Below are 72,089 nucleotides of genomic sequence, written 5' to 3' on the forward strand. Positions count from 1 at the left end.
TCAATGATTTTAAGGAATTGAAACACTTACTCATAACTGCCCCTGTTTTAGCTCTGCCTTCCCTCAAACAACCATTTCACCTCTTTGTCAATGTAAATAAGGGATAAGTTTTAGAGGTGCTTACCCAAGAACATGGGGGCCACTGGCAGCCTGTGGCCTTTTTATAAAAAATTCTAGACCCAGTAACCTGCAGATGGCCCAAATACATTCAATCTATAGCGGCCACTGCTTTGTTGATTGAGGAAAGTAAAAAGCTACCCTTGAGGGAAAATTAATTGTTGACACACCTCACCAAGTTAGAATAATATTAAACCAAAAGGCAGGTAGATGGCTTACAAGCTCAAGAATTCTAAAATATGAAGCCATTTTATTAGAACAAGATGACTTCACTTTCCCCAGTGACAGTGCCCTTAACCCAGCTGCTTTCCTAACTGGGAATCCAAACCCCAAAGATCCTGAACATGACTGCTTAGATCTCATTGACTACCATACTAAGGTTAGACCTGATTTAAGAAAACCCGCTTTTAAAACAGGACGTCATCTTTTTACAGATGGCTCCTCCCAGGTGGTTGAAGGAAAAAGACACAGAGGATACTCTGTCATAGATGGAAAAGTTGTTGCTGAAATAGAATCTGGAAGATTGCCAAAGAATTGGTCTGCTCAAACTTGTGAATTGCTCATGTTAAAATCAGGCTTTAAAATATTTACAAAAGCAAGAAGGTACCACCTATACTGACTCTAAGTATGCCTTTGGGGTAGTGCACACCTTCAGAAAAATTTAGACTGAGTGGAGCCTAATAGCAAAGATCAGGACCTTGTCCACAAAGAATTAATCACTCAAGTTTTAAAAAGCTTACAATTACCAAAAGAAATAGCTGTTGTACATGTCCCAGGGCACCAGAAAAGTTCTAACTTTGAAAGCTGAGGGAATAACCTTGCTGATCAAATTAGAAAACAAGCTACCGTCTCTCAAAAAGCACCTATCTTCCACCTGACTCCCTGTATCTCACCCCCAGTTACAATCCCTATCTTCTCTCCCATGAAAAGGAAAAGTTAGAGAAACTAGGAGCTAAAGAAAACTCAGAAGGGGAAGTAGGTGTTACCAGATCAAAGGAAAATGCTTTCCAAACCATTTATGAGAAAAATCATGTCCCAACCACATCAAGGGACTCACGGGGGACCTCAAGCTAGGTGTGATGCAGTTCTCAGAGTCTATGGAAGTATAGGAATCTATACCTTAGCAAAACAAGTTGTGGACAATGGCCTAACATGCAAAAAAATAACAACAACAACAACAAAACTAATAAACAGGCCCTAAGGAAACAACCTTTTGGGTCAGAAGCCCAGGACTAAGGCCATTTCAAAGTATTCAAGCTGACTATACTGAAATGCCCCCACTAGGTCGCTTTAAATACCTAATAGTAATAGTAGACCACTTCACTCATTGGATTGAAGCCATTCCCTTCCCCAGTGCAACAGCTAACAATGTGGTTGAAATATTACTAGAAAACATAATACCTTGGTTCGGGCTAGTAGAAAACATTGACTCTGGCAATAGAACTCATTTTACTGCAAATATCATTAAAGGACTTACTTAAGCTTTAGAAATTAAATGGAAGTATCATACCCCCGACATCCATCCTCGTCAGAAAATATAAAAAAGCTGAATCAGCCTTTCAAGAATCATCTAACTAAGTTAATTTTAGAAACTCAATTACCCTGGACTAAGTGTCTCCCCATCACTCTACTCAGGATCCAAACTGCCCCTCGAAAAGATGTTGGTCTATCCCCTTATGAAATGCTCTATGGGTTACAATGCTTAAGTTCCACTAGTGATATTCCCACTTTTGAGACCAAAGATCAATTCCTTAGGAATTATATGCTTGGTCTATCTTCTACCTTATCTTCCCTTAGGACTAAAAGTCTCTTAGCGCAAACCTCACCTCTTGAGTTTCCAGTCCATCAGCACCAGCCCAGAGACTACATCCTCATTAAGAGCTAGAAAGAAGAAAAACTTAAACTGTCCTGGGAGGTATCATATATAGTGCTCCTCAACTAAAACTGCAGTTCAAACCGCCGAGAAAGAATGGACCCATCACACCCAAGTCAAAAAAGTGCTGCCCCCTTCAGGGTCAAGGGCCATAGTTCGAGGGGAAAATCCTACCAAACTAAAGCTAAGGAAAGTTTAACTCTATTTCATCTATTCTATTACTCCTTCTTTCCTTGTTCTGTTGCTAGCCATCTCGTTATTAATGTAACTAGATCAGACTCACCCCAGACCACAACCTTTGATGCTTGTTTAGTTATATCTTGTGGGGATCTCCAAAGCCAGAGACAGCTTGCAGCAGCAAAAAAATCTCTCTGCTCCTCCATAGCAGATGCTTCTAAAATTGTTTAGGTACTTATTTTGTCATACTTGAGAATATGTCATTTGAACCACTCAATGTCAAGACTGGGTCCCCTCAGATGATTTCCCACTATCAGTTCTAAAGCCCTATATCCATTTTACTAAAGAAAGTGCCACTCCTAATTGTCAACATAACCAATGTAACCCAGTACAAATTTCCATCACCATCCCAACTCTTCAAGATTCCTCCCCAACCCTAGACCATTTTTATGGTACGAGAACAGATGTAACAAAAAAAAGACCCCATAGGATTTTTCGAGTTACACATCATTACATCCTCATCCCTCACATCTCCACCTCTATCCTCTTCTAAACCTGCTGACCAGACCACTCTCTCTTCACCTAATGACAAAACCAAAGTAGCTATTGTAGAGGTTAAAAATTTAAAACAAACACTGGCAATTGAAACAAGATACCAAGATACAAATGCCTGGATGGAATGGATTGAATATTCTGTTCACACTCTAAACAAAAACAACTGTTATGCTTGTGCACACTGAAGCCAGAGGCCCAAGTTTTCCCCTTTCCACTTAGACGGTCTTCTGACCAACTGGACATGAGCTGTATGGTGGCTCTTTTCCAAGACCCCACAGCCTGGGGTAATGAATTCTGTCAAATTCTCTCTCTGCTATTCCCTGAAGTTCAACACCCTGTGGGTCAGCCCCAAAGGGCCATCCAGCCTCCATCTCCAGATGCCAATTTTACTTCATGTCTCTCATGACAGGGAGAAAATTTGGCGTTTCTTAGAGATCTAAAGGTATACAGTAAGCTTAAATCTTTCCAAGAGCTTACCAATCAGTCTATCCTTGTTCATCCCTGAGCTGATGTATGATAGTATTGTGGTGAACCCCTACTGGACACTCTGCCAAGTAACTGGAGTGGCACTTGCACTCTAACTCAATTGACCATCCTGGCATTTCATCAACCAGAAAAAGGGAAAACACAGCATCATAAAATGAGAGAGACCCCTCATGGATCTTTCGACTGTCATGTCTATATAGATGCAATTGGAGTCCCACAGAGGGTACCTGATAGATTCAAAGCCTGAGACCAAATAGCTGCACAACTTGAATCATTATTTCCATGAGTAACTATTAATAAAAATGTAGATTGGATAAATTACATCTATTATAACCAACAATGATTGATTAATTACATTAGGGATACTGTCAAAGGAATAGCTGAACAATTAGGGCCTACTAGCCAGATGGCTTGAAAAAACAGAATGGCCCAGATATGACATTAACAGGAAAAGGTGAAGTTTGTGTTATGATAGAAACCCAATGCTGCACCTTCATTCCCAATAATACAGCCCCTGATGGAACAATTACAAAAGCTTTACAAGGTCTTACCTCCCTATCCAATCAATTAGCCACAAATTCTGGGATAAACGACCCTTTCACAAGATGGTTAGGGAAATGGTTTGGTAAATGGAAAAGACTCATGACCTCTATTGTTACTTCTCTTACAATTGCAATAGCTGTGTTTATTCCTGTTGGATGCTACATCATACCCTACATTTGTAGACTAGTCCAAAGACTTATAAAAACAACTGTTACCAGAACATTTCCTAGTTCTTCCCAATCCTATACAAATAAATTATTTCTCCTGGAAGAACAATAAAGCCAAGTCAGGTTAGATAAGCTTGAAAAAAAAATGTATAAATTCAACAGGGGGAAATTGTTGTTAAGAACAAATAGTTCCTCTTCAAAAGGGTTTTGGTTCCTGATTCTTTGTTCTATTCTAAAAGGTAATTGTACCCATTCATCTATCAGCCCTCCCTAACTCTGTTGTGCCCAAACATCCCAAGATGTACCATACCTGTCCTTCCCATCAAAGGCCCACCCTTGCCTCCTTTGATGTCAACAGTAGTCAATTGGAATTAGCCTAGATTGTGAGGTCCAACCCCAGCCCTCAGGGGGAGGACACAGGAACAGGATCTGTGTTAGGGATAAAAAAAACTCCTGCTCTCCTTTGTTTTGCATACTCTCCCTTGCCTCTGCCTTGCATGCAAAAACACCCTTCTATAAAAGTAAATTGCCTTACTGAGAAAATTTTGCCTGAGTGCTGGTTTCACCTTGCAGCACTGAAAATTTGTTTCTAACATAATGTTATGCCAGCATCAGGTTGGAAAGTAAGCCACATTATATAGGATTAAATAAAACCCATCTGATGAGATTTTATGGGGACCAACTCCACCTTGCTTCTAACCTTTAAGCTGTCCTTGTTCATTCCTGGGTGTAGGCTGAACTAACTTTGGGAAGGAATTCAGTTCACGGTTTGACTCTGAAACAAAATTGATAATAGTCCTTTTCCGAAATGATCCCCTTCTTGCCTGGGGACCAGTCGGCCTTTGTAGGACTAACAAATTAGCTACAAGATTAGAAATTACAGTTTAGAAGTCATGCAGCCTCAGGCTGCAAGAGTCCAAACCTCTCCAAATTGCTCCTGGGGATAACATCACTATTGTAAAACCTAAGATCAATGTTTGAGATATTTTGCAGACCCTGCACTCCATGGATCATCTGACACCACCCAGATTGGTAATCTGGCTCAACCAGTTCTGCCATCCCACCCAAGAGAAGAAGACAGCAAGAAAAACTCATTTTGACTCCCCTATGATTCCATCTCCAACCTGACCAGTCAGCCCTCCCTGCTCCCCAAGCCCCTACCCACCAAATTATCTTTAAAAACTCTGATCCCCCCAGTGCTCGGGAAGACTGATTTGAGTAATAATAAAACTACTGTCTCCACACAGCTGGCTCTGCATGAATTACTCTTCCTCCACTGCAATTCCTCTGTCTTGATAAATCAGCTCTGTCTAGGCAGTGGGCAAGGTGAACCCATTGAATACTTACAAAAGTAACCCCTCCCTCGCTTTGTTTCTTGCTACATTTATAGCTACCTATTTGCTTGAAAATTCCAAATGCTAATGTTTAAACAATCCAGGCAAGAAGCTGAGATGGCAGTTGCAATTTTCCCCTTTTTGAGAAGAAACCAGTGCTTGGTTAACCCATAACCCAATCCCTGCCAAGATGAGTCAAACCAGGCCTCTGGATGGTCCATTACTCAAACTAGCCATCAGAAAATGACAAGCAGTGCTGCATCCCAGACCACTTCTGTGCATGGTTTCCATGCAACCTTTCCCCTTAAGACCCCTTTAGTGGCATGGTGCCAGAGGAGGAAGTGGTGAGGTTGTTGCCTGCTCTGTGCCCACCACTGGCTCTTGGGGCACAGAGAGGGGCTGCAGTCTCCACGGCTGCCTCATGCTCTCCTGCAGTCCTCTCCATGTTCCCTGGCACCACCACTCCTGTTCCTAAGGCCGCTGCTTACCCCAAGGTCTATGGAAGTAATGGAAAGACCCCTCAACCTGGCTCATCAACAGAGCAGATGAGCAGACCGTTTATTAGCAGCAGACAAATATGAAGAGGCTATTTCTTGTCACAAAAAGGCTGCAGCCTATCTTTATGAAGCCATGAAGCTGACACAATCTGAACAGTAAAAGCTGAGCTTTTACTGGAATTGCAAAGGGATAGTCACATGAAACAGCTCCTCCTCATCCAAGAGAGATGGAAAAGGCCCCAGCATGAAGAAAGATTGAAAGCCCAGCAGAACACAAAGGATGTAACCGCCCATCTTCAGGCATCTCACAAACCCTCTGCAGAGGATGCAGAGTGCCAGAGCCCCTTTTCTCAGAAGTACAGCCCTTCCAGAGAGAAACGCCTGCCTGAGATTCAGGGGATCTTTGAAAGGGACTCAAACACACTACTATATTTACTTCAGAAAAAGAGTGAGCCAGCAGAGCCATGTATTGGAAGCAAAGCCCCAAAAGATGACAAAACAATTATAGAGGAGCAGGCATCCAAAACTGCAGATTTGAAGAGGCATGTGGAATTCCTTCTGGCTGAGAATGAAAGATTAAGGAAAGAAACAGCTAAAGGTTGAAAAGGCCAGACTTCTAAAAGGTCCAGTAGAAAATGAGCTGGATGTAGACGCTGATTTTGTAGAAATGTCAGAGTTATGGAACTTGCCACCACATTCAGAAACTGCTACAGCCTCCTCAACCTGGCAGAAGTTTGCAGAAAATACCGGGGAAGCCAAGGACATTCAATTCCCAATCTTCCTCCCTTGGATTTTTCATCTCCAGAACTTCCCTTTATGGAGCTCTCTGAGGATATTACGAAAGGATTTATGAATAATTAAAATGGAAGGCCACATAAGAGGGAAGAGGAAATAATATAGTAATAGTTAATGCAGAAAAAAAAATGAAAAGGGAAAACCACATAGAAGGGTCATCCCGGAAATGCTTCATCTGGCGGACTGTGGGAGAAGATGCATTGCCAGGACTTGGGAAACAGTGTCACTGTGAAATGTGTCGCATATCTGATTCACTGACTTGAGCTAATGATTCCGACTTGGCAGACACTGAACTCATGGAGGTTCAGTTTCTCCTGATACAAACCAAATGGCTTCCTGGAATAATTTTTTTTTCAAGCAACATTTTTTCTTATCATCAGGGTTAAAATGTATAAAAGTATGTTATGCATAATTAATCTACAATGCCATAAATGATAATGCAAAACCTAAATAATATTGTGGCCTGAGGGACTACCTTATATTTGAAACAGCCTTTCTATCATTCATTGACTGTATGCATCTTGTTAATGCATATATTGTTTAAATAAGGTGTGTTAAGAGACACACCCCTCTAGATGAAACTATATGTGCCACACTTTGAACTACTCATAATTATAACCTTAAGACTATCAGGAGAAATATTTAAATTTCTACTTTATGAAGAAAGGAACCAAATTATTATGCTTTTTTAAACAAATTACCAGTTTACATAATTAATCAGGGTACATTTTAAGTTCTAACTTTGTTTAATGTATAATGCATCATTTGCAAATACCAAGGAGGAAATACCCTTTGGTTTTAATGATGTGAGAGTGGAAGTAATGCTAGTTGGCAGTATTTGATTGTAAGAAATCAATAAAGTAATTGTGTTTTTTTTAAAAAAAAAAAAAAGTTGGGTGCAGTGGCTCATGCCTGTAAATCCCAGTACTTTGGGAGGCCAAGGCAGGCAGATCACCTGAGGTCAGGAGTTCGAGACCAGCCTGACCAACATGGAAAAACCCCATCTCTACTAAAAATACAAAATTAGCCAGGCATGGGGGTGCATGCTTGTAATCTCAGCTACTCAGGAGGCTGAGGCAGGAGAATTGGTTGAATCTGGGAGGTGGAGGTTGCTGTTAGCTGGAATCACACCATTGCACTCCAGCCTGGGCAACAAGAGTGAAACTCCATCTCCAAAAAAACAAAAACAAAAAAACCCTTTAGCCAGCTTGAGGTTGGTTGGTTGGTTTGTTTTTTCGTGTGTGTGTTTTTTTTTTTTTTTTTTTTTTGGAGACAGAGTCTTGCTCTGTTGCCCAGGCTGGAGGGCATTGGTGCAATCTCAGCTTACTGCAACCTCTGCCTCCACGGTTCAAGCAATTCTCCTGCCTCAGCCTCCCGAGTAGCTGGGACTACAGGCATGTGCCATCATGCCCGGCTGATTTTTTTTTTTTTTTTTTTTTTTTTGCATTTTCAATAGAAATGGGGTTTCACCATGTTGGTCAGGCTAGTCTTGAACTCCTGACTGTCAGGCCGCTGAGCCCAAGCTAAGCTATCATATCCCCTGTGACCTGCACATATACATCCGGATGGCCTGAAGTAACTGTAGAATCACAAAAGAAGTGAAATTTAAATGGCCTGTTCCTGCCTTAACTGATGACATTCCACCACAAAAGAAGTAAAAATGGCTGGTCCTTGCCTTAACTGATGACATTACCTTGTGAAATTCCTTCTCCTGGCTCATCCTGGCTCAAAAAGCTCTCCCACTGAGCACCTTGTGACCCCCACTCCTGCTCACCAGAGAACAACCCCCCTTTTTCTTTTACCTACCGAAATCTTATAAAACGGCCCCACCCTTGTCTCCCTTAGCTGACTCTCTTTTTGGACTCAGCCCACCTGCACCCAGGTGAAATAAACAGCCTTGTTGCTCACACAAAGCCTGTTTGGTGATCTCTTCACAGGGACGCAAGTGAAATTTTGGTGCCATGACTCACATCAGGGGACCTCCCTTGGGAGATCAATCCCCTGTCCTCCTGCTCTTTGCTCCATGAGAAAGATTCACCTATGACCTCGGGTCCTCAGACCAACCAGCCCAAGGAACATCTCACCAATTTTAAATGAGGTAAGTGGCCTCTTTTTACTCTCTTCTCCAACCTCTCTATCCCTCAACCTCTTTCTCCTTTCAATCTTGGCACCACACTTCAATCTCTCCCTTCTCTTAATTTCAGTTCCTTTCCTTTTCTGGTAGAGACAAAGCAGATGCATTTTATCCGTGGACTCAAAACTCTGGCACCGGTCACAGACTCAGGAAGACAGTCTTCCCTTGGTGTTTAATCACGCGGGGATGCCTGCCTGATTATTCACCCATGTTTCAGAGGCGTCTGACCACGTGGGGATGCCTGCCTTGGTCCTTCACCCTTAGCAGCAAATACCATTTTTCTGGGGGGCAAGAACCCCCCGACCCCTTCTCTCCATGTCTCTACCCCTTCTCTGCTTTCCTGGGGGGCAAGCACCCCCTACCCCTTCTCTCCTGTCTTTACCCTACCCCTGTCTCTACCCTCTTTTTTCTCTGGACTTGCCTCCTTCACTATAGGCAACCTTCCACCCTCCATTCCTCCTTCTCCCTTAGCCTATGTTCTCTTAAGTTCTGAAGACTTAATACCTCTTCAACTCACACCTGACCTAAAACCTAAACACCTTATTTTCTTCTGCAATGCTGCTTGACCCCAATACAAACTCGAGAGTGGTTCCAAATAGCCAGAAAATGGCACTTTTGATTCTTCCATCCTACAAGATCTAGATAATTCTTATCGTAAAATGGGCAAACAGTCTGAGATGCCTGACGTCCAGGCATTCTTTTACACATTGTTCCCTCCCTAGTCTCTGTTCCCAATGCGACTCATCCCAAATCCTCCTTCTTTCCCTCCCGCCTGTCCTCTCAGTCCCAACACCAAGCATCACTGAGTCTTTCTAATCTTCCTTTTCTACAGACCCATCTGACCTCTCCCCTCCTCCCCAGGCTGCTGCTCACCAGGAGGAGCCAGGTCCCAATTTTTCCTCACCCTATAATACTTTTATCACCTCCCCTCCTCACACCCAGTCCAGCTTACAGTTTGGTTCTGCAACTAGCCCTCCCCTACCTGCCCAGCAATTTCCTCTTAAAAAGGTGGCTGGAGCTAAAGTCACAGTCAAGGTTAATGCTCCTTTTTTTTTTTTTTTATCTGACCTCTTTCAAAATCAGTAAGTGTTTAGGCTCTTTTTCATCAAATATGAAAAACCCAGCCCAGTTCATGGCTCATTCGGCAGCAACCCTGAGACACTTTACAGCCCTAGACCCTAAAAGGTCAAAAGGCCATCTTATTCTCAATATACATTTTATTACCCAATCTGCTCCTGACATTAAATAATGCCCCAAAAATTAAATTCCAGCCCTCAAACCCCACAACAGGACTTAAACTTGCCTTCAAGGTATACAATAATAGATCAGAGGCAGCCAAGTAGCAATGTATTCCTGAGTTGCAATTCCTTGCCTCCACTGTGAGACAAACCCCAGCCACATCTCCAGCACACAAGAACTCCAAACGCCTGAACCATAGCTGCCAGGGGTTCCTCCAGAACCGCCTCCCCCAGGAGCTCGCTACAAGTGCTGGAAATCTGGCCGCTGGGCCAAGGAATGCCCACAGCCCAGGATTCCTCCTAAGCCATGTCCCATCTGTGTGGGACCCCACTGAAAATTGGACTGTTCAACTCACCTGGCAGCCACTTCCAGAGCCCCAAGGCTCTCTGACTGACTCCTTCCCAAGGCTCTCTGGAACTCTGGCCCAAGGCTCTCTGACTGACTCCTTCCCAGATCTTCTCGGCTTAGCAGCTGAAGACTGACGCTGCTCAATCACTTCGGAAGCCTACAGGACCATCACAGATGATTTCAGTAACTCTTACAGTGGAGGATAAGCCCGTCCCCTTAATTAATACAGAGGCTACCCACTCCACATTACCTTCTTTCCAAAGGCCTGTTTCCTTTGCCTCCATAACTGTTGTGGGTATTGACGGCCAGGCTTCTAAACCTCTTAAAACTCCCCAACTCTGGTGCCAACTTAGACAATACTCTTTTAAGCACTCCTTTTTAGTTATCCCCACCTACCCAGTTCCCTTATTAGGCCGAGACACTTTAACTAAATTATCTGCTTCCCTGACTATTCCTGGGCTACAGCCACATCTCATTGCCACCTTTTCCCCCAGTTCAAAGCCTCCTTCACATCCTCCCCTTGTATCTCCCCACCTTAACCCACAAGTATAAGACACCTCTACTCCCTCCTTGGTGATTGATCATGCACCCTTTACCATCCCATTAAAATTTAATCACCCTTACCCCACTCAATGCCAATATCCCATCCCACAGCGGGCTTTAAAAGGATTCAAGTCTGTTATCATTGCCTGCTACAGCATGGCCTTTTAAAGCCTATAAACTCCCCTTATAATTCCCCCATTTACCTGTCCTAAAACCAGACAAGGCTTACAGGTTAGTTCAGGATCTGCACCTTATCAACCAAATTGTTTTGCCTATCCACCCTGTGGTGCCAAACCCATACTATCCTATCTTCAAGACCTCCCTCCACAACCCATTATTCTGTTCTGGATCTCAAACATGCTTTCTTTACTATTCCTTTGCACCCTTCATCCCAGCCTCTCTTCACTTTCACTTGGACTGACCCTGACACCCATCAGGCTCAGCAAATAACCTGGGCTGTACTGCCACAAGTCTTCACAGAGAGCCCCCATTACTTCAGTCAAGCCCAAATTTCTTCCTCATCTGTTACCTATCTCGGCATAATTCTCATAAAAACACACGTGTGCTCCCTGCTGATCATGTCCGACTGATCTCTCAAACCCCAACACCTTCTACAAAACAACAACTCCTTTCCTTCCTAGGCATGGTTGCGTACTTTTGACTTTAGATACCTGGTTTTGCCATCCTAACAAAACCATTATATAAACTCAATAAAAGAAACCTAGCTGACCCCACAGATCCTAAATCCTTTCCCCACTCCTCTTTCCATTCCTTGAAGACAGCTTTAGAGACTGCCCCCACCCTAGCTCTCCCTGACTCACCCCAACCCTTTTCATTACACACAGCTGAAGTGCAGGGCTGTGCAGTCAGAATTCCTACACAAGAACTGGGACTGCACCTTGTAGCCTTTTTATCCAAACAACTTGACCTTACTGTTTTAGCCTAGCCCTCAAGTCTGCCTATGGCGGCCACTGCTACCCTAAAACTTTTAGAGGCCCTTAAAATCACAAACTATGCTCAACTCAATCTCTACAGTTCTCATAACTTCCAAAATCTATTTTCTTCCTCACACCTGACACATGTACTTTCTGCTCCCAGGCTCCTTCAACTATTCTCACTCTTTGTTGAGTCTCCCACAATTACCATTGTTCCTGGCCCAGACTTCAATCCAGCCTCCCACATTATTCCTGATACCACACCTGACCCCATGACTATATCTCTCTGAACCACCTGACATTCACTCCATTTCCCAATATTCTTTCCTGTTCCTCACCCTGAACACACCTGGTTTATTGATGGCAGTTCCACCAGGCTTAATCACCACTCACCAGCAAAGGCAGGCTATGCTATAGTATCTTCCACACCTATCATTGAGGCTACCACTCTGCCCCCCTCCACTACCTTTCAGCAAGCCAAACTAGTTGCCTTAACTCAGGCCCTCACTCTTGCAAAAGGACTATGCGTCAATATTTATACTGACTCTAAACATGCCTTCTATATTCTGCACCACCATGCTGTTATATGGGCTGAAAGAGGTTTCCTCACTCCGCAAGGGTCCTCCATCATTAATGCCTCTTTAATAAAAACTCTGCTCAAGGCCGCTTTACTTCCAAAGGAAGCTGGAGTCATTCACTGCGAAGGCCATCAAAAGGCATCAGATCCCTTTGCTCTAGGCAATGCTTATGCTGATAAGGTGACTAGAGAAGCAGCTAGCATTCCAACTTCTGTAACTCACGGCCAGTTTTTCTCCTTCACATCGGTCACTCCCACCTAGTCCCCCACTGAAACTTCCACCTATCAATCTCTTCCCACACAAGGCAAAATGGTTCTTAGACTAAGGAAAATATCTCCTTCCAGCCTCACAGGTCCATTCTACACTGTCATCATTTCATAACCTCTTCCATGCAGGTTACAAGCCGCTAACCCATCTCTTAGAACCTCTCATTTCCTTTCCATCGTGGAAATCTAACCTCAAGGAAATCACTTCTCAGTGTTCCATCTGCTATTCTACTACCCCTCAGGGATTGCTCAGGCCCCCTCCCTTTCCTACACATCAAGCTCGAGCACTTGCCCCCGCCCAGGACTGGCAAATTGACTTTACTCACATGTCTCGAGTCAGGAAACTAAAATAACCTCTTAGTTTGGGTAGACAATTTCACTGGATAGGTAGAGGCCTTTCCTACAGGGTCTGAGAAGGCCACCACAGTCATTTCTTCCCTTTTGTCAGACATAATTCCTCGGTTTTTAGCCTTCCCACCTCTATACAGTCCAATAGCAGACGGGCCTTTATTAGTCAAATCACCCAAACAGTTTCTCAGGCTCTTAGTATTCAGTGAAACCTTCATACCCCTTACATTCCTCAATCTTCAGGAAAGGTAAAATGGACTAATGGTCTTTTAAAAACACACCTCACCAAGCTCAGCCACCAACATAAAAGGACTGGACAATACTTTCACCACTTGCCTTCTCAGAATTCAGGCCTGTCCTCAGAATGCTACAGGGTACAGCCCATTTAAGCTCCTGTATAGACGCTCCTTTTTATTAAGCCCCAGTCTTTCCAGACACCAGACCAACTTGGACTGCATCCCAAAAAACTTGTCATCCCTACTATCTTCTGTCTAGTCATACTCCTATTCACCATTCTCAACTACTCATAAATGCCCTGCCGTTGTTTACACTGCCTATTTACACTGTTTCTACAAGCCATCACAGCTGATATCTCCTAGTGCTATCCCCAAACCATCACTCTTAACTCCCTCTTAAAGTAAATAATCTTTGCTGGCAGGGCTATGCTGAACCTCCTTAGGCATTCTCTAATTGGATGTCTTGGGTCCTCCCAATTCTTAGTACTTTAATACCTATTTTTCTCCTTGTCTTATTCCATTATTTTTTCAATTCATACAAAACCATATCCAGGCCATCACCAATAATTCTATATGACAAATGCTCCTTCTAACAAACCCACAATATCACCCCTTACTAAAAAATCTTCCTTCAGCTTAATCTCTCCCATTCTGTGTTCCCACACTGCCCCTAATCCCACTTGAAGCAGCCCTGAGAAACATCACCCATTATCTCTCCATACCACCCTCAAAAATTTTTGCCGCCCCAACACTTTAACACTACTTTGTTTTATTTTTCTTATTAACATAAGAAGATAGGAATGTCAGGCCTCTGAGCCCAAGCTAAGCCATCATATCCCCTGTGGCCTGCACATATACAGCCAGATGGCCTGAAGTAACTGTAGAATCACAAAAGAAGTGAAATTTAAATGGCCTGTTCCTGCCTTAACTGATGACATTCCACCACAAAAGAAGTGAAAATGGCTGGTCCTTGCCTTAACTGATGACATTACCTTGTGAAATTCCTTCTCCTGGCTCATCCTGGCTCAAAAAGCTCCCCCACTGAGCACCTTGTGACCCCCACCGCTGCCCACTGGAGAATAACCCCCCTTCTTCCTTTACCAACCGAGATCTTATAAAATGGCCCCACCCCATCTCCCTTCGCTGACTCTCTTTTCGGACTCAGCCCACCTGCACCCAGGTGAAATAAACAGCCTTATTGCTCACACAAAGCCTGTTTGGTGATCTCTTCACACGGACAAGAGTGAAACTGACCTCAGGTGATCTGCCCGCCTCGTCCTCCCAAAGTGCTGGGATTACAGGCATGAGCCACCACACCTGGCCCCAGCTTGAGATTTTTGAGATGGCTTTTAGAGACTTGAGTCTGGCCATCTCCCAAGCCACGAGCACTTGAATAAACCTGCTTTCCTTTTGCCAATCCTCACTTCTCACATATCTGGCTTTTTGAGTGGTGAGCAGCTGAACCTGAGCTCAGTTACAGAATAACACAATTGTTTTGAGATAATTATGCTTGGCTACAAGGATCAATAACAAGGGGTGGGGGCACCAGTCTGAGATTGGGCAGGCAGTTGCTAGACGGATGTCCTTGCAGAAAATATATTTTGTGTAAGGTTGTGATGGCCTTTGTGCAAGGTTGTGGTTTTCGCATAGTCTTTTGTGATAGTTGGTAATAGGCCTTCAAGTATGAGAACCCTCTCTTCATGGCTTTCCCTGACTCTATTCATCAGGGTTTTGTTATTTTTATTTTTATTTTTAACACAAGTGACTCTATTTTAATTCTGACACCTTTCACAATTGGCTCCTATGGACATACTATTGACTGATCAGACTGTGATGCTAGATATTGACTTATAGATGATGGATAAGTTGTAAACGATTTCTGTCTATTGGTTATGAATTCTTACCCTGTGGGCATTAACTAGTTCTGTACCGAATTTAGCAATCTCATCACTGAATTATTTCTTTCAATTGTGGCAGTATACGTGGATTTCATTGAAAATCATTTTATTGCTGAGGCAACAGACTTAGGCAGTGTTTTTCAACCAGTTTATGCAAATACTCAAACTAAGCTCTAATACTGGTCACTCCCAAGATGATCTGAGCATTCCACCTGCAGAAGACTTAAAACACTGTCAGACACCTGAGGATTTTCTAAAGCCCCACGGGTACTAATCTCAGCAAGGGCGGTAGGAACAGCTATTTGCATAACTCACACTTCCCAGGTTTAGAAACTTATTGATTTAAATATGCAAAAAAGCCTGGGGCAGGGACTGAGTAGGTGTGACCGACAGCCTGATGGCTCTGCTTAGCATCAATTAGCATTTCAAAAAGTGTCAAGTTGCTGGAAGACCTTTTTTTAATTGCTGCTAATGGGGGGTTCTAAAGGCAGCAAAGGAGCTATCTGGGTGCAAATCTCTTGCAAGAGAAAGGTATCCAAAAAGGGAATGTGGGAGGTGAGATGAGGGGTGGGGTGGGGCTTCAGCAATAAATATGAAAAGACACTTCATCATCAGATTTTGGAATCCTTAAAGCCTGATTTTCTACAGAACCTCTTGAATTTTTTATTCACAGTGGATCCTCAGCGCCAGGGTTGGCCACTTGCCTTTAACATCCCTGTGGGTAATGCAGAGACTGCTCCAAACACTAAGAAAAAAAAGATGGCTTTCTGTTGCCTGCTGTCATTTGATTGTACTCTTCTAAAGAAAATAGAGCCCATCAGCACAAAATCACTCCCTTCTCATTACTGAGGATATTTTCCGTTTGAGCAGTTGAGGGTAGGAGATGGCAGGAAGTTGAAAAGCTAATGTGACTTACCCAGTGTGGAAATAAACAAAAATTGCCTGGATGAGAGCAGTCAGAGGGAGTCAGCCACAGCCACCATCATGGTCTTGGGCAGAGACTCCAAGGCAGGCAGGGAGAGGGGACGCTTCGTAGTGGAAAATGGGAGGCTTCAGGTGGGCTCTGACTGAAGGCTGTTGGTGTAGGAAAGTGGAGGTGGGCTGACTAGAAGTGAGGACTTCCATATTGTTGCCAGGTAGAACGAGGTCCAGCTGCTTGTTCTTGTGTTCCAATAATGAGATGCAGACAGACTGGGAAAGAAGGGAGTTTCTTATTGAGCTGTGTTATTTCTGCAACCAGTTACAGGGAGAAGGTGAGAGTAACTCATCAGACCAACTCAAAGTTACAAGGTTTTTCTAGTGCTTATATACATTCAGTGCATCTACAAGCTGAAAGCCAAGGTGTTCCACTCTATCTAATCTTTAACTAGGGTCCAGGATCTAGACAATTACTTCAGAGCCTTAGAAAGATGACTTAATCTAAAGTGTATCCGGGTACAAGGTATGCAAGAACGTCTCCATTATTTTAATTAAACTCTAAGATCTGAGAAAGCCCAGGTGGTTTCTTAATGAACTTGTTTTTACATTCTAGCCATTGTACTAAGTTTAACTTATGTTAAACTTAATTAATTAAGTTAACTTATGTTTAATTTGTACATTTACCAGAGCTACAGTAAGGTGCTGGTGAAGGCTGATTGCCCTGGTTGCTAATGGAGACCCGGCCTGCCACACTGTGACTGCTTTGGTGTGCATATTTGGCTGTCTCTGCTTGGTACCAAATTGGGGAGGAGGCAGGGATAAAAAATATAGGGAAGCCACAGTCAGTGTCGAGTGCTGACCCTCCTGGGCTGGTTGCTGCAGAAGTTGTGGGTCAGAATTCCATTGTCTTATATGGTCTGGCCATTGTCTGCTTGTATAGTCTGTCTCTCACCAGGTCACATTAATCATAAAAACCAAGAGGAAATGACTTGTTCTTAGATCATGGTAAGAGCCCCTACAAATCTGGAGCACAAATGGCAACCAGTTTAGGAACACCTACTATTATGCCTGAAATAGCATTCAAGGGAGCCCTTGTCTCTTCTTCCCACTGTCACCAGGAAAGTGGGCTGCTTGGCCAGATGCCAGCAGCAGTTAGATGAGCTAAGTTGCTGGGCTAGTGTAGTAGTCCGTTTTCACACTGCTGATAAAGACATACCCGAGACTGGGTAAATTATAAAGAAAAAGAGGTTTAATGGACTCACAGTTCCACATGGCTGAGGAGGTCTCATGATCATGGTAGAAGGCAAAAAGTACGTCTTACATGGCAGCAGGCAAGAGAGAGAATGAGAGCCAAGCAAAAGGGGTTTCCCCTTAAAAAACCATCAGATCTCATGAGACTTATTCATTACCATGAGAACAGTATGGGGGAAACTGCCCCCATGATTCAATTGTCTCCCACCGAGTCCCTCCCACATGTGGGAATTATGGGAACTACAATTCAAGGTGAGATTTGGTCATGGACACAGCCACACCATATAAGCTAGGGTCCAAGGGTCTGAGGATGCTCAGCTGCTACAATGCCTATCCTGGGCTTCTTGATCAGTGAGCCTCCAGATGTTTCCTTTGGGGACTTCTTAATCAAACACCGCATTCAGTGGGGACATCCATGCTGTGGTCAGAGCCAGGAGTGGTCAAGATGCATGTGTGGTGGGTCATGGACTTGGGAAGGGCAGCCATAGGACCTAAAAGCTCACCCCCTCAGGATAGCCTGCTGACCCACCCAACCCAGAGGCCCGGGGCCCAAAAGACTGGAGAGATAGCACAGGAAGAAAGTCTAGCATGAAAGACTGATCAATCAACAAAAGGAATGAACCAAGGAGAGAAAGAAAACCAGAATGACTTGCCGTCACCACAGTTCACTAAGTCGGAACAGAATCTGTTTTGGACTGCAGCTCAAGCTTCTCACAACTACATGATAGAGGATGGAGGAACTGCCCTCAGCAATGGGTGGTCACAGTCACCCAGAGGGCCAGACCACCCAAAAGAGACCTCGAGTCCCTTCTCACTTTTTTCTCCAAACAGAGGAACCCTATTGTTACATTGTGGCTGTTTGGCAGAATGTCTTTTTCATTTACTTCTATTCTTCCTCTCCTAGAGCTTTTGCAGGGGGCTCCCAGGCTAGAGAAGAAACAGGCGGCCAGTGGAGGCCCTTGCTGGAAACCCATCTTGGGTGATGTCTGTTTGCGCTTCAGCTTAAAATAACCTGGCCCTTGAGGCTAAATGGAAAGAACTTTGTGTTTAAAGTCAGGAGATCTGGGTGTCAGATGGCCCTGGCTAAGGCATTTAAACTCTCACTGTTTATTTTAGAAACTGCCAAAATTAGGGATGCATCCCTGTTTGAGCCCGGTCATGCTCTCCTTCTTTTTATTGCAATGTGATATAAAGCACGGGACTCCAAGAAACAGGCAACATACAAAAGGTTTCATTCTCTTATTCGCTTTGGAAGGCAAGTTGTATAAAGTCCGCACCTTATCTGGGTGTCCCTTTCTGCCTGAAAGTGGGATTCCACACCTGACTAAGTGCCCCAGAGCTGGCTTGGTTTACTTGTCTCTGGGGGCAAAAAACAGAGAGGGCTATGACTGAGACTGTATCTCTGCCACCTTTCCTGGGGGTAAGGGGTCCTGACCATTTTTATCTCTTTCTTCAGGGCAGAAACTCTGGGTTAAAAGTGACATGTAACCACAGTGTTCTTCCTTCATAGGATACACAGGGATACAGACTTCCCCCTAATCCTGAGTAGGGATATTATTCAACAAACAAGCATGATTTTCAAACAAACAGGAAAAATTTACCAGAAATTTGCAAAATTGCAAGTACTTTTCCTTGTTGCAGATACACAGTACATGTCCTGGAAAGGAAAGTATTAATCCTCATATCCCTCACTTTAAAAAAAGACAATCGTTCTATTCATCCTATCTGTTGCCAATGAGAAGGGAAAATCCTTGACTCCATAAAGGAAAATTTTCTCCCAAAGTCTCTGATGGTTAATACTGGGTGTCAACTTGATCGGATTGCAGGATACAAAGTATTAATCCTGGGTGTGTCTGTGAGGGTGTTGCCAAAAGAGATTCACATTTGAGTTAGTGGGCTGGGAAAGGAAGACCCATCCTTAATCTGGGTGGGCACAATCTAACCAGTTGCCAGTGCAGCTAGAATATAAAGCAGGCAGAAAAATGTGCAAAGTAGCTTCCCAGCCTACATCTTTCTCCTGCACTGGATGCTTCCTGCCCTCAAACACTGTATTTCAGTTTTGAGACTTAGACTGGCTCTCCTTGCTCCTCAGCTCGCAGACAGCCTATTGTGGTACCTTGTGATCATGTCAGTTAATACTTTCTCCCTCTCTCTCTCTCTCTCTCTCTCTCTCTCTCTCTATATATATATATATATATATATACACACCATTAGTTTTGTCCCTCTAGAGAATCCTGACTATACAGATTTTGGTACCAAGAGTGGTTCTAGAGGAATAGAATATTAAGGATGGAGTTCTTTCATTGGTTTTGGGGTTCCTAGAGTTGGCTGCTTAATATGATTAGACTAAAAAATGCTGCTAAGGACTCTACTTCTAATAGTAAGGAGAACACTGATAGCCCTTGGCATGAACTGTTTAGAGAGTTATGTAAAATAAATGCATTTGACACTTCTGATTCACTGGTTGTGAGAGGCAAGGAGTTTAGTGACTCTATACATAATACTTTTGACCATATATGGAGAACCAAGGAACATAATGAAGCTGGCTGGTTGTTCCTAAGTTTAATGGACAAATTGATGAAAGAAAATGATGAACTCAGGGATTCTGTCTCCTGGCTTCAGACGAAGATACTGAGCCTCAAATCTGCTAAGATTGTCCTGAGTGAGTCTTATCTCCTGTAGAGAAAGAGCTGAATGGGTGGAAAAACAGACACAAGCTCTTATCATATGAGTGGCTGACCTGCAATGAAAGATGCATGCACAACCTCACCAGGTGTCTACTGTTAAAGTGAGGGCATTGATTGGAAAAGAATGGGACCCTAAAACTTGGAATCGGAACATGTAGGAGGAGCCTTATGAAGCTGAGAACACTGAGTTTGTAAACTCTGATGAACCTTTCTTGCCAGAAGGAACAGCTTCCCCATCACCAGTAGTGGCAACATCCCCTCCCTCAACCATGCTGCCATCAGCCTTTCCACCTTTGTCTGAGGAGATAAACCCTGTGCTGCCTGAGGAAATAGTGATTGCCTCCTCTGGGGCAGCTGCCAGGCAAAATAATGTTGATTCTCCCCAGAAGCCACCCCCAACACTCTTGTTTGCTTCTAGATCTATAACTGGAATAAAGCCCCAGAGGGCCCCTAGAGGTGAGATTCAGAATGTGACCCATGAGGAGATGTGCTACACTAGAAAAGAACTGTTTGAGATCATAGGCATGGGAATGGATATTAAGGGTATGGGATAATGATGGAAGGAACGTAGAGTTGGATCAGGCTGAATTTATTAATTTGGGCCCACTAAGTAGGGACTCTGCATTTAACGTTGCAGCTCGGGGAGTTAAAAAAGGTTCTAATAGTTTATTTGCTTGGTTAGCTGAAATATGGGTTAAAAGGTGGCACACTGTGAGTGAGCTGGAAATGCCTGATCTCCCTTGGTTTAATATAGAGGAAGGGATCAAAAGGGTTAGGGAGATTGGAATGGTGGAGCGGATTAGTCATTTTAGACTTACTCATCCCAGTTGAGGCAGTCCAGAAGATATACCCTTGACCAATGCCTTGTGAAGTAGATTTGTGAGGGCAGCACCTGCATCTTTGAAGAGCCCTGTAATTGCTGTTGCATGTCAGATCTAACAGTGGGAACTGCAGTCACTCAACTATAAAATTTAAATACAATGGAAATAAGTGGATCACAAGGTGGCAGGGGCCAAGTGGCAGCACTCAACTGTCAAAGACAAGGAGGGTGTAGCTACATAATGGACAGCAGAGACAAAGCAGCAATCAGAATAGTCTGACTTGTGTAGTGCTCTGGCATTGGCTAATTAATCACAGTGTTCCTAGAAGTGAAATTGATAGGAAGCCTACTGCATTCCTGCTTAATTTATATAAGGAGAAAACTTCTAGGTCAGATGGACAAAAGACTAATTTTAATTATAAAAACAGAATAATGGACCCTGAATTTCCAGACTTGAGCAAGTTTACACAGAACCCCTTGAATGAAGAGGCGGCCAGGTCCCCTTGAGGAAGGACCCCACTACACTACCCACAATTTATGCTGTTACTCTTTCTCCCACCCTTCCCCAAGGAGTCCTCTGGCCTTTTACCAGGGTAAATGTGCATTGGGGAAAAGGAAATGATCAGACATTTCAGGGAATAAGCTGAAGCTGACATTGATTCCAGGTGACCCAAAACATCACTGTGGTTCTCCAATTAAAGTAGGGGCTTATGGAGGTCAGGTAATTAATAGAGTTTCAGCTCAGGTCCAACTTACAGTGGGTCCAATGGGCTCCCAGACCCATCCTGTGGTCATTTCCCCAGTGCCAGAATGCATATTGGCATAGACATATTTAGCAGCTGGCAGAACCCCTGCATTGGCTCCCTGACTGATGGAGGAAAGGCCAAATGAAAGCCATTAGAGCTGCCTTTACCTAGAAAAATAGTAAATCAAAAAAATATCATATCCCTGGAGGGATTACAGAGATTAGTGCCACCATCAAGGACTTGAAAGATGCAGGGGTGGTGATTCCCACCACATCCCCCTCAGCTCTCCTATTTGGTCTGAGCAGAAGACAGATGGATCTTAGAGAATGGCAGTGGATTATCATAAGCTTAACCAAGTGGTGACTCTAATTGTGGCCACTGTACTAGATGTGGTTTCATGGCTTGAGCAAATTAACACATCTCCTGGTACCTGGTATGCAGCAATTGATTTGGCAAATGACTTTTTCTCCATTCCTGTCCATAAGATCCACCAGAAGCAATTTGCCTTCAGCTGGCAAGGCCAGCAATATACATTTACTATCCTACCTCAGGGGTATATCAATTCTCTGGCTTTGTGTCATAATCTTATTCAGAGAGACCTTGATTGCTTTTCACTTCCAGAAGATATCACACTGGTCAATTACATTGATGACATTATGCTGATTGGATCCAGTGAGCAAGAAGTAGGAAACACACTGGACTTATTGGTGAGACATTTGCATGCCAGAGGATGGGAAAATAATCCAACTAAAATTCAAGGACCTTCTACCTCAGTAAAATTTCTAGGGATGTAGGGCCTGTGAATACATTTCTTCTAAGGTGAAGGATAAGTTGCTGCATTTGGCCCCTTCTATAACCAAGAAAGAGGCACAATGCCTAGTGGGCCTATTTAGATTTTGGAGGCAACACATTCCTCATTTGGGTGTGTTACTCTGGCCCATTTATCAGGTGACCTGAAAGGCTGCCAGTTTTGAGTGGGGTCCAGAAGAGAAGAAGGCTCTGCAACAGGTCCAGGCTGCTGTGCAAGCTGCGCTGCCACTTGGGACATATGACCCAGCAGATCCAATGGTGCTTGAGGTGTCAGTGGCAGATAGGGATGCTCTTTGGAGCCTTTGGCCGGCCCCCATAAGTGAATCACAGCAGAGGCCTCTAGGGTGAAAGACCATGCTATCTTCTGCAGATAACTACTCTCCTTTTGAGAGACAGCTCTTGGCCTGTTACTGGGCTTTGGTGGAAACTGGACATTTGACTGTGGGTCATCAAGTCACCATGTGACCTGAACTGCCTATCATGAACTGGGTGCTTTGTGACACATCTAGCCATAAAGTGGGTTGTGCACTGCAGCATTCCATCATCAAATGGAAGTGGTATATATGTGATCGGGCTTGAGCAGGTCCTGAAGGCAAAAGTAAGTTACATGAGGAAGTGGCTTAAATGCCCATGGTCTCCACTCCTGCCACCCTGCCTTCTCTCTGCCAGCCTGCACTGATGGCCTCATGGGGAGTTCCCTATGATCAGTTGACAGAGGAAGAGAAGACTAGGGCCTCGTTCACAGATGGTTCTGCACAATATGCAGGAATCACCCAAAAGTGAACAGCTGCAGCACTACAGCCCCTGTCTAGGACATCCCTGAAGGACAGCAGTGAAGGAAAATCTTCCCAGTGGGCAGAACTTTGAGAAGTGTACCTGGTTGCAAACTTTGCATGGAAGGAGAAATGGCCAGATGAGTGATTATATACTGATTCATGAGCTGTAGCCAATGGTTTGGCTGGATGGTAAAGCACTTGGAAGAAGTATGATTGGAAAATTGATGACACAGAAATTTTAGGAAGAGGTACGTGGATGGACCTCTCTGAGTGGTAAAAAACTGTGAAGATATTTGTATGCCATGTGAGTGCTCACCAATGGGTGACCTCAGCGGAAGAGGAGTATAATAATCAAGTGGATAGGATGACCCGTTCTGTGGCGACCACTCAGCCTCTTTCCCCCGCCACCGCTGTCATTGCCCAATGAGCCCATGAACAAAGTGGCCATGGTGGGAGGGATGGAGGTTATGCATGGGCTCAGCAACATGGACTTCCACTCATCAAGGCTGAACTAGCTATGGCTACCACTGAGTGCCCAACTTGCCAGCAGCAGAGACCAACACTGAGCCCTCATTATGGCACCATTCCTCAGGGTAATCAGTCAGCTACCTGGTGGTAGGTTTATTATATTGGACCTCTTCCATCATGGAAAGGGCAGAGGTTTGTCCTCACTGGAAGAGACACTTACTCCAGATATGGGTTTGCCTATCTTGCATGCAATGCTTCTGCCAAGACTATCATCCATGGACTCACAGAATGTCTTATCCACCGTCATGGTATTCCAAACAGCATTGCCTCTGACCAAGACACTCACTTTACAGCCAAAGAAGTGTCACAGTGGCCTCATGCTCATGGAATTCACTGGTCTTACCATGTTCCCCATAATCCTGAAGCATCTGGATTGATAGAATGGTGGAATGGTCTTTTGAAGTCACAATTACAATGCCAACTAGGTGACAATACTTTGCACGGCAGGGTAAAAGTTGTCCAGAAGGTTGTGTATGCTCTGAATCAGTGTCCAATATATGGTACGGTTTTTCCCATAGCCAGGATTCATAGGTCCAGGAATCAAGGGTTGGAAGTGGAAGTGGTACCACTCACCATTACCTGTCATGATCCACTAGCAAAATTTTTGCTTCCTGTTCCTGCGACATTACATTCTGCTGGCCTAGAGGTCTTAGTTCCAGAGGAAAGAACACTGCCACCAGGAGACACAACAACAATTCCATTAAACTGAAAGTTAAGATTGCCACCTGGCCACTTTGGGCTCCTCCTACCTTTAAGTCAACAGGCCTAAGAAGGGAGCTACAGTGTTGGCTGGGGTGATTGACCTGAACTATCAAGATGAAATCAGTCTACTACTCCACAAAGAAGGTAAGAAAGAGTATGCATGAAAAACAGGAAATCCATTAGGGCATCTCTTAATATTGTGATTAAGGTCAATGAGAAACTACAACAGTCCAATCCAGGCAGGACTACAGATGATCCTGACCCCTCAGGAATGAAGGTTTGGGTCACTCCATTAGGAAAAAAAACCATGACCTCCTGAGGTGCTTGCTGGAGCCAAAGGGAATACAGAATGGGTAGTAGAAGAAGGTAGTCATCAATACCAGCTATGACCATGTGACTAGCTGCAGAAACGAGGACTGTAATTGTCATGAGTATTTTCTTCTTCTTTTGTTAAAAACATGTTTGTTCATGTATACACTTGTACTAAGAAAATATCTGAATTTTGTTTCCCTTTTCCTTTATCATGTGACATAAGATTTATTGACTTCACATCAGCATTTAAGTATTGTTAACTTTATATAATAGTATTTGGGTTGGGGATTGGTGAGTTTCTGGTTGTACAAAGGATAGTTGTATTATGTTAGACATATTATGACCTTATTATTGTCTTTATTTAAAGATTATGTATGATCTCAGGAGATTGTGTATGGGTTCAAGTTGACAAGCAGTGGACTTGTGATGGTTAATACTGAGTGTCAACTTGATTGGATTGAAGGATACAAAGTACTGATCCTGGGTGTGTCTGGGAAGGTGTTGGCAAAGGAGATTAACATTTGAGTTAGTGGGCTGGGAAAGGCAGACCCACCCTTAATCTGGGTGGGCACAATCTAATCAGCTGCCAGTGAGGCTAGAATATAAAGCAGGCAGAAAAATGTGAAAAGAGGAGACTGGCCTAGCCTCCGAGGCTACATCTTTCTCCCGTGCTGGATGCTTCCTGTTCTCAACATTGGACTCTACATTCTTCAGTTTTGGGACTCGGACTGGCTCTCTTTGCTCCTCAGCTTGCAGACAGCCTATTGTGGGACCTTGTGATCATGTCAGTTAATATTTAATAAACTTCCCTTTATATACATATATATGTGTGTGTGTTTATATATATAATTTAATAGGATTTATATAAATATATAAATCCTATTAGTTCTGTCCCTCCAGAGAACGCTGACTAATACGGTCTCCCAAAATAGTGCCAGGGTTTCTCTGCCAGTAAAATGTGACAGCAGCTTGGTCTGTGTTTGCATTCCAGAGACTGGGGCGTGAAGGGTAAAAAGTACCCCCTGTGATGAAAAGAATTATTTTTCTTGCAAACTGGGACATATGTTGATAAAGAAAAGACCAGGTTCTTGCTTAGGTTTGGGGGTGAAAGGAAAAAAGCCTAGAAAAGAAGACCCATCCTCTTCTTTTACCACAAGTAAAGCTCCCGATCTTACTGAGAAGGAGCTTACCAAAAAAGGAAACATGGCTTGCAGAGCCACTGTGGAATGAAACCTGCAGGGGACAAAATAGTGAAGTGTGATGTGAGCAAGCTGCTTAAAGTCCCATCAGTAGCACCCCACCCTGCCAGGGAGCTCACAGCATCCACTCACAGCTGATCTCACTGACCACAGCCAGCCAGGGAGATTAAATGACTTGCTCAGATTCACATTCTGACCCACAGACTGTGGTCACAGTTCACTGTGGTTTGTACCATAGGTGATTATTCCAGGAAAGAACATTTGGGGACCCTTTATAGAACAGTTCTCGAGACAGCAGTGAGAGAGGAGAAAGGAAGAAAATGGTCAGTCAGGTAGTTAGGGTGGGTCCTTGGTTGAATTCTTTCAAACAAAAGAAGAGCCTGAAAAATCGAGCTGCAGGCACAGATAAGGCAACTTGTACAGGGAGGCTTGCCTAAGACATGCCCACAGTGCACAGATAAGAAAGGCTACACGGGTGACTTACCCAGACATGCCCACAATGGAAAATTCCATCCCCCGATACATGTGCAGTAAAGGGAACAAAGCAATATGGAGTAACTCAAACTAAGGGCCCACATGCACATTAGGAGGATGGGGTGGAGCTACCAGAAATTCACACCTTATGCAAATGAGATGCCCAACCCTTATTGGTTTCTTATAAAAGCCTTTGCATTCAATTGTAAAAATGGCAACCCTCTTTTGGGCTTGCTCTTTGCAGCTGAGAGCTTTCTTCTTTTGCTTATTAACCTCTTGCTCCAATCTCACCCTTGGTGTCTGTGCTTCTTAATTTTCTTTGTCGTGGTACCTTGGGCAACAAGAGACTGCTTTGTTGTGGTGCATTGACAAGACTGTAACATTGTGGTATATTTGTTGACAAGACTCCAATAGCAGTGCACAAAGTTCTCTTATGTCCTAGAAGCATTTCTTATGGCAATATGAGAACCCTAAAGGCCAGTGTGGGCTACTGTGTGAGACCAGTGACTGCATGAAGGTCCAGAGGGTCTGAGCATCAGACTGCAAATGCTGCCAAGTAGGGGGAACAGTGGATGTGATGGCATCAGTATTTCAGCAGATGCAGAACTACTGACCCCAGAAGCACTCGTCAGGCCAGCCAGTGCTCACAACCCAATAAATTTGATCTCAGGAAATTGAATAGGGGCAAATATGAGGTTCTGCTAGTGTGCTGAAGTGCAGGTAGAATCCCTGAGAAAGAAAAGCGGAAGTTTAATTTCTTTTCTACACTTTAATTGGAGTCTCGGTAGAGTTATGCAGAATCTTAGAGCTGAGAAAAATGCAAGAAATGATCTAGCCCAACCAGTACAGATACAGACACCGAGGCCTAGGGAGATTGCAACCTAGTGAAGCTGGCCTCAACTCTGACAGAAGTGGTGCAGTTACATGTGCTGGCTGGGAGAGTTTGCACAAGCTATTTACCCCTCTGTTTCTTCATTTGAATGTGGGGTAAAAAGTGCCTGCTTATAGCACATTTTCAATAAATTTAGGTATTATCCACATAGCATGTTTCATACATTTTGGAATTCTTCATGTAAAAGAACACAGATATAACTAAATAAGTATAGTTTAGAAATATACATATAACTGTAGGATGAAGAGGAGCAAGGACCAGACTCTGAAAAAAAGTCCATTTGAAAAATTCTGGAGGTTTTAGTTGAATGCAAATTCAAGAGGAACCAAGGATATGACTAGGCTGCTAAAAAAGCTAATGACACTCCAGGCTCTATTTGGAGTATCTAGACAGGAAACAGCCTCAATGTTTTCTGGGCTAATCAGATCACATTTAGACCATTGTTCCCAGCTGCAAATCACAGTGGCTGTCACCAAGTGACATCCAGATGGTGGGGAATCTGGAAGTCTTGTCTTATAAGGAAAATTTCAAGGCAATGGAGTAGCCAAGAGAACACTTGAGTGTAAAGGGTGGGATATAATGTAGTAGGGAAAGTCTGTCATGAGAATGACAGAAAATGATTCAAATAGTAAAATTAGAACACTAGATGGAAGCTAAGGGGATGTATATTTCACTTCACTTTACGTATGACATTTGGGCTAGGCATGGTGGCTCATGCCTATAATCTCAGCACTTTGGGAGGCTGAAGTGGGAGGATCACTTCAGCCCAGGAGTTTGAGACCAACCTGGGCAACACAGTGTGACATCATCTCTACAAAATAAATGAATAAATAAATAAATAAAATTAGCTGAGCATGGTGGCATGTGCCTGTGGTCCCAGCTACTCAGGAGGCTGAGGCAGGATGATCACTTGAGCCCCGGAGTTTGAGGCTGCAGTGAGCCATGTTCGCACCACTACACTTCAGTCTGGGCAACAGAGAGAGACCCTGTCTCAAAAAAAAAGAATGAAATTTGAGGCAATCATAGATATCCACAAAGACAAGGTTTTACAAGGAAGTTGCTTGGCACTGTTTGAGCAGTAACTAGCTGTTGTAAAACAGTTCTTGCATTCAGTAGTTGGAAATGATAACAGCTACCATTATTATCTCTAATTCTTACAACAACTCCGTAAGGTAAGGCATAGTGTCTTCATTTTATAGATAAGAAAACTGAGGCTCAAAGAGGTTATTCAACAGGTCCAAGATCATATGTCTATTAGTTAGATGAGCCAAGATTCAAACTTGGATCTGCCACTAAATTACCCATTCATTCTTTTGTGCCATGATACCAACCTGCCAGTTCACCTTTTCCCATAGTTTCCATCATTTCCTTCTGTCTACCCTATTTCTCTCTGGTTGGTCAGAATTAAATCCAGAGTAGCAAGTCACCTCATTACTTTATCTACCTTTGGTCAAAGTTGTTTATATCCTTTTGAAAGAATTCATAGGACCACCAGAAAGATGCAAATAACAAAGTATTCTTAAGAGTTAATTTCTTGTCTATAAATGCAAAGAAAATACATTAAATAGAACACAAAATATATCCCTTAAAAACTCTAATGAATGCAGGACCAGATTGGCAATGGTCTCCACAGAGTAAAATGAACAGACACTCTATCTTCTCTCTTTGCACAGTTATCATCCAGGTGCTGCTCCTGACTGCCTGGGGCTCTAACTCTCAATGAGGAGGAGATGCCAGGACCTGTGCCAAGATCAGAGAGCCCACTGGGAATAGCACATCAAAGGAAACTTTCAGGTCTTCACAGCATGCAAGAGCAGAAGTGTTCTTAGTAATCACACAGTCTGCTTCCTTCTTACTTCACAAGTGAAGAAATTGAGGCCTAGAGAGACGGAGTAACTCTCCCATGGCCCAAAGTATTTGAACAGAAGACTAGAATCATGGCCTCTGCACTACACCAGTGGGAGTTATATTAAAGCTGCAGAGGCCAGGTCCCACACTGGCACTGGTGGATACATACACAGGCATTCCTAATGCACTACTGAATAATTTGCTGTGCACACATGATTAAACACTTCACTACAACAGCTTTTTTAATTTGTACTTTTATTAGCCAATTTCTTTTTGTATTTCTATCTGTTTTTGTGTTTGCCTACAAAATAGCTTTATTAAGAGAGAATCACATACCATACAATTCACTCATTTAAAGTGTATATTTCAATAGTTTTTAGGATATTCACAGAGTTATGCAACCATGACCACAATCAATTTTGAACATTTTAATTGTCCCAATCCCCATGCCCATTAGCAGTCACTCTCCATTTCCCTCCATCTCCTCCAGTCCTAGGCAGCCACTAATCTACTGTCTGTCTACAGATTGGCCTATCCTGGATATTTCATTTAAAGTGAGCCACACAATATGTGGTCTTTTGTGACTGTCTCCTTTCACTTTAGTATAATATTTTCAAGTTTCATCCATGTTGTAGCAGGGATCACAACTGTACTTCATTCTTCTTTATTGCAAAATACTATTCCATTGCATGGATACATCACCTTTTAAAAATCTTTTTTTTGAGACGAGGTCTCACTCTGTTGCCCAGGCTAGAGTGCAGTGGCACAATCAGGGCTCACTGCAGCCTCAACCTCCTAGGCTCAAGAGATCCTCCCACCTCAGTCCACTCCCTCACCCCACCCAAGTAGCTGGGTCTACAGATGTGCACCACCACGCCCAGCTAATTTTTAAGAAATTTTTAGTAGAGATGATGTCTCACTATGTTGCCCAGGATGATCTGCAACTCCTGAGCTTGAAGTAATCCTCCCAACTTGCCTTCCCAAAGTGTTCGGATTACAAGCATGAGCCACTGTGTCCAACCTTAAAATCTTTTCTTTTTTTTCTTTTCTTTTTTTTAATTTTATTATTATTATACTTTAAGTTTTAGGGTACATGTGCACAATGTGCAGGTTAGTTACATATGTATACATGTGCCATGCTGGTGTGCTGCACCCATTAACTCATCATTTAGCAATAGGTATATCTCCTAAAGCTATCCCTCCCCCCTCCCCCCACCCCACAACAGTCCCCAGAGTGTGATGTTCCCCTTCCTGTGTCCATGTGTTCTCATTGTTCAATTCCCACCTATGAGTGAGAATATGCGGTGTTTGGTTTTTTGTTCTTGTGATAGTTTACTGAGAATGATGATTTCCAATTTCATCCATATCCCTACAAAGGACATGAACTCATCATTTTTTATGGCTGCATAGTATTCCATGGTGTATATGTGCCACATTTTCTTAATCCAGTCTATCATTGCTGGACATTTGGGTGGGTTCCAAGTCTTTGCTATTGTGAATAGTGTCACAATAAACATACGTGTGCATGTGTCTTTATAGCAGCATGATTTATAGTCCTTTGGGTATATACCCAGTAATGGGATGGCTGGGTCAAATGGTATTTCTAGTTCTAGATCCCTGAGGAATCACCACACTGACTTCCACAATGGTTGAACTAGTTTACAGTCCCACCAACAGTGTAAAAGTGTTCCTATTTCTCCACATCCTCTCCAGCACCGGTTGTTTCCTGACTTTTTAATGATTGCCATTCTAACTGGTGTGAGATGGTATCTCATTGTGGTTTTGATTTGCATTTCTCTGATAGCCAGTGATGGTGAGCATTTTTTCACGTGTTTTTTGGCTGCATAAATGTCTTCTTTTGAGAAGTGTCTATTCATGTCCTTTGCCCACTTTTTGATGGGGTTGTTTGTTTTTTCTTGTAAATTTGTTTGATCCCACAGAAATACAAACTACCATCAGAGAATACTACAAACACCTCTACACAAATAAACTAGAAAATCTAGAAGAAATGGATAAATTCCTCAACACATACACCCTACCAAGACTAAACCAGGAAGAAGTTGAATCTCTGAACAGACCAATAACAGGATCTGAAATTGTGGCAATAATCAATAGCTTACCAACCAAAAAGAGTCCAGGACCAGATGGATTCATGGCCAAATTCTACCAGAGATACAAGGAGGAACTGGTACCATTCCTTCTGAAACTATTCCAATCAATAGAAAAAGAGGGAATCCTCCCTAACTCATTTTATGAGGCCAGCATCATCCTGATACCAAAGCCAGGCAGAGACACAACAAAAAAGAGAATTTTAGACCAATATCCTTGACGAACATTGATGCAAAAATCCTCAATAAAATACTGGCAAACTGAATCCAGCAGCACATCAAAAAGCTTATCCACCATGATCAAGTGGGCTTCATCCCTGGGATGCAAGGCTGGTTCAATGTATGCAAATCAATAAATGTAATCCAGCATATAAACGGAACCAAAGACAAAAACCACATGATTATCTCAATAGATGCAGAAAAGGCCTTTGACAAAATTCAACAACACTTCATGCTAAAAACTCTCAATAAATTAGGTATTGATGGGACATATTTCAAAATAATAAGAGCTATCTATGACAAACCCACAGCCAATATCATACTGAATGGGCAAAAACTGGAAGCATTCCCTTTGAAAACTGGCACAAGACAGGGATGCCCTCTCTCACTACTCCTTTTCAACATAGTGTTGGAAGTTCTGGCCAGGGCAATTAGGCAGGAGAAGGAAATAAACGGTATTCAATTAGGAAAAGAGGAAGTCAAATTGTCCCTGTTTGCAGATGACATGATTGTATATCTAGAAAACCCCATCATCTCAGCCTAAAATCTCCTTAAGCTGATATGCAACTTCAGCAAAGTCTCAGGATACAAAATCAATGTACAAAAATCACAAGCATTCTTATACACTAATAACAGACAAACAGAGAGCCAAATCATGAGTGAACTCCCATTCACAATTGCTTCAAAGAGAATAAAATACCTAGGAATCCAACTTATAAGGGACGTGAAGGACCTCTTCAAGGAGAACTACAAACCACTGCTCAACGAAATAAAAGAGGATACAAACAAATGGAAGAACATTCCATGCTCATGGGTAGGAAGAATCAATATCATGAAAATGGCCATACTGCCCAAGGTAATTTATAGATTCAATGCCATCCCCATCAAGCTACCAATGACTTTCTTCACAGAACTGGAAAAATCTACTTTAAAGTTCATATGGAACCAAAAAAGAGCCTGCATTGCCAAGTCAATCCTAAGCCAAAAGAAGAAAGCTGGAGGCATCACGCTACCTGACTTCAAACTATACTACAAGGCTACAGTAACCAAAACAGCATGGTACTGGTACCAAAACAGAGATATAGATCAATGGAACAGAACAGAGCCCTCAGAAATAATGCCACATATCTACAACTATCTGATCTTTGACAAACCTGACAAAAACAAGCAATGGGGAAAGGATTCCCTATTTAATAAATGGTGCTGGGAAAACTGGCTAGCCATATGTAGAATGCTGAAACTGGATCCCTTCCTTATACCTTATACAAAAATTAATTCAAGATGGATTAAAGACTTGAATGTTAGACCTAAAACCATAAAAACCCTAGAAGAAAACCTAGGCATTACCATTCAGGACATAGGCATGGGCAAGGACTTCATGTCTAAAACACCAAAAGCAATGGCAACAAAAGCCAAAATTGAAAAATGGGACCTAATCAAACTAAATAGCTTCTGCACAGCAAAAGAAACTACCATCACAGTGAACAGGCAACCTACAAAATGGGAGAAAATTTTCACAACCTACTCATCTGACAAAGGGCTAATATCCAGAATCTACAATGAACTCAAACAAATTTACAAGAAAAAAAATCTTTTCATCAGTTGATGGATATCTGGGTTGTTTCCACTTTTTTGCTGTTAGGAATAATATTGCTATAAACATTCATGTACACACTTTAGTGTAAGCACATGTTTTCTTTTCTCTTGGATATATACTTAGAGTAGAACTGCTAGATCACATGTTTACACTATATTTAGCTTTTTGAGGAAGTGCAGACTTTTCCAAAGCAGAATTTTACATTCTTATCTAACAGTATGTGAAGGCTCTAATTTTTCTATATTCTCAACAACACTTGTAATCATCTTTTTATTATAGCCATCCTACCAGGTGCAAAGTGGTATTTCATTGTGGTTTTGATTTGTGTTTTTGTGATCTATCTGTTTTTTATTTTTATATTTTGAAACTATACATTTAGACATGTAAAAATGTATGGTTATTACATCTTCTTATTGGAAAACAATTTTTTATTTTTACTTTCTAGAGATGGGGTCTCGATATGTTGCCCAGGCTGGTCTCAAACTCCTGGGCTCAAGTGATCCTACCTCAGCCTCCCAAGTAGCTGGAACTATGGGTGCCTCCTGCTGCACTGGACTTGGAATATAACTTTTATTAATATGAAATAACCCCTTATCACACAATATGCTTTTTGCCTTAAATTCTATTTTGTCTGATGTTAATATTACAATATGCATTTTTGTTTTTGTTAACATTTTCCTGACATATATTTTTCTGCTTCATTTTATTTTACAGCGATTCAAATATAACACATAGCTAATTTATTTATTGTAACCACTCTGAATTTTAACAGACTATGGCTCATTTATATTTATTTTGATTATGTATAGGGTTTATCCTACCCTTCAAATTTATTACAGTTTGTTAGTATTTGTTTTTTCTTTCATGTCTTATAAGATTGATTGAATTTTCCTTACTCTGTTTTGTTCTTTTAGTGGTTTTCCTTAAATCATTAAAACACATATTTCTGTTATTTGGTATCTTTAACTTCTCCCCTGAAAGGGAAAAGAAACTGAACAAGATTCCCTTTCTCCCTTATTACTCTTGCCTCCTCTCATGTCAGAATTATCTGGAATTTCAGTTCTAGTAATAAGGATATGTTAATAATTACTGCAGCAACTAACATTTATAAAGCAACTCACTTTATTCCACAACTTGTATTAAACAATTTATAAGCATTAATTTCTCTAATCATACCAGAATGTCTAGGAGGTATGCATATGGTTATGTTACCTGTCAGAGATTACACAGTTAATAGCAGAGCTTATATTAACATTGTTCATCAACACTTATTTACATTTTACACTTAACTCAAGTTTCTCTGGTTCCTTTGCTTGTAGTTATTATCTCCTTTGGATTTAATAGAGCAAATCCTTCAGTATTACTTTCTGAGACAGTTTAAGGGTGTTTCTTACATGTCCATGTCTTTTGTTTTGCTCTCACACCAAGAATATTAGCTTGGATATAAAATTAGGTCCAAAATAAGTTTCCTTCAGAATATGGCTTAATTAAGTTTAACACGCAAGTTACCCTTGGAAATCCTGATGCCATTCATATTTTCATTTCTTTGTAGATATTTTGTCTGTCTATCTGTCTGTCTCTCTCTGCTACACATTATTCTATTGTGTGAATGTACCCTAGTTTATTTGATCAATCTCCTAGAAATGGATGGATACATAAGTTATTTGCAATAGTTTATAATCAAAACAATGCTGCAATATATAACGTCTTATATATGTATTTTCAAATTATTGGAGGTATAACTTCACAGAAAATTTCTAGAAGTGGTACTGCTGAGTTCAAGGGTAAACTTATGTGTAGTTTTGTTGGATATTACAAAATTCCCCTCCATGAGTGTTGTACTCATTTTCATTCACACCAGGAATATTTTACAGTGCCTATTTGTCCACAGCTTTACAAGCAATGTGTTTTTATATTTAAAATGTTTTGCCAACCTAATATGTGAGAAATAGTATCTCAGCATAGTTTTGACTTGAATTTTTTAAATTATGAGGGAGCTTGAACATTTTTTGTGTGTGAAATGTCTGTTCATATTTTTTATCCATTTTACTCTTGGGTTCTTTCGTCACTTAACCTTCAATTAACTCCTTAGCTATGACATATGTTGCAAATATTTTCTGCAAGTTTGCCATTCATTGTTTAACTTTGCTTACGGGCTTTTGTTTGTTGCTTTCATCATGCAAATATTTTTAAAAACATAGTTAAATTGATGCATCTTTTCTTTTATTGCACCTATATTTTGAGAGATAGTTTAAAAGCCTTCCTTATATCTAGGTTATAGAGAAATTCACCCATATTTTCTTCTAATAAATGCATGTTTCTGTTTTTATATCTCTGCTCTTTTTGTAGTTTATTCTTGTAAATGACCAGGTATATGAATCTAATTTTATCCTTTTGACTATCCAGTTGTCCCAGCATCATTTTAAAAAAATGTTTATCTTTTGCCCAATAATTCGAGATGCCACCTTTATAATACACTGTAACTCCACGTGTATTTGGGTCTGTTTTCTTCTCTACACCACTGGTCTATCTGTCCAGTCTATTTATGTACTAGTACTTGGAGTGTCTTAATAATAGAGGCTTTATACTTTGTTTTCATATCTGAAAGGGCTAGTCCCCTTATCACTGTTCTTTTTCCATGTTCTCATAAGTATTCCTGCACACTCATATGAACTTTAATATCAACTTGTATAGCTCCATTGAAGATTGTTGGTATTGTTGGGATTGAATTACATTTATGAATTCACATAAAGGGAACTGACATCTTTAAAACATTGAGTCATCCTATCCAAGAATGAGCCGTGTACTTCCATTTGTTTAAGTCTTATTTTTTGTCTTTTAGGGGAATGTTTGTTTCATATTTCTTATTCCATTTTTGTTAGGTATTTTATCTTCTTTATTGATATTATAAATGAGTTTTCTACTGTTATATCATCTAACTTGTTATTGTTCATATATATGAAGTATTATCATATGTTTTCTACTTTTCTAATTTACTGAATTATTTAGTTATTTGAGTTAGTTTTATCATTGAGTTTCTTTCTGAGGAAATTCCAAAGGCTTCTAGATATATTATCATATTTTCCAAATATAGACTTTTACTTCCTTTTTTCTAACTATTTTGCCTCTAATTTATTTCTCTTTTCTAATTATATTGGCTAATACATTCAGTAAAATATTAAATAGTAGTGAAGATAGTGGTCCTTCTTGCCTCAATCCTGACTGTATTGAAAATACCACTAGTGTTTCTCCATTAATGAAATTATTGATTAATTCTTATTTCCTTGCAGATTTTCACTGGAAATCTTGTCAAATACCTTTTTCAGCATCCATGGAGAACATAGATGATTTTCCATTATTATAACTATTAATTTGGTGTGTGTATTTATGGATTTCCTAACATTGAACCAACCTTGCCTAACATCGAACCAACTTTGTTATTTATTCCTAAAATAAATTCCACTTTGTCATGATGTATTATATTCTTAACTTGGTGTGAGGTTCCTTTTGATATTTTATTTCATATTTTTGCATAGATATTCATAAATGATATTGTGAGAGGAAAGAAAAAGAAATCAACTAGTCAGATAGTTAGGGCAAGGGTCCTCAGTAGAGTTCCCTTCTAACAAAAAGCAGCTTCTCTTCTAACAAAAAGCAGCCCAAGAGGTCATTTCTCTTTCAGCAAAGAGAAGCCCGAGAAATCAGGCTGCAAACACAGATAAGGAAGGCAAGCTCTAATACATAAAGGGGCCTCCTGTGTGACATATGGACATACAGTGGGTCCAGTAAGCACATCCTCTCCCTTCTTGGAAATGCTAAGACAAGGAGGCTTGCACAGGGGAAGGAGACTAGTAGGGGGGATGCCCCCACTGTGTTTCTCTCCACCTGGGTCACTCCAAAACAGGGGAGAAGACTAAGGGATGCCTTTCCTTCCCCTCCCCTTCTTTCTAGGTGGGTAACAAATCATCTTCAGCCTGCTCTCCTCTTGAGTGCATTCTGAATCACTGGAACTCTTTGACCCCGGGACTGAAGAAAAAGTGGTCATATTCTTTTGCACAAGGGTGTGGCCTTCTTACCAGCTTGGGGATGGACGAACCTGGCTTTCTGAGGGAAGTCTTTATTTTAATACTATCCAACAATTAATCTTTTCTGTGGACGAGAGGGCAAATGGTCTGGGGTCCCCTATGTACAGGTTTTCTTTGCCCTGCAGGACAACTCAGACCTCTGCAAGTGATACACAATTGACCCAGTTCTTTTAGCAGTCATATCAGGCAGACCCATGGGGAATAACTCCCCAAAGCTAAGAAAACTAATTCCTGGAAAATCCTCTGAAACAACTACTAAGTGTCTCAGTCCCTCTTGTCCCCCTTATCTGGGGCCCCCTCCTCCAACTGTGCCATCAGCTCCTCCAGTTCCACCACTTCCAAAACTCCCTACTTCCCCAGCTTCACTTTAACCCCTGCAAGAAATGCCTGATGGACATTGTGCCACAAGGGTGCAGGTTCCCTTCTCATTGCAGAACCTTAGACAAATAAAAGTAGACCTGGGTAGATTCTCTGATGACCCCAACAGATATATAGAGGCTTTCCAAAATCTAGACCAAGTGTTTGACCTCACATGGAGAGATGTTATGTTACTCTTAAACCAAACCCTAACAGCTGCTGAGAGGCAGGCAGCTCTGCAGACAGTAGAAAAATGTGGGGATGCACAACATATTTCTTACAGCAGGCCAAAAAGGAAAAGAGGAAATAAGGAAGGAGAGGAAATTATGGAACAACCATTCCCAATAGGGAGAGAGGCAATACTACTTGAAAACCTTGGCTGGGACCCTAGTGCCCCCACTGATGAACTGAAAATGAAACACTTTTTAATATGCATATTGGAGGGCCTACAAAAAAACTAGGGCCAAACCTTTTAATTACTCTAAGCTCTCCATGATAGATTAGAGACCAGATGTGAATCCCTCAGCTTTTACGGAAAGACTGAGAGAGGCCTTAATAAAACAGAATTCCCTGTCTGTTGACTCAGTTGAAGGACAGCTAATCCTAAAGGACAAGTTTATTACTCAGGCAGCACCTGATATTAGAAGAAAATTACAGAAACAGGCTATAGGACCAGATAGTACTCTGGAGAACCTCCTGAGGGTGGCCACCTTGGTCTTTTACGATAGGTATCAGGAGGAGGCCCAGGAATAAAGAGAGGAAGCACAGGAGAAGGACAGAGGCTCTGATAGCCACTTTACAGGCCTGTAAAGTCCAGGATCCATGAGGTGCACCCACTAATTGCTATCGGTGTGCCAAATCAGGGAACTTTAAGAAGGGCTGTCTAGGCAGAAAGAATAAGCCACCTCGACCCTGTCCAGTGGGGACTACTGGAGGTCAGACTGCCCTCAGAGACATAGGTCACTGGGTCAAGAACTGGTCTCACAAATGGTCTGGCAAGCCTGACAGGTCCTGGGGCTCAATTTCCCGGCTCCAGTGGCCCAAACTGCCATTACTGCCCAGGAGTCCCAGGTGATTCTAGAAATGGAAGGAAGGAGGGTGGACCTCCTTCTGGATGCTGGAGCCAGTCTATCTGTTCTCTCCAGTCCAGGCCTCCCCTCTTCCCATAGCATGACCATAAAGGGCATCTCAGGAAAGGTTCTAACCCAATATTTTTCTCAATCCTTTAGTTGTAGCTAGGGGAACCTACTATTTACACATGACTTTTTAATCATGCCTGGAAGTCCCACTCCCTTACTAGGTAGAGATATTTTAGCTTTCATGGGAGCCAGTATCCTTACGACCCTAAGACAAACTCTTTGTCTTCTCGTGGTGGAAACCAATATTAGCCCAGGGGTGTGGGCAAGCCAGGGGAAAATCAGCCAGGCTATAACCACTATACAGGTCCAGATCCGTCTTAAGGATCCCACTTCTTTTCCTAACCAAAGACAATATCCCCTAAAGCCAGAGGCTAGAAAAGGGTTAGAGGTCATTGTGAATAATCTGAAGAAGCAGGGCCTCCTCAAACCCTGCAACAGCCCCTGCAACACCCCAATATTAGGGTTGCAGAAATCCAATGGGGAGGGAGACTAGTTCAGGACCTCTGCCTCATTAATGAGGCCATAGTCCCAATTCATCCAGTAGTCCCTAATCTCTATACTTTGCTAACCCAAATACCTGAGGAACCTAAATGTTTCACAGTGCTAGACATAAAGGATGCCTTTTTCTGTATACCACTACACCCTAACTCAGAGTATCTACTTGCCTTCAAAGATCCCTCTGGCCAGACTGCCCAGTTAACCTGGATGGTGTTGCTGCAAGGGTTTTGGGACAGTCCTCACTTGTTTGGACAAGCACTGTCTAAAGACCTTTCTGAGTTATCTCATTCTCAAGCTAAAGTCCTACAGTATGTAGATGACATTCTTCTCTGTGCCCCAACTGAGAAAGCTTCTCAGGAGGGCAGTGAGGCCCTTCTCAATTTCTTAGCTAATAGGGGATATAAAGTTTCAAATTCCAAGGCCCAGCTTTGCCAAACCTCAGTGAAGTACCTGAGTTAGTATTGTCTGAAGGGACCAGAGCACTGGGAGAAGAAAGCACTAAGCCCATTTCCTCCTTCCCCCTCCCTAAAACCCTCAAGCAACTAAGAAGATTTTAGGGTATTACAGGATTTTGCAGGCTATGGATACCTGAGTATGGGAAAATGGCTCATCCCTTATACCAACTAATAAAGGAAACCCAGGCAGCCAAGACTCATTCCCTAATTTGGGAACCAGAGGCAAAAAAGGCCTTTAACAAGCTTAAACAAGCCCTGCTTGAGTCATCAGCCCTTAGCTTTCTGATAGAGAAGGCACTCAGTCTTTATGTGTCAGAAAGAAAGGGAATGGCCCTGGGAGTTTTAACTCAGACCCAAGGGCCAGCTCAACAGGCAGTGGGTTACCTAAGTAAGGAACTGAACCTGGTGGCTAAAGGATGGTCAGCCTGCCTCCAGGCAGTTGCAGCGGTAGCTTTACTGGTGCCAGAAGCCACCAAATTAACCCAGGGGAGTAGCTTAACTGTTTATACCCCACATAATATGTGGGGAACAGGATTGCTCTTCTCTAAAGGGGGTCTTTGGCTAACAGCCACCTCCTTAAATACAAGGCTTTACTACTAGAGGGATCTGCAGTCCAACTAAAGACTTGCTCTTGCCTGAATTCAGCCAGCTTCCTCCCAGAGGAAACTGGAAAACTTGAACATGACCGTGAGCAAGTTGTGATACAAATCTATGTAGCCAGGGAGGATCTCAGGGGAACTCTCCTAGAAAACCTAGACTGGATCCTCTTTACAGATGGGAGCTCCTTTGTGGAACAGAGAGTCCATAAGGCAGGATATGCAGTAGTCACCCTAAATAGTATCATTGAAAGTGCATCTCTCTCACCAGGCAAAAGCATTCAATTAGCTGAGCTGATAGCTCTTAAAAGGGTGCTTGATATGGTTTGGCTGTGTCCCCATCTAAATCTCATCTTGAATTGCCACATGTTGTGGAAGGAACCCGACAGGAGGTAATTGGATCATGGGGGGAAGTCTTTCCCATGCTGTTCTAATGATGATGAATAAGTCTGAAGAGATCTGATGGTTTTATAAAGAAGAGTTCCCCTGCACAAGCTCTCTCTCTTTGCCTGCTGCCATCCACATAAGCTATGACTTGCTCCTCTTTGCCTTCCACCATGATTATGAGGCCTCCCCAGCCATGTGTAACTATAAGTCCATTAAACCTCTTTCTTTTGTAAATTTCCCAGTCTCAGGTACGTCTTTATCAGCAGCATGAGAACAGACTAATACAGTGCTTGGATTAAGCAAAGGAAAAACAGCTAACATTTATATTGACTCCAAATATGCCTTTCTTATCCTCCATGTTCATGCTACCATTTGGAAGAAGAGATACTTTCTCACTGATAATGGGTCTCCCATAAAATACTATTAGGAAATTAACAGGCTGTTATCCTCAGATTTCCTTCCATGAGAAGTAGCAGTAATGTATTGTAAAGGACACCAGACAGGAACAGATGAAATAGCTGAGGGAAACAAGTTAGTTGACCAGGCAGCAGGGTCAGCAGCAAGAAAGGCTGAGGATGCCAACACTCTTGAAGCCCCTCTAATCTGAGAAGGCTCCATCAGGGAAATAAAGCCTCAATATTCCTCTGCAGAAATACAATGGTCCACCTCTCAGGGATACACTTTTCAGCCCACAGGATAGTTGCGGTCAGAGAACAGCAAGCTCCACTTGCCAGCCTCCAACCAGTGGAAGGTACTTAAAAACCTTCACCAAACTTTTCACCTAGGGAACAATAAAGTTTATCAATCTGTCCAAAGATTATTCTCAGGGGAGAACCTGCTAAAAACAAGTCAAGCAGGTTGTTAATGCTTGTGAAGTCTGTCTTAAAAACAACTCCCTCAACAGATGGCTTCCTCCCCCTTGAGCTCAAAGAATGGGAAGTTATCCAGGGGAGGACTTGCAAATAGATTTCACCCATATGCCAAAATCAAGGGGCACTCAATATCTCCTGGTGTAGGTGGATACCTTCACTAACTGGGTGGAAGCATTTCCATGTCGAACAGAAAGGGCCTCTGAGGTAGTAAGAGTATTAATCAATGAAATAATTCCCTGCTTTGGACTCCCTAAATACCCCCAAAGCAACAATGGCCTTTCATTTAAAGCAGCTGTCACTCAGGGGGTCTCAAAGGCACTAGACATAAAATACCATTTCCATTGTGCCTAGAGACCCCAGTTCTCAGGAAAGGTAGAAAAAAAATGACATTATCAAAAGACACCTCAGAAAGTAGTCTCAAGAGACTCACCTCCCCTGGATGACTCTCCTTCCCATGGCCTTACTATGGATAAGAAATACCCCTTCAAAGTTAAGTTTAAGCCCTTTTGAAATGTTGTATGGATGACCTTTTCTTACACACGATTTCTTATTAGATCAGAAAAGCTCTGAATTAGTCAAACATGTAACATCCTTGGCTCACTTCCAACAGGAGTTAATACAGCTAACAGAAGCCCAACTGCAGGAAACAGGACCATCTTTATTTAATCTGGGAGGCTGAATACTGGTCAAGGTTCTCCCTTCTTTCCCTTTCTCTAGACCCTAGTTGACAAGGACCTTACACTATTCTTCTCTCCACCCCCTCGGCCGTAAAAGTTGCAGGAATTGACTCTTGGATTCATCACACCATCACACTCAAGTCAAAGCCTGGAAGGCTGAGGGAGAAGCCTCAGACAATTCAGAAGAGCACTCTGAATATCACTGCAAAGAAATAGGGGATCTTAAATTGAAAATCACCAAAGATAAGTAAAGGAGCGAGGGCTACTCGTCCTACTCAGTTCCACCCCTACCTTATCAGATATTTTCAATCATTTCTACCTTTCTTCTTGAAATTACTCCATAGATCCCCAAAGGGAAATTCTACATCTTGGTGAGCAAAATTTTAGATGGAAATTATTTACTACACTATATTTGTGGATTTCCTATACTTACCCTTCTATTTGCAATAGGACTATACACTGGGTACCCTCTGAGTGGAATTTTGGACAAAGAGCTGCAATTGCTGTAGTATGTTGTTTGATTGTTTTCCTTATAGTGGGTCTTTCTCTTTCTCAAAATGACCACCCACAACCTATATATATTAGGATTGGCTTCATCGTGCTACCAGGTTTTACTGCACCCCTCCAACAATTAACAAACTCAAGGTACCTTTCAAAAACTTTAAATTTAGCACAGAAGTTGTTAAACACCACCAACCCAACTTTGAAAATGAACTGCTGGCTTTGCCTGTCATCCTTATCTCAATACGTTGCCATCCCAGTCCCAGCCCGATAGTGGGCCCTTAATAAGATGACCTACCAACCAAAATATAAGAGGGAGTCCCCTTCAGGTTAATGAAATTCCAAATTAATGAGATGACAAGGATCACACCAACAGGTCAAGCTGTAAACCTTCTCCAGTCCTATCAGGGCAACCTTTCTGGGGTTGCATCCCCCCAAAAACCCATTTGGGGCTCAATATCAACAAACACAGAACTAAAATTCCAAGCACCACTTTGCATTAGGGGAAGCCAAAATTTTGTTCAGGACCTGAGAACCCTAAAAAAAATCAGTGCAACTACACTCTAGAGATTAACCCCTCACATGATCATATAAACCACATGGTTACCCAAACTGCACCATTTAGACCTGTATGCTTCTCAGGGAAGCCATCCATAAATAAGGGGACTTTGAAAGATGTGCAATCTGGGTATTGTGTAAATAGACCCACTAGTTGTGTTCATATTTTCCTGTGGGAAGATTGTACTACCCCTGAGGAGTCTAAGTGCCTGTTAGTACCCCAGTATGAAAAAGCTCCTGACTGGCTGCTGATGGATATCAAATGCAACTGCCTACGCTGGGGAAACAAAAATGTTGGGGTAAAACAGGATATTTCCCAGGGTCCTTTCCAACCTTTAACTGGGGCCACCTTGGCAGGAACCCTAACCACCTGGGGAAGTGGGAATGGCAAACGAACCTGTATGTTCTCCATAGAAAATAATTTCTGCCTCAAAAAAACAGGGAGTCTTCTTCCTGTGTGGAACCAACTCCTACTTATTTTACCAGCCAATTGGACTAGAACCTGTAACTTCTTTACCTGGCTCCAGAAATTAATATAGCCCCCAACAACCAATCCCTTATTATACCTTTAACTACAACAGTTGAGCATAAATGAGCTATCCAGTACATACCTCTTTTGGTAGGGTTGGGAATCACCACAAGTGTAGGGACAGGGGTTGTAGGACTCGCAACCTCTCTTTCCCACTATGAAGACTTGTCCAAAGATTTTACAGAAAGTTTAAAGGAGATGGCCTGAACCATGGATACTATACAAAATCAAATAGACTCCCTGGCTCTACAAAATAGGAGGTGACTAGACCTCTCAGCTGCTGAAAAGGGTGGCCTATGTTTCTTTCTAAAGGAAGAGGTGCTGTTTCTATGTCAACCAATAGGGATAGTAAGGTATGCCACCTGAAAATTAGCCATTTGGGCCTCTAAGATATGACAATGACTGTCTGAGTCATGGGCTTTTGGTCTAAATGGCTGAATTTGGGATCATGGCTCCTCCCTTTGGCAGGCCTGCTATTAATGATTATTCTAGCTTTAATCTTTGGACCATGTTTGTTAAATCTCCTAACTAGATTCATCTCTTCTTGCCCAGAAGCTATCAAACTCCAAATGGTACTACAAATGGAGACACACATGAACACACCATGGTTCTGAGGACCTTAGATCGACCTCAGGAGGAACCCTAGCTGCTGTTTCCCCACTCAAAGATCCCCTCCAGCAAGAAGTAGCTAGACAAGTCATCAATCAAACCCCCTAACAGCAGTTAGGGTCTCCACTCCTGAGGGGGTAATGTGAGAGGAGAGAGAGAGAAATCAACCAGGCAGATAGGGCAAGGGTCCTCGGTAGAATTCCCTTCTAACAAAAAGCATCTTCTCTTCTAACAAAAAGCAGCCCAAGAGGTCATTTCTCTTTCAGCAAAGAGCAGCCTGAGAGATCAGGCTGCAAACACAAATAAGGAAGGTAGGCTCTAACACAGAAAGAGGCCTCCTGTGTTGCATACAGACATACAGAGGACCCCAGTAAGTACAGTCCTCTCCCTTCTTGGAAATGCTCAGACAAGGAGGCTTGCACAGGAGGAATGCCTGGAGCAGCACCAGTAAGAAGAGGCACCCTGTTGGGAGGCCAATGTGGGCGGATCACGAGGTCAGGAGATTAAGACCATCCTGGCCACATGGTGAAACCCCGTCTCTACTAAAAATACAAAAATTAGCTAGGCATGGTGGCGCATGCCTGTAATCCCAGCTACTCAGGAGGCTGAGGCAGGAGAATTGCTTGAACCTGGGAGGCAGAGGTTGCAGTGAGCCGAGATTGCGCCACTGCACTCGAGCCTGGCGACAGAGGGACAACTTGTCTCATGCGCATGTCTCTCTTTTTTACACATGCGCACTGGGAAGAGATAAGCAACATGGAGTAACTCAGGCTAAGAAACCCACATGTGCACTAGAAAGGGTGGGGTGGGGACTCACAAATTCATGCCTTATGTAAATGAATGCACCCCTCCCCACCAGCTTGTCTGTAAAAACTCTTTTCATTTCACTGTAAAACAGCAACCTATCTTTCTGGGACCCCACCTCTGTTCGAGAGAGCTTTCTTCCTTTCACTTATTAAACATCTGCTCTAACCTCACCTTTGGAGTGTCCACATCCTTGATTTCCTTGGCTGTGAGGCCAAAAGCTTTGGGTGACCCCTCAGACAATGAGGCCAGTTTCAACGTTTTACTTTTTTTTTTTTTTGAGACAGAGTTTTGCTCTGTCACCCAGGCTGGAGTGCAGTAGCATGATAGCTCACTGCAACCTCTGCCTCCTAGGTTCAAGTGATTCTCCTGTCTCAGCCTCTGGAGTAGCTGGGATTTTACAGGCATGGACAAGCATGCCTGGCTAATATTTGTATTTTTTGTAGATACGGGGTTTCACCATGTTGGCCAGGCTGGTCTTGAACTCCTGGGTTCAAGTGATCCGCCTGCCTCGGCCTCCCAACATGCTGGGGTTACAGGCATGAGCCACTGCACCCAGCCTTAATATTCTGCTTTGTTGTAGAGTCTACAAAACAGGTGTCAATGTAAATCTTTCTTCATAAGAATGATTTGGAAGTTCTCCTTTATTTTCATTGCTCTAGAATGATTTATGTAACATTGGGATCATCTGGTTTTGAATATTTAGTAGAATTCCTCATGAAACTATCTGGGGCTAGAGCTCTTTTGTGAGATAGTTTCTTGATGACTTTTTGTGTTTCTTCTAATTAGAATAATTTTGGTAAATTGTATTTTCCTAGAAAATTATACATTCAAATTTATCTGCATAGAAGTTTAAAGTTTCTTATGATTTTTTTTTTTTTTGAGACTGAGTCTTGCTTTGTCACCCAGGCTGGAGTGCAGTGGCACGATCTCGGCTCACTGCAAGCTCCACCTCCCGGGTTCACGCCATTCTCCTGCCTCAGCCTCCCGAGCAACTGGGACTACAGGCGCGTGCCACCATGCCTGGCTAATTTTTTTTTTTTTTTTTTTTTGTATTTTTAGTAGAGATGGGGTTTCACCGTATTAGCCAGGATGGTCTTGATCTCCTGACCTCGTAATCTGCCCGCCTCGGCCTCCCAAAGTGCTGGGATTACAGGCATGAGCCACCACGCCTGGCCTGATTTTTCTAAAAGTTTTTTTCAATGATTATTTTCCCCTTGTCAGTCCTTATTTTGTATATTTGCATTTTTTTCCTTCTTAGCTATTGTTCATCTATTTTGTTAACTTTTTTCAAGGAAACAGACTTTTAATTATTAATTATATTATAATTCATTTTGTTACTTTTATCTTCATTACTTCTTTGTGCTTTCTTTTTTTATTATTATTATGGCTTGAACTGTTAGAGAAAATTGTTCTTTCTTTTGGCTTTCTTTCCTGTTCTCTTTCTAGATTTTTGACTTTCTTTTGGCTTTCTTTCCTGTTCTCTTTCTAGATTTTTGAATTAGGATTTTAATTCATTTATTTTCATCCTTTTGCTTTTATTAGTATCAGTTTTTAAAGCTATGAATTTCCTCTGTTCACTTTTTAAAGTATATTCTATACATTCTGAAATGTAGTGCTGTCATTATCATTATTTTAAAAACTCTGTAACTTTTAATAAAATGTTTTTTATTTCTATGTGGAATAAAAATCAGGAATAAGCCAGAAATAATTTTTTAATTTTTTTCTGATTTTGTAATTTCTAGTTTTATTACATGTTATCAAAGGATAATGTTAAACACAGATGAGCCAGTTGCTAAAAATTAAATTAAAAGATAGGAAAACACAGATATTAAGAAATACATGAATACAAATATAACCAATAGAACAAAATACAAAATACAAACCTTCCTCACCTTCCCCAGCTGCACCTGGACATTGCCCTTATTCTTCCTCAGTCAGCATGGACATGGCTTCTTTCTTTTTTTTTTTAGACAGAGTCTCGCACTGTCACCCAGGCTGTCACCCAGGCTGGAGTGCAGTAGCACAATCTCAGCTCGCTGAAGCCTCCGCCTCCTGAGTTCAAGTAATTTTCGTACTTCAGCCACCTGAGTAGCTGGGATTACAGGCGCGTGCCACCACACCTGGCTAATTTTTGTATTCTTCATAGAGATGGGGTTTCACCATGTTGGCCAGGCTGGTCTCAAAACCCTGACCTCAAGTGATCCACCTGCCTTGGCCTCCCAAAGTGCTGGGATTACAGGCATGAGCCACCACACCCAGCCAGCTTCCTTTCAGAATAACAAAAGAACACAAACTGACTGCATTAGTTTTCTAGGGCTGTTATAACAAATTACCACTAACTGGGTGGCTTAAAACAATAGAAATTTATTCTCTCAGAGCTCTGGAGGCCAAAATCCAACAAGTCCAAAATTAAGGTGCCAGGGAGGAGCCAAGCTCCCTCAAAGACTCTGGGGGAGAATACTTCCTCACCTTTCAGCTTCTAGCAGCTCCTGGAGTACCCTGGCTTGTAGGCCCAGCACTCCCATCCCTGCCTCCTTCTTCCCATGGCCTTCTTTCCCATGTTTCTGTGTCTGTGTCTCAAATCTCTCTCTGGTTTCCCTTTTAAAGACACCGGTTACTAGATTTAGGGCTCATCATAAATCCAGTATGATCTCGAGATCATTAATTTCATTTCATTTGCAAGGTCCCTATTTCCAAAGAAAGTCATATTCACAGGCACCAGGGGTTACAGCTTGGACCTTTTTTGGGGACATAATTCAATCCACTGCATGGATCACTCACATGCCAACAATGGTGCTAAGCCATTTACATGAACAGGTGCATTTGGCACTCATAAAACATCAGATACTATTATTTTGCCCATTTACAAATGAGAAAACTAAAGTTAGACTAGAGGTTGAGTTAGTTGCTCAAGATTTCGCTTCTAATAATGTAAAGACTTGGAAATCAGACCCAGGCAGGCTGACTCCAGAGCTATCACCCTACATCATGACCCTGCACCTCATCTTTTACACGCTAGGCTTTGTGGAACTGCTGCATGTAAGGGAGAAGAGCAGAGGAACGCCAGGTCTCATTTGGGAAACCATGGACTAGAGTGTAAAAGGGGGAGAAGCCAGGGAACCTCTTCCCTATTCCTTTATCTTCCACCTCCTCCATGCTGTCTTCAGACTTTTAATACCTCTAACTGGTCTCTCCAGATCCCAAATAAGGTGTATTGTCTAGTTTGGGGCCCCAAACATATTTTAATTAGGCTTGTCTTTATTGTGAAAATCAGAGACCCATACAGTATTGTTCTGTTAAAGGGTCTGCTACCCTCAGGGGATGACTGGCACATAAGGAAACAGCAATCAAATGGGAGCTCAAGAGCAAAAACTGCAACACAGTAGGGCATCACGAGAATTCCAGGTGGGAGTTGTCTGGTCCTGAGGCAACTCGAGGGACGGTGGTTCTCCTGGACCTCCCTCATGGGCCACTGGTCTGTGGCTCTCCTCTTTGCTCCATTTGGTACTAACTAGCTCCCCCTGCTCCCTCATGATTTCGCCCCCTCATTGGCTTGCACCCTGCTTTAGTTGGCATGGCCTTAGTTTCCCCTGTTGCTCTCTGCCCTATCTCCTTGGTATTTCTTAGTTTAGATTATTGGGAGAGAGAGTTTGCACAGTCCAGCCCCTTTCCTCTGGCAATTCAGACTGACTGCCTTAAGCCATGTGCCCATCCTGCCCAGACAGCCACAGCGAGGAGGAGGGCAGCATGTGTGGGAGAGTGATGCACCATACGGGCCAGTGAAGCAGGTGTCCTCACAGATACTGTGGGTGTAGTAGTCATTTTAAGAAATGGCCCTTCTGGCCGGGCGCGGTGGCTCATGCCTGTAATCCCAGCACTTTGGGAGGCCAAGGCGGGCGGATCACGATGTCAAGAGATCGAGACCATCCTGGCCAACATGGCGAAACCTCGTCTCTATTAAAAATATAAAAATTAGCTGGGCATGGTGGCGGGCGCCTGTAGTCCCAGCTACTTGGGAGGCTGAGGCGGGAGAATCGCTTGAACCCGGGAGGTGGAGATTGCAGTGAGCCAAGATCATGCCATTGCACTCCAGCCTGGGTGACAGAGCGAGACGCCGTCTCAAAAAAAAAAAAAAAAAAAAGAAAGAAAGAAATGGCCCTTCTACGGATCATTTGAGGTCAGGAGTTTGAGACCAGCCTGGCCAACATGGTGAAACTCTGTCTCTACTAAAATACGAAAGTTGGCCAGGCATGGTAGTGCATGCCTGTAATCCCAGCTGCTCATGAGGCTGAAGCAGGAGAATCGCTTGAACCTGGGAGGCAGAGGTTGCAGTGAGCTGAGATCGTGCCACTGCACTCCAGCCTGGATGACAGAGTGAGACTCTGTTTCAAAAAAAAAAAAAAAAAGAAAAGAAAAAAGAAAAAAAGAAAGAAATGGCCCTTCCAGTACAGCATCTCCACTCCATTCGCTCACCCTCGCCCCATGTGTAAACATAAACCATATTTTACCCACTGTGATGTTCCCTCAAGATGAAGCATAAAGTGGGTTGGGGGCTGAGCACAGTGGCTCATGCCTGTAATCCTAGCACTTTGGGAAGCTGAGCGGGGAGGATTACTTGAAACCAGGAGGTCAAGACAAGCCTGGGAAACAAAGTGAGACTCCATCTCCACAAAGAACACAAAATTTTTTTTAAAATGGTCCTGGTGTGGTGATGCACACCTGCACTCCCAGCTATTCTAAAGGCTGAGGCAGGAGGATCACTTGGGCCTAGGAGTTCAAGGTTGCAGTGAACTGTGATCACACCCCTGCACTCCTGCCTGGGCGACAGAGCGAGGCTTTTTTTTTCTTTTTCCTTTTCTTTTCTTTTTTTTTGAGATGGGGTCTTGTTCTGTTGCCCAGGCTAGAGTGCAGTGGCACAATCTTGGTTCACTGCAACCTCCTCCTCCCGGGTTCAAGCGATTATCCTGTCTCAGCTTCCACCCGAGTAGCTGGGACTACAGGCACGTGCCACCATGCCGAGCTAATTTTTTGTATTGTTAGTAGAGATGGGGTTTCACCCTGTTGGCCAGGCTGGTCTTGAATTCCTGACCTCAAGTGACTCACCCGCCTCAGCCTCCCAAAGTGCTGGGGTCACAGGTGTAAGCCACTGTGCCTGCCCCCTCCATCTCTAAAAAAAAGAAATTTTAAAAATTCTTTAAAAAATTGGGTTAGTGGTTTGAGCTCATGCCCCATGAGAGTCTAAGAATCCCCAGCCTGTCTAGCATCTGCTTGTTTGGCCATAATGCTAGGGTAAGCTGAGTCCCATTGCTGCACAGGTTATAGCCCACCTAACTCTAGCCCATCACTGACTCATTTTGGTTCTTGTTCTAAGGCTGTTCTGTCCTGTGTACAGATCTGCATGGAGCTTGTACTACTTTTCTGTTGCCACTGTAGCAAACTATCACAAGGTTAGTGGCTTAAAACAATACAAATGTATTATCTTAGCGTTCTGCAAGTTGTAAGTCCAATACAGTCCTCACTTTGACACCTTAAAATCAAGGTGTGAGCAGGGCTGTGTTCTTTACTGGAGACTCTTGTAGAGAATCTGCTCCTTGCCTTTTGCAGCTTCTAGAGGCCACCTGCTTGTGCTCCCTTCCTCCACCTTCAATAGCAGGTTGAGTTCTTCCCACATCATATCACTCTGACCTCTTCTGCCTCACTTCTCCACTTTTAAGGAACCTGGATAATCCATGATGCTCTTCCTATCTTAAACTTGGCTAGTTGGTGATCTTAAGTCCAACTCTGGCCTTAACTCCTCTTTGCCATGTGATATGTTCACAGGGTCCTGGGATTAGAATGTGGACATCTTTGGGGAACCATTATTCTGCCTACTACACAGCTCAGCAAACATTTAATAAGGTTCTGCGTATGTAAGGAACTGTGATGAGGCATTATCGTGCTCCAAAGTAAGTAGAGATTGAGTAGAAAGATCAAGGTCCTCTAGACAATACATGAACTTATTTAGATCTTCACTCACACAACACACACACACACACACACACACACACCCCATAAATCATAGGTCAGGAATCAGGGATTCAGTATACAAGTTATCCAAAGCACAGTGGGAGTAAAGACCAGCTTTAAGGAGATGGCTTTACTTGGATTCTGTGATCTGCAACTTCATGACTTTTAAAAAGCAATTTCAATAGAGCAGTTGTGATGCTAGTAAGTGGCACAGACAGAAGGATTGAAAAGGAAGCAAGAAAACCAAGGTTCAGTGAGCATCACTTACAGTCAGAAATTTACCAAAGAAAGAAGGAAACAGGACTGGAGTGAGACTGTTTGTTCCCTTTTGACCTTTCCAAGATCATGGCCCCACTATATATTTAACCTGGAACCTCAGAACACTCCTGGATGAGATGTTCACTGGAACCGGAGCATGGCAGGAAAGATGACAGCTACCTCACTGCACAGGTGACAGGTGCCTCTCCTACACACTCATGGTATATGATGCTCACCTGAGCCACTTCTGCAGAAAGGACTTAAGGTGCTGCAGGTATCATTCAGGGTCTCAGCAGCCAAGAGATGGCTGCTCAAAGGGGCAACAGAAGAGAGTTTAAAGAAGGGACTATTTTCAGAGGGGATGGGAGAGTTAGGGAGACTGAAAAGCATGGAAGCACCGAGGAATATCGTTAAACCCCTAAGCCCACAGGGGAAAGGGGCAGGCAGGAGCTGTTATTGGAAGAACCCAGTGATAGCTGTGGTCTCAGGACAGGGTCTGCTGATGAGAGCTGTGTGGCCAGGCCTTGGGTGGAGAATAAATATCTGCTCCCCTTTTGTGCCATCCTCTGATCTGCTGCTGGTGCCTCCATGGCTGCTCTAATAAAAAGCCAGAGGACAAGAACCCCTGGTGGCTACAGACCCTAGAAGTCAGCCTTTGAGGGCACAGAAGGGACAGAGGGTAGAGCAAACAGAAAATATCCAGCCACTACCTCCCTCTCGTTTACCCCTTTTCCCAGCAGTTCTAGAAATGGCTGGATCAGGTAAAGCTCTTTGCAGGGATAGCAGAAAGTTTCAGTCACCATAACTAGAGCCCAGGGGTCAACAGCTAAGGAAAGAAGCTTCAAGAGAAAAGAGAAAGAAAGGCAATGGAGGTTGGGCACAGTGGCTCACACCAGTAATCCCAGCACTTTGGGAGGCTGAGGCACGCGGATCGCTTTAGCTCAGGAGTTTGAGACCAGCCTGGGCAACACAGTGAAACCCTGTCTCTACAAAAATTAGCCAAGCATGGTGTCATGCACCTGTGGTCCCAACTACTTGGGAGGCTAAGGCAGGAGGATCACTGAGCCTGGGAGGTCGAGGCTGCAATGAGCTGTGATCACACCACTGCACTCCAACCTGTGTGACAGAACAAGACCCGGTCTCAAACAAAGAAACAGACAGACAAACAAAACAAATAAAGAAAGGCAGTGGAAAGGGAGAAAAGAGACGCCCCAGGCAGGGTTGGGAGGCAGAGAGTAATGCAGTGGAGGAGACTCTCTGCTGTCACACTATCGCAGGGCTAAGCTCAGAGGCTTTGTTTAAAAATCGGTGCATTGAGCTGTTTACCCACCTTGAGCACATTCAACACCCCCACATCTGTCATTAGTTTGGATGTGCTCATGGAACCATCCATGCTGCTCCTGGATGTTATATTAAAGCACTTTTTAATTACCACATTTTCCAAGGCAGAGAAAGCCTAATCTGAACGCAGTTTTAAAACCAACAGCAATCAGCAGAGATTCATCAATTAGCATTTGGCATTAAGCAATGCAGAACATTTTCCAAGGCTCCAAGGGCCTCTCCACACCTGAACATTTTTACAAGTTTCATTCTCTCCTGTTTGAATAATATTTGGGGATCTTGACTTGCAGTCTTGACTGACAGATAGTTTTTCTCAGCTGCCAAAAGAATAACCAATTTTCTACGGTAGCTCTTTTCTAACTCAAACAGTACAGCTTCAACAAAGCTCTTTACTCTGCTACACAATTTTTTTTCAAAGAAAAAAAGTAGCTGTGCTTCAAACCACTAATCATAATTTATTATAACAATGCTTCCCAGGAAGCAGAGTTCTTGTTATAAATAACTGCTGAGGAGCAGGATGGAGTAACTGTTTATTTAGTTTCAATCTACTTGTTCAGAATTTGTCACCCATTAAAACTTAACTCACAATCAGATGTAAATTCAAAATGTTGTGGAGGCATTGTCAACTTTGGGCTAAATATTTCCTAGTTATTTTCTCTCTTTTTTTCAAGAATTTTATTTATGTTATATCTGCCCTTTTTTCTAATTGAGGGGGAAAAATTTACCCTGAAATGTTAACGCATTTGTGCCTTTTCCATGAGGTTGAAGTGTACGACTTTTGGACATCACAGATATTTTCAAATGCTGGGTTGTGAGAATTTGGAAATGTGAAGCTCTACCGGGCACTCCTTCATCAAGTATCAAAATGAAGAGTCCTCTTGTTCCATAGTCACACTACTGAGTTTTGTACTGATCCTCAGTTTCCTTATCTATACAATGGGGATGATAACATGTAGCTTACACAATTGTGAAGATTGAGTATAATCTAAGCATTTGGCACAAGACTGAATATAGGAAGCAGTTCTTACTTTTATTCTTTACCAGCTAGGGATAGGCAACATGACAAACAGTGAAGTGGGTGAGAGAGTAAAGTATTTTTGCTTATGGCTGATCTCTGAGTCCATAATGGGAATTGCCTACAAATAAACAGCGGAGCATGATAGTCTCTAAGCAGGCCAGACTTCTGAAATCCTCAATGCTTAATTCACAATGCAGTCACCAGAACTAAATGGTTTTAAATTACTTGAGTCTCAAGTGGCTGGGGTGACAAATACATCATTCAGTCACCTTCCTAGCTGCTTCTGACTTTCAGATCATTTTGTACCATGGACTGAGATTTCCTTCTTCCAAAGGAAGGAAGGGATTTGGCTCCTGTCCTTCTCTGGTGTGAATTCATAAGACTACAGAGTTCTGAAAATTCCTGGCAAGAAAGTTGCTTCATAATGATGTTTCACTTATAGTGATTAAGATGTCACTTCTAGCAGCTGAGAATGTTGTTATATAGAGATCTAATTCGGTGGTACCTAACGATATGAAAATGGCAGCACACAAAAGTTTCTGATGCATTTCATTTTTTGTGGATGCAATTCATAGTTTTATTACTGTCTGTAATGAGATAAAGCAATATGTGGTTATGGCAAATGCTAAAAACAAGAAAAGCATTGTGCAGTAAAGAGTTAACTCAGCAGGTTTGGGCTGCTCAAACCCTGAACATTCTCAATCTTCAGGACTGGCCCTTGACCCAACTCTTGATTGATAACCTCTGAGCTTGTGGTGTATCCTGCCTGAAGCCTGAGGCCCTGGGCCACACTAGATAGTGTGTGCTCATAATGTTATTTATGGTAAACAACTGTTTTTGTGTGCCTGAGACTTTCGGCCACACTGTATCAGTTTGACCTCTGGAATGCTGAGTTCTGAGTGGCTGAGGTCAGGCATGCAGGTGCTGTATGCTTATGTGACTGTTCTCCTGAATACCAAGACTCAAGTGAGTTTCCCCGGTGGGCTACGCTTTGCACATGTCACATTGTTGCTGGGAAAATTAAGCACTATCTGTGTGACTTCACTGGGTAAGGAAAACTAGAAGCATTCCCTAGTTTTTCTTAGACTCCATCCTCTGTGCCTTTTCCCTTTGCTGATTTTAATCTGCGTTCTTTTGCTGTAATAAACTGTAACTGTTAGTATAACAGCTTTTCTGAGTCCTACCAGTGAGTCATAGAACCTGAAGATGCTCTTGGGAACCCTCAGTGCAAGCATAAAAAATAAGCATCACCTATTATCCTACTTCTAAAGATAATATTTTCCTTAAAAATATATATATGTATGTGTATATATTATATACACTCGAACACTTTTGTTTATGGAAAATAGATCATACTACATACTCTGTTTAGTAACCTTTTCTTGGTTAATATATAATGAACACATTTTTATGCCCTTAAATATAGAAATATTATTTGTATACCTTTCCATTGTATAGATTTTGGTGCATTTATTTAACCAGTCATCTACTGATAGTCATACGGGTTCTTTATCTCTTTTTTGGCATTACTAACAATGTTCCAATAAACACTCTTGTAGGTAGCCTCTTTGCAAGCTCATCTAATTATTTGTAATACAGGGACTGTAATAAATATTAAATATTAAAAGCTTTGGTGACAATCACTTGAAGTGATTAATAAGATGTGTTAAAACAGGTAATGTTTTCAGACTTCTACGCAGAAGAATCCTGATCTTTAAAATGATTGGAACTGGGCTAGAATCTGAATCCAGTAAATTTATGGAAACCAGGGTAGCCATCATTTTTCAATATGTCCATATCATGGGTTATTAGGTCCTAAAATATGCATTCTCCATTGGTCTTAAAGATTTATCCCATGAGTTTCCATTGAGATTTATTATACTCCACTTCCCAAAAGTTAGTTAGCTATTTAAAAAACAAAACAAAACAACCTGGCCTGGCCTAAAACCAGTAAGTTACATGATAAAAGAAAAAAAATCCACCAGTAGTTTAACTGTCTACCAGGATAAAAGTTAACAATCTTCCACTAGTAGTTTAACTGCCTGCCAGAATAAAACTTAACAATTTTAGATAAAAACAACATAGCCCAGGATCTCTACAATGTATCATTCACGATGTCTAGCTTTCAGAAAAACTTGCTAGAAAATGTGATCCATTACAAAACGTGATCCATAAAAAAGAGCTAAAAAGCAAATTAAGCATACCCATTAATGACTCAGATATCAGAATCACCAGACAAGAATTTGGAAAAAAAATACCAAAACAAACAAAAAAAGTTAGTATAAATATGTTAAAGGAGTTAGAGGAAAATATGTAAAATGAGTGAACAGAAGATGAAAAATTCCAAAAGAGAAAGAAGAACTCTTAAAAAGAACCAAATGGTTCTTTATAGAATTGAAAATTCAATATCTAAAACAAAGAATTCATTAGAGGGCTTAACTGAAAACTGAACACAGAAGAAATGAACAGTAAAATCAAAGATAGATCAGTAAAAACCATCCAAAATAAGTCACATAGAGAAAATAACAATAAGCAAAAACATCTGGCCAAGCATGGTGGCTCATGCATATATGGAGTCCCAGAAGGAGAACACAGAATTGGGGGAAATATTTTTGGAAACAATGAATAAAATTGTTCCAAAATTGATGAAATACATCAATCTACAGATCCAAGAAGCTAAGTGTACCCCAAGCAGAAGAAGCAAAGGAAACCACACTGTACACATCATAGTCAAACTTCAGAAAACAAAGATAAAGAGAAAAATCTTAAAAGTAGCTGAAGGGGGAAAAGGGACATGTTGCACTCAGGAGAACTATGTCAATAATAATTGATGTGGTGGTTAATTTTAGATGTCAATCTGACTGGATTAAGGGATATCCAGATGGCTGGTAAAGTGTTATTTCTGGGCATGTCTCTGAAGCTGTTTCTAGAAGAGACTGGCATTTGAATCAGTGGACTGAATAAAGAAGATCTACTCAAGGTGTATGGGCAACATCCAATTGGCTGAAGGGCCATAGAATAAAAAGGCAGAGGAAAGGTGAATTTCTCCCTCCCCCCACCACTCTCGCTCTCTCCTCTGGAGCTGGGGCACCCTTCTTCTCCTGCCCTTGGACATCAGAACTCCAGGTTTTCCAGCCTTTGGACTCTGGGACTTGTACCAGCAGCCCCCTTAGACCTCTGGCCTCAGATGGAGTGTTACACTGTTAGCTTTCCTGGATCTGAGGCATTCAGACTAGGTAGGACTGAGCCACTTTACTGGCTTCCTTAGGTCTCCAGCTTGTAGACGGTCTATCATAGGACTTCACAGGTTCACAAAATCACATAATCCATAATAAATCCTCTCTCATATATCTGTATCTATCTACATATCTATCTCTCTATCTCCTATTGGTTCTGTCTCTTTGGAAAACTCTGACTAATACAACTGACTTCTCATAAAAAATGATGGAAACCAGAAGACAGTAGAATGTCATTTCTTAAGCACTAAAAGCAAATACTAGTCTACTTAGAATTCTAGACCCAGTAAAAATATCCTTCAAAATGAAGACAAACTACAAACATTTTTCAGACAAATAAAAATAAGGAGAATTTATTACCAAGAGACCCACACTGCAAAAAGATGCTAAAGGAAAATGATCTTAGATAAAGGCCCAGATCTGCAGGAAGAAGTAAACCGTCATGGAAATGGTGATGATGTGGATAAACATAGGATTATTTTAAATATTTATCTTTTTAAATTTGAAAACAAGCTTATTCTAAAATCTATATGGAAAGGCAAATGACCTAGAATGGCAAGAAAAGCTTTGAAAAAGAATAATAAAGTAAGATAAATTACTCTACCCAATTTTTAGACTTACTATATAGCTACAGTAATCAAGAAAGTGTGGTATTGGTGGAGGAATAAACATATAGATCAATGAGACAAAACACAGAACCCAGAAAAAAAAACAAAACAAATAGGTCCAAACAACTTTGACAAAGGTACAAAAACAATTCAATGGAGAAAGGATAGTCTAGTCAATAAATGGTGCTGGACCAATTGGCAAAAACAAAACAAAAACAATAAACCTGACACCATTTTTTTTATGAGACAGGGTCTCACTCTGTTACCGAGGCTGGAGTACAGTGGCATTGTCATAGCTAACTGTAACCTCAAACTCCTGGACTTGACTGATCCTCCTGTCTCACCTCCCAAGTAGGTAGGGCCATAGGCATGTGCCAGAATATCTAGCTAATTTTTACTTTTTAAATTTTTTTGTAGGGATGGTGTCTTGCTCTGTTGCCAAGGCTGGTTTCCAATTCCTGGCCTCAAGAGATCATCCTGCCTCATCCTTTCAAAGCACTGGGATTACAAGCACCTTAAATCTTTTATTAAAAAAATTAGGCTGAGGCCGGGCACAGTGGCTCACACCTGTAATCCCAGCACTTTGGGAGGCCAAGTCGGTGGATTATTTGAGGTCAGGAGTTCAAGATCAGTCTGGCCAACATGGTGAAACCCTGTCTCTACTAAAAATACAAAAAAATGAGCCAGGTGTGATGGCAGGCACCTGTAATCCCAGCTACTCAGGAGGCTGAGGCACAAGAATTGCTTGAACCCAGGAGGCAGAGGTTGCAGTGAGCTGAGATCACACCACTGGACTCCAGCGTGGGTGACAGACTGAGACCCTGTCTCAAAAAAGAAAAGAAAAGAAAAGAAAAATTTAGGCTGGGCACGGTGGCTCATGCCTGTAATCTCAGCACTTTGGGAGGCTGAGGCAGGAGGATTACTTGAGCCCAGGAATTGGAGTCCAGCCCTGGAAACATATGGAGACCTCGACTCTATAAAATAAAAATTTTTAAATTAGCTGGTGTGGTGGTGCACACCTGTAGTCCCAGATACTCAGGAGGATCACTTCAGCCTGGGAGATCAAGCCTGCAGTGAGCTGTGTTTGTGCCATGCATTCCAGCCTAGGCGACAGAGTGAGACCCTGTCTCAAAAAAAAAAAAAAAAAAAAAAAAAATTCAAAATGAACCAGAGACTTAAATGTAAAATGTACAACTATAAGACTTTTAGAAGAAAACACACGAGAAAATATTTGAAACCAAGGGCTAAGTTCAACATCATTAGACATTAAACCCAGTGCCAAAAACATGCTCCATAAAAGAACAAATTGATATATTAAAATGCTTTTGCTTTGTGAAGGACCATAAGAGGATGAAAAAAACAAGCCACAGACTGGGAGAAAATACGTGCAAACTACATATCTGACAAAGGAATTATATTGACAGTATATAAAGAACGCACAAACTCAACAGTAAAAAAGCAAGCAATCCAATTAGAAAATAGGCAAAAGACATTAACAGACATTTGACAAAAGAGGATATAAAATGAACATAGAAAAGTTGTTCAAAAACATTAACCATTAGAGAAATGCAAATGAAAACACACTATGGTTTGCATTTGTCTTCCAGATTTCATGTGTTGTTGGAAACTTAATCCCCAATTTAATACATTGATTGGATGTGGGGCATTTGGGCAGTAATAAGGATTCTATAAAGTCATCAGGATAGGTTCTCCATGATGGGACTGGTGGCTTTATAAGATGAGAAAGGGAGGCTTGAGTGACATGCACTCTCTTGCTTTCTTGCCATGCTTTCCACCATGTTATGATGCAGCAAGAAGGCCCTCGTCAGACACTGGCACTGTGCTCTTGAACTTTCCAACATCCAGAATTGTGAACTAAACAAATTATGTTTATTATACATATTTTAAAGTGTAAAAAAAAATTAGAGGTAGGTGTCTCACTAGGTGGCCCAGGCTTGTCCTGAACTCCTCATCTCAAGCAATTCTCCCACTTTGACCTCCCAAAGTGCTGGGATTACCGCCATAAGCCACCATGCCCAGCTTCCGTCCATTGAAAATTACCCAGTCTATGGTATTCTGTTATACCAACAGAAAATAGAATAAGAGAAAACCATAATGACATATCATCACAAATCTATTAGAATGACTAAAATAAAAAATAATAATAGTAAATGCTGGTGAGAATGTAGATAAACTGGATCTCTCATACATAATGGTGGAAATGTAAAATGGGACAATCACTCTAGAAAATAGTTTGGCAATTACTTATAAAATTAACATACACTTACATTTGACCCAGAACTTGCACTCCTGGACATTTATCCCAAAGAAACTAAAACTTGTACATGAGTGTTCATAGAAGCTTTATTCATAGTAGCCAAAATATACCAACAGCCCAAATGTCCTAAATGAGTACATGGATAAACTGTGGTACATCCCTACAATGGAATAATATTCAGCAATAAAAAGGAGCAAGCAATTGATACATGATGCATATTGCATTGGTCTCAGAGACATTATTTCAAGTGGAAAAAGCCTAACTTAAAAATATTATGTACTGTATGATTCCATTTATATAACATTCTCAAAATGACCAAATTAAAGAGAGAACAAATGAATGGGACACAACTGTCAGACTTTTCTGCAGTAAGGTCACTTTCTTGCCTTTGTAATTAGTGGGGATGTACTTTGAGATTACATAAATACCCTGTTGCTCATCAAACTTTTGATTTATTGCTTTTTAAATGTCAGCATGGGTTCATGGTTTCCTACTTTATCTTATAGCAGTTATAATATGCTGCTAGCAATATGGGATTTTTTGTTTTTTAAGATGTTTTTGTTTTTTAAGATGGAGTTTCACTCTGTTGCCCAGGCTGGAATGCAGTGGTGTGATCTCTGCTCACTGCAACCTCTGCCTCCCAGGTTCAAGCGATTCTCCTGCCTCAGCCTCATGAGTAGCTGGGATTACAGGCACCTGCCACCACAGCTTGCTAATTTTTGTATTTTGGGTAGAGACAGGGATTCACCATATTGGCCAGGCTGGTCTTGAACTCCTGACCTCAGGTGATCCGCCCACCTTGGCCTCCCAAAGTGCTGGGATTACAGGTGGCCATATGTATTTTGATGATTAAATAATCCCAGATATGGCCAGTGAGGGGCTCTTCATCTAATTTCTTGTCCCTTAGACAAAACTTCATCATTTTCTAAAGAGATTTCTTACTTCCTTTTATAAGATGTTCCAGGTTCCTTTTGCATCTCTCCTGCCCCAGCCCTGGAATCAGCCATTTCTCCAAAAAGTTCTGGGCCCTTTCAGTGAAAAATGACATTTAGAAACCAAGATCTGGCACAATGTGTTCAGATTTATTGGGATGTCACAGTTACCAGGCCCTTCTCAGTGCACAGAGGTAGGGAATGGTGTGTGTGTGTGTTTTCTATACCTATCTCTATTAAAAACAATATGCTTACACTAATACCTCCAACCTTACTCCAACACCACAGTTTATTCTGGTGTCTTCCCTTTCCATATTATAAAACTCCCTCCTTTGTCAGTGACATACTGGTTCTATTTTCCTGAATATATTTAGTTATTTGATTACTCTATGTAACCAATTTTCCTGACAATGCCCCGTGCCACACAGATGCCCCTCCTTACCCAGCTCAGTTCCAACTCCTCATGGTGAGCAGCTCCTGGGAGTAACCACTCCTCACCCACCTGCCCTGGACCAGTGTGAGGGTCCCTGTCTTGAGGCTCCTCTTACTCAGCACAATCTACTGGCTTTAGGAAGAGCAAGTAGTAACTTTTCTATGAAAACCTAATAATAAAAATCCTACAACATGGCTTACCTCCATAGTGATTCATATCTAGTTCACACTCATTTACTTTCTCAAGTTTTGTCTGAGTTCCAGCTCTGCACTTGTCCCAGTCTGGTTTGGCTCCTGCCAGTCTTTACGAAGACAGACACCACAAAGACAGTTCCCAGGGGAGGGAGCCAAGATGGCCAAATAGGAACAGCTCCAGTCTACAGCTCCCAGCATGAGCAATGCAGAAGATGGGTGATTTCTGCATTTCCAACTGAGGTACCGGGTTCATCTCACAGGAGAGTGTCAGACAGTGGGTGCAGGACAGTGGGTGCAGCGCACTGAGCGTGAGCCGAAGCAGGGCGAGGCATCGCCTCACCCGGGAAGTGCAAGGGATCAGGGAATTCCCTTTCCTAGTCAAAGAAAGGGGTGACAGATGGCACCTGGAAAATCGGGTCACTCCCACCCTAATACTGCGCTTTTCCAACTGTCTTAGCAAACGGCACACCAGGAGATTATATATCGTGCTTGGCTAGGAGGGTCCTACGCCCACGGAACCTCACTCATTGCTAGCACAGCAGTCTGAGATCAAGCTGCAAGGTGGCAGCGAAGCTGGGGAGGGGCGCCCGCCATTGCCAAGGCTTGAGTAGGTAAACAAAGCAGCCAGGAAGCTTGAACTGGGTGGAGTCCACCACAGTTCAAGGAAGCCTGCCTGCCTCTGTAGACTCCACCTCTGGGGGCAGGGCATAGCCAAACAAAAGGCAGCAGAAAACTCTGCAGACTTAAATGTCCCTGTCTGACAGCTTTGATGAGAGTAGTGGTTCTCCCAGCACGCAGTTGGAGATCTGAGAACGGATAGGACTGCCTCCTCAAGTGGGTCCCTGATCCCCGAGTAGACTAACTGGGAGGCACCCCCCAGTAGGGGCAGACTGACACCTCACATGGCCGGGTACTCCTCTGAGACAAAACTTCCAGAGGAACGATCAGGCAGCAACATTTGCTATTCACCAATATCCGCTGTTCTGCAGCCTCCGCTGCTGATACCCAGGCAAACAGGGTCTGGAGTGCATCTTCAGCAAACTCCAACAGACTGCAGCTGAAGGTCCTGACTGTTATAAGGAAAACTAACAAACAGAAAGGACATCTACACCAAAACCCCATCTGTACGTCACCATCATCAAAGATCAAAGGTAGACAAAACCACAAAGATGGGGAAAAAACAGAGCAGAAAAACCGGGAACTCTAAAAATCAGAGCACCCCTCCTCCTCCAAAGGAATGCAGCTCCTCACCAGCAACAGAACAAAGCTGGACAGAGAATGACTTTGATGAATTGAGAGAAGAAGGCTTCAGACGATCAAACTACTCCAAACTAAAGGAGGAAGTTCAAACCCATGGCAAAGAAGTTAAAAACCTTGAAAAAAAATTAGATGAACGGCTAACTAGAATAACCAATGCAGAGAAGTCCTTAAAGGACCTCATGGAGCTGAAAACCACGGCACAAGAACTATGCAACAAATGCACAAGCCTCAGTAGCCAATTTGATCAACTGGAAGAAAGGGTATCAGTGATGGAAGATCAAATTAATGAAATGAAGTGAGAAGAGAAGTTTAGAGAAAAAAGAATAAAAAGAAATGAACAAAGCCTCCAAGAAATATGGGAATAAGTGAAAAGACCAAATCTACATCTGATTGGTGTACCTGAAAGTGACGGGGAGAATGAACCAAGTTGGAAAATACTCTGCAGGATATTAATCCAGGAGAACTTCCCCAACCTAGCAAGGCAGGCCAACATTCAAATTCAGGAAATACAGAGAACGCCACAAAGATACTCCTCAAGAAGAGCAACTCCAAGACACATAATTGTCAGATTCACCAAAGTTGAAATGAAGGAAAAAATGTTAAGGGCAGCCAGAGAGAACGGTCGGGTTACGCCACAAAGGGAAGCCCATCAGACTAACAGCTGATCTCTTGGCAGAAACTCTACAAGCCAGAAGAGAATGGGGGCCAATATTCAACGTTCTTAAAGAAAAGAATTTTCAACCCAGAATTTCATATCCAGCCAAACTAAGCTTCATAAGTGAAGGAGAAATAAAATAAAATACTTTACAGACAATGTAAATGTTGAGAGATTTTGTCACCATCAGGCCTGTCCTAAAAGAGCTCCTGAAGGAAGCACTAAACATGGAAAGGAGCAACTGTACCAGCCACTGCAAAAACATGCCAAATTGTAAAGACCATTGAGGCTAGGAAGAAATTGCATCAACTAACGAGCAAAATAACCAGCTAACATCATAATGACAGGATCAAATTCACACATAACAATATTAACCTTAAATGTAAATGGGCTAAATGCTCCAATTAAAAGACACAGACTGGCAAATTGGATAAAGAGTCAAGACCCATCAGTGTGCTGTATTCAGGAAACCCATCTCACATGCAGAGACACACATAGGCTCAAAATAAAGGGATGGAGGAAGAGCTACCAAGCAAATGGAAAACAAAAAAAGGCAGGGGTTGCAATCCTAGTCTCTGATAAAACAGACTTTAAACCAACAAAGATCAAAAGAGACAAAGAAGGCCATTACATAATGGTAAAGGGATCAATTCAACAAGAAGAGCTAACTATCCTAAATATATATGCACCCAATACAGGAGCACCCAGATTCACAAAGCAAGTCCTTAGAGACCTACAAAAAGACTTAGACTCCCACACAATAATAATGGGAGGCTTTAACACCCCACTGTCAACATTAGACAGGTCAACGAGACAGAAAGTTAACAAGGATATCCAAGAATTGAACTCAGCTCTGCACCAAGCAGACCTAATAGATATCTACAGAACTCTCCACCCCAAATCAACAGAATATACATTCTTTTCAGCATCACACCACACGTATTCCAAAACTGACCACATAGTTGGAAGTAAAGCACTCCTCAGCAAATGTAAAAGAATAGAAATTATAACAAACTGTCTCTCAGACCACAGTGTAATCAAACTAGAACTCAGGATTAAGGAACTCACTCAAAACTGCTCAACTACATGGAAACTGAACAACCTGCTCCTGAATGACTACTGGGTACATACCGAAATGAAGGCAGAAATAAAGATGTTCTTTGAAACCAACAAGAACAAGGACACAACATACCAGAATCTCTGGGACACATTCAAAGCAGTGTGTAGAGGGAAATTTATAGCACTAAATGCCCACAAGAGAAAGCAGGAAAGATCTAAAATTGACACCCTAACATCACAATTAAAAGAACCAGAGAAACAAGAGCAAACACATTCAAAAGCTAGCAGAAGGCAAGAATTAACTAAGATCAGAGCAGAACTGAAGGAAATAGAGACACAAAAAAACCCTTCAAAAAACCAAAGAATCCAGGAGCTGGTTTTTTGAAAAGATCAACAAAATTGATAGACCACTAGCAAGACTAACAAAGAAGAAAAGAGAGAAGAATCAAACAGACACAATAAAAAATGATAAAGGGGATATCATCACCGATCTCACAGAAATACAAACTACCATCAGAGAATACTATAAACACCTCTACACAAATAAACTAGAAAATCTAGAAGAAATGGATAAATTCCTCAACACATACACCCTACCAAGACTAAACCAGGAAGAAGTTGAATCTGTGAATAGATCAATAACAGGCTCTGAAATTGAGGCAATAATTAATAGCTTACCAACCAAAAAAAGTCCAGGACCAGATGGATTCACAGCCGAATTCTGCCAGAGGTACAAGGAGGAGCTGGTAACATTCCTTCTGAAACTATTCCAATCAATAGAAAAAGAGGGAATCCTCCCTAACTCATTTTATGAGGCCAGCATTATCCTGACACCAAAGCCTGGCAGAGACACAACAAAAAAAGAGAATTTTGGACCAATATCCCTGATGAACATCAACGCAAAAATCCTCAACAAAATACTGGCAAACCGAATCAAGCAGCACATCAAAAAGCTTATCCACTATGATCAAGTGGGCTTCATCCCTGGGATGCAAGGCTGGTTTGACATATACAAATCAATAAACGTAATCCAGCATATAAACGGAACCAAAGACAAAAACCACATGATTATCTCAATAGATTCAGAAAAGGCCTTTGACAAAATTCAACAACCTTCATGCTAAAAACTCTTAGTAAGTTAGGTATTGATGGGACGTATCTCAAAATAATAAGAGCTATTTATGACAAACCCACAGCCAATATCATACTGAATGGACAAAAACTGGAGGCATTCCCTTTGAAAACTGGCACAAGACAGGGATGCCCTCTCTCACCACTCCTATTCAACATAGTGTTGGAAGTTCTGGCTGGGGCAATCAGGCAGGAGAAGGAAATAAAGGGTATTCAATTAGGAAAAGAGGAAGTCAAATTGTCCCTTTTTGCAGATGACATGATTGTATATCTAGAAAACCCCATCATCTCAGCCTAAAATCTCCTTAAGCTGACAGGCAACTTCAGCAAAGTCTCAGGATACAAAATCAATGTGCAAAAATCACAAGCATTCTTATACACCAATAACAGACAAACAGAGAGCCAAATCATGAGTGAACTCCCATTCACAATTGCTTCAAAGAGAATAAAATACCTAGGAATCCAACTTACAGGGGACGTGAAGGACCTCTTCAAGGAGAACTACAAACCACTGCTCAATGAAATAAAAGAGGATACAAAGAAATGGAAGAACATTCCATGCTCATGGATAGGAAGAAGCAATATCGTGAAAATGGCCATACTGCCCAAAGTAATTTAGAGATTCAATGCCATCCCTATCAAGCTACCAATGACTTTCTTCACAGAATTGGAAAAAACTACTTTAAAGTTCATATGGAACCAAAAAAGAGCCCGCATTGCCAAGTCAATCCTAAGCCAAAAGAACAAAGCTGGAGGCATCACGCTACCTGACTTCAAACTATACTACAAGTCTACAGTAACCAAAACAGCATGGTACTGGTATCAAAACAGAGATATAGACCAATGGAACAGAACAGAGCCCTCAGAAATAATGCCACATATCTACAACTATCTGATCTTTGACAAACCTGACAAAAACAAGAAACGGGGAAAGGATTCCCTATTTAACCAATGGTGCTGGGAAAACTGGCTAGCCATATGTAGAAAGCTGAAACTGGATCCCTTCCTTACACCTTACACAAAAATCAATTCAAGATGGATTAAAGACTTAAATGTTAGACCTAAAACCATAAAAACCCTAGAAAAAAACCTAGGCAATACCATTCAGGACATAGGCATGGGCAAGGACTTCATGTCTAAAACATCAAAAGCAATGGCAACAAAAGCCATAATTGACAAATGGGATCTAATTAAAGTAAAGAGCTTCTGCACAGCAAAAGAAACTACCATCAGAGTGAACAGGCAACCTACAGAATGGGAGAAAATTTTTGCAATCTACTCATCTGACAAAGGGCTAATATCCAGAATCTACAAAGAACTCAAACAAATTTACAAGAAAAAAACAAACAACCCCATCAAAAAGTGGGCAAAGGACATGAACAGACACTTCTCAAAAGAAGACATTTGTGCAGCCAAAAGACACATGAAAAAATGCTCATCATCACTGGCCATCAGAGAAATGCAAATCAAAACCACAATGAGATACCACCTCACGCCAGTTAGAATGGGGATCATTAAAAAGTCAGGAAACAACAGGTGCTGGAGAGGATGTGGAGAAATAGGAACACTTTTACACTATTGGTGGGACTGTAAACGAGCTTAACCATTGTGGAAGTCAGTGTGGGGATTCCTCAGGGGTCTAGACCTAGAAATACCATTTTACCCAGCCATCCCATTACTGGGTATATACCCAAAGGATTATAAATCATGCTGCTATAAAGACACATGCACACGTATGTTTATTGTGACACTATTGACAATAGCAAAGACTTGGAACCAACCCAAATGTCCAACAATGATAGACTGGATTAAGAAAATGTGGCATGTATACACCATGGAATACTATGCAGCCATAAAAAAGGATGAGTTCATCTCCTTTGTAGGGACATGGATGAAGCTGGAAACCATCATTCTCAGCAAATTATCACAAGGACAAAAAACCAAACACCGCATGCTCTCACTCATAGTTGGGAATTGAACAATGAGAACACATGGACACAGGGAGGGGAACATCACACACTGGGGCCTGTTGTGGGGTTGGGGGAGGGGGAGGGATAGCATTAGGAGATATACCTAATGTTAAATGAAGAGTTAATGGGTGCAGCACACCAACATGGCGCATGTATACATATGTAACAAACCTGCACATTGTGCACATGTACCCTGAACCTTAAAGTATAATAAGAAAAAAAAAGACAGTTTCCAGGTTTCCCACACAGAAGACAGCATGTCTGCCTTAACCTGATCTGTTCTGTAGTGGATCCTGCTGGGTTGTTCAGGCCATGATGGTGACACATGACCCAGAGCCTTCCCTGCATCTCGATCCGCTCAACTTCCCGGCTTTCCCCTCAGTTTTCACTTAAGTGCAGCCTAAAATGACCATAAAATGTCATTTTATGCTAGTTCCCTCCAGATCATTCAAGAGAAGGAAAAACACTGCACCAATTACATTTTAAAACTAGCTCATTTCTTGTAAAAGAGGAGGCACTGTGAACACCATGAGGCTGGTGAAAAGCAAGGGAATAAATGGATCCTTTCTATCTAGGACACAGGGTTGGTGTGGAAAGTAACATGCAGGTAGTCCTGGGGGCCAGGGGCTCATCTGAATCTGATTGAAGGGTGCTGCCCCAAGAGCAGGCTCTTTGGGGAAATTCGAGCCATAGTCCTCAGCTGTGAAGGCAGAGTCACTCAGCGGACCCTGCATCCAAGCTCCCACCCCAGTGCTGTGACAGCCTGCACAGGTGAAGGAACCTTGCTTTTCACACCTCTCACCTCCAGTTTTAGGGTCCTCTTCTGGGGCTTCTTCCCTATTGGGAGTTCATGATCTGATTTCATTTCCTTCTGGAGTCTCTGTCATGTTGGCAGTAATGTCTTCAATGAAACCAGCTAATGCCTACAGTGGTTTAATCTCCCACCTTGCAGAAAATATTCACATTTTAATAGACAACTCCTAAAAATGCAATGCTTTTCCGATCTGGAGGCGGTCCAGTGGTGGGCTTCTCATCAATGGGAGAGATGTTTGGGGAGAAACTGCCTTCCTTGCTACCCTCCTACCCCCATTGTGGAGTCTCAGTCACCTGGTCTGGGGACCGGAGGTGAGGAGCAGAAGGCATCCTCAAAGCCCAGACCCAAAGTAGGCTGTGTCACCCTGCAGCCAGCACCAGCTACCTGCACTGGGCCAGAGGTGAGCCAAGCTGTGTACGGAGAGACGAAACTAGGACAAAAAAGGGGGCTGAATGGGTGACACCTGGGGTGGTCCGGGTCGGCCTCTCTCCCAACACCCCACCCACCTGCCCACCAGAGCCTGGACTTTCCCATGGTCTCTGTGCAGTCCCCTGTGTCGAGTCCCTCAGGACAAGCGGAGCAGGCTCTGCTGCGGACCTGCGTCCCTCCGGCTGCAACACAAGACACGAGGGGTCAGAGCAGCGCCCGGGTCCTGTGTTGTAGCCCGAGGTCTCACACTGTGTCATGGTGAGCCCGACCTGCAGCACCTGCCTGGCCTCCTCTTCCAGGTGGGCTGCCCAGCTTCTGCTTGGGGAATCCGACTTGCTGTGCATCCCGATGAGGAAGCTGTAAAAGAACAGAGGTCAGCATCAGTAGAGGGTCCTGGGACTGGGGCTCAGCAGAGGCCTTGACCTGAGGAGTCTTGGCTGTGATGGGCGAGGAGTCCTGCCCGGGGCAGCATAGATGACCTGTGCTCCAGGTGAGCAGCGAGCCTGATGGAAATGCTCAGAGAGGTGAGGGGCTTTGCACGCAAATACTTCACTGTCCACATACCTTTTCCTTTAAACAATGAATTATGGCTGTTTACAAGCCACTAATTACAGTTTATCATAACAATACTTCCTAGGAAATGGGTTCCTACTCTAATACTATGATGAGAATTTTGTAAACGCCAAGCTAGTACAATGAATTGCCCTGAGTTATAATAAATATCTGCACTTTGGGAGTAAGGCAGTAAACACAACATTACTGCTATCCATTTCCTATAGGCCTCTGAAGGATTTATTACTTATTTATGGTTTCTTTTTATTCAAAAACTCCTACATATCATTTTTTTGCAGATTATTTTGGATGAGTCATTTCTGGTTTTTTTTACAAAATAAAACGCGGTAGGCCCAGAACCCAAAAAGCGTCCCAACTTCAGTCCCTCCAAAGGTGACTTGTTGAGATTCCTCCCCGAGGCGCGCAATCCTTGGCTGAGCTCCACAGAATTCCTGGGCTGTGGGAATGAGGAGTAAGCGGCGGTGTTGCTCTCCTTATTTCTAGCTTCAGTAAAGTGGACCCATCAGTTTTGTTCAACGAATCTTTTGGGAAGGCTGTAGACTTTGAGCCCAGATGGGACATTAAACAGAAGTGTAGAAATTAGGTGTCACATCGTTTTCTACCAACAAAAGAAGATAAAAGTAGAAGGAAGAGGGATAACAATATCATGCCCACATTTTGTACAGGAACTTAAAATTGAACAATTTAGAGGGAGGGAAATCCCTTCTCTTCCTAAATTGTCTAAAAGACTGAGGGGCTCTTCCCAGCTGACCAGGGTACTCCCCACTATATCTGAGTCTGTGCAGACCTATACAGGCACATGTTCTCCAAATAAGTTATTTTCCCCTCCAAACTCCTTTCTCAGGCTGGGCACTCATGATCTAAGACTGCATCAGGCCCTGAGAAGCAACAGAGGACTCATACACTTTTTTTGTGTGTGGTTTTTTTTATTATACTTTAAGTTTTAGGGTACATGTGCACAATGTGCAGGTTTGTTACATATGTATACATGCGCCATGTTGGTGTGCTGCACCCATTAACTCGTCATTTACATTAGGTATATCTCCTAAAGCTATCCCTCCCCTCCTCCCCCCATCCCACAACAGGCCCCAGTGTGTGATGTTCCCCTTCCTGTGTCCAAGTGTTCTCATTGTTCAATTCCCACCTATGAGTGAGAACATGTGGTGTTTGGTTTTTCGTCCTTGTGATAGTTTGCTGAGAATGATGGTTTCCAGCTTCATCCATGTCCCTACAAAGGAGATGAACTCATCCTTTTTTATGGCTGCATAGTATTCCATGGTGTATACATGCCACATTTTCTTAATCCAGTCTATCATTGTTGGACATTTGGGTTGGTTCCAAGTCTTTGCTATTGTGAATAGTGCTGCAATAAACATACGTGTGCATGTGTCTTTATAGCAGCATGATTTATAATCCTTTGGGTATATACCCAGTAATGGGATGGCTGGGTCAAACGGTATTTCTAGTTCTAGATCCCTGAGGAATCGCCACACTGACTTCCACAATGGTTGAACTAGTTTACAGTCCCACCAACAGTGTCAAAGTGTTCCTATTTCTCCACATCCTCTCCAGCACCTGTTGTTTCCTGACTTTTTAATGATCCCCATTCTAACTGGTGTGAGATGGTATCTCACTGTGGTTTTGATTTGCATTTCTCTGATGGCCAGTGATGATGAGCATTTTTTCATGTGTCTTTTGGCTGCATAAATGTCTAATTTTGAGAAGTGTCTGTTCATGTCCTTTGCCCACTTTGTGATGGGGTTGTTTGTTTTTTTCGTGTAAATTTGTTTGAGTTCTTTGTAGATTCTGGATATTAGCCCTTTGTCAGATGAGTAGATTGCAAAAATTTTCTCCCATTCTGTAGGTTGCCTGTTCACTCTGTTGGTAGTTTCTTTTGCTGTGGACTCGTACACTTTTTAACACATCATTGTCTCAGGGCCCAACACACGGCCTCTGAAAAATGAGAGCCTGTCACAGAGCCACCAGGCAGTGGCCCGCTACTGGCTATTGGGAGAAGCTACCCAGTCCCCAGAACCCAGCCCCCTGCTTCACAAGTCCAGACACCTGATGCTATCCAAGTGCCCAAGTTTGGGGGGCTGGCTCCTGCTGACAAAACTCTGAAGAAACTGAATTCTGCACATGCTTACCTTGCCTTTGAAAGGCAGCAGAAGTGGAGTTGCATTATTGGGTTCTGTCTGAAGAAAGTGAAGGTATCCCAGTACTCATCTGCAACTTCTGACTACAAGCATGTGCAGCAGGCACCCTGGAACTGTATTTTCAGAAACTAAAGAACACAGAGGCAGCTAGGACAGTGGGGAGAAAGCCCGTGCTGATGCAAGGACAGGGAGACCTGAGCTCTGGCTCTGGCCTCGCAGCAGGGAGCAAGTCATGATGAGTAAATCCCAGAAGCTGACCCAGAGTGGCTGCCTGCATGACTTGCTTACTTGCATGATGCTTAGACAGCTGGCTGATTCTCAGATTCCCCAGGAACCAAAATGCAGGCCAGGCGGTAACAGAGCCTCAGCCTGTGGGAGCCCCCTGCACCTGCCTCACAGCACATCCTCCCAGGTGTTGCAGGCCAGGCCTTCTTTCCCAAGTCAGAAGCCAGGCCCATACGGGCAGCTCAGCTGGAACAACGGAGGTGCAGGTCCAAGGCCCAAATAGTGGAGAGTAGGTGGTGTTGCAGGAAGATGAAGACAAAACAAGCCTCCTGTCCCCCCTTACTGCCCGGGATCTTCTACCTCAACCCTACCCAACATGGTCCTGAGGGGAACCAAATCACTTCCTCTATGCCCATCCTGAGATGGGGCTATCTGACTTGTTTGTGCCAACAAGAGGTCAGAGTGAACAGAATGGGAACCAGAAAGA

At 42.4% G+C, this 72,089-nt stretch overlaps 1 non-coding gene and 1 pseudogene across 1 annotated transcript, besides 3 other annotated features; one reads left to right on the forward strand and one right to left on the reverse strand.

Moving 5' to 3' along the window:
* Positions 5,614–7,417, forward strand: NRBF2P1 (nuclear receptor binding factor 2 pseudogene 1; annotated as a pseudogene).
* Positions 13,579–14,510: an enhancer, noted in NCBI's record as "OCT4-NANOG-H3K27ac-H3K4me1 hESC enhancer chr18:33429551-33430482 (GRCh37/hg19 assembly coordinates)". NCBI's record gives its function as "activates a minimal SCP1, AML or CMV promoter by ChIP-STARR-seq in naive H9 embryonic stem cells {active_cell/tissue: H9 hESC(naive)}" and the evidence as "EXISTENCE:reporter gene assay evidence [ECO:0000049][PMID:30033119]".
* Positions 14,511–15,444: an enhancer, noted in NCBI's record as "OCT4-NANOG-H3K27ac-H3K4me1 hESC enhancer chr18:33430483-33431416 (GRCh37/hg19 assembly coordinates)". NCBI's record gives its function as "activates a minimal SCP1, AML or CMV promoter by ChIP-STARR-seq in naive and primed H9 embryonic stem cells {active_cell/tissue: H9 hESC(naive and primed)}" and the evidence as "EXISTENCE:reporter gene assay evidence [ECO:0000049][PMID:30033119]".
* Positions 15,445–16,376: an enhancer, noted in NCBI's record as "OCT4-NANOG-H3K27ac hESC enhancer chr18:33431417-33432348 (GRCh37/hg19 assembly coordinates)". NCBI's record gives its function as "activates a minimal SCP1, AML or CMV promoter by ChIP-STARR-seq in naive and primed H9 embryonic stem cells {active_cell/tissue: H9 hESC(naive and primed)}" and the evidence as "EXISTENCE:reporter gene assay evidence [ECO:0000049][PMID:30033119]".
* Positions 68,810–68,918, reverse strand: MIR187 (microRNA 187). The gene has a single exon (NR_029616.1). It is a non-coding gene; the product is annotated as a microRNA 187 (primary transcript).
* Between the last annotated feature and the right edge of the window lie 3,171 nt (positions 68,919–72,089).

This window comes from Homo sapiens, chromosome 18 (assembly GCF_000001405.40).
Source record: "Homo sapiens chromosome 18, GRCh38.p14 Primary Assembly".
NCBI lineage: Eukaryota > Metazoa > Chordata > Mammalia > Primates > Hominidae > Homo > Homo sapiens.